Source organism: Euleptes europaea, chromosome 7 (assembly GCF_029931775.1).
Source record: "Euleptes europaea isolate rEulEur1 chromosome 7, rEulEur1.hap1, whole genome shotgun sequence".
In the NCBI taxonomy this organism is placed as follows: domain Eukaryota; kingdom Metazoa; phylum Chordata; class Lepidosauria; order Squamata; family Sphaerodactylidae; genus Euleptes; species Euleptes europaea.
The window spans coordinates 77494164-77564581 of record NC_079318.1 but is presented as its reverse complement, the minus strand read 5'-3'; the positions used below and the strand labels follow the sequence as shown (position 1 = coordinate 77564581).

Sequence of the window (70418 nt, the reverse complement as noted above, 5' to 3'; positions counted from 1 at the left end):
GCAATGTCTTCTGTGTGTGCAGATCCCTTGAAAATTTGACAGCTGAGACAATTTGGAAGGAGTTTGGAGTCCGTTCAGAATGGGAAGAGAGGAGGCTGTTGAGAGGAGAACCATCTTTAGGTTGGGCTGCCTAAAGGAGGAAAGGGCTATATTGTTCTGTACAGTTACAATGTGAGCCAACATAAAATGTTTGGGAACTAGGAGGCACTCTAGGAACCTTAGGAGTTGGGGTGGGAGAGGGTACTATATTAGAACAGGTTGTATGGAAGTGTGGAGGGGCTACAATACTCTGATAGAGCACCTGCTCTCCATACTGAAGGTCCCAGGTTCAGTCCCTGGCATCTCCGGCCAGGAAGAACCTGTGACTGGAGAGCCATTGTCCGTCAGAGTACACCGCCTGAGTTAGATTAACGGACGCGCTGACATTATAAGGAAAAGCTTCAGGTGAGGTCTTGAAAAGTAAACATTTCTTTCTTCTTTCAAGCAGAGATTTGTGTCCTACTTTTTTTTGGTGGGGGGAGGGGGTTAAAATAATTGTCTAACACTGATTAAAACAATTCTGCAAAAAAGAGAAATATTATTGTTACTGTTATCTCTGCAAAACACTTGTGACATTTAAGTCTCCATCTGTTTCAATCAGATGCTTAATTGAAAAACATTTCATTGGGTTAATGTAGGGAAACTTGTGGTGTAATTCTGGGCACAGTTACTCCAGTTGCAGAGTTACCTCAGATTCAGGGTTGAAAGTAACTTAAGTTTCTTCCTGCCACTGTCTCACTTGGGATATGGAATGGCAGATCTCAGAAGCTAAGCAGGATTGGTACTTGGGTGGGAGACCACCGAGGAAGACTCTGCAGAGGAAGGCAATGGCAAACCACCTCTGCTTCTCCCTTGCCTTGAAAGCCCCTTGCTGTGGTCGCCATAAGTTGGTTGCGACTTGACAGCACATACATTCATCCATACTATCTCTCTTGGTGGTCCATGAAGAAGAAGCTGGGAGATACCACACTGACCACTTTCTTACCAGTATGCCACCCCCAGTCTGTACTGGCTTCTTTCCACTCTGGCTTAGACTGGAGAAACTCTGCAACTGGAGTCCATTGTTGGTCTCTGTGGCTGGAGGGCTCAGATGATGTCCAGTGGGGAGGTAAGAATTTCTTTGCTATGTGATGCACTGTTAAGTACCTGATGTTTTCAGGCATGTTCAGTACATTAAGGGATAAAAGCAGGAGATGAGTGTGGACATGAAGTTCCCCCTCCTCCCAAGAAAGATGCTTTAGGTGGGGATTGCCTGCTGGTGCTGCTGCGGGTTGGCCAGATGGCTCTGTGATTGCTAAGGAGGCCGGGCTGGATGCTTTCAGGACTGGATGCTTTGAGGTAGAATGTGCCATGCAGGAAGAGATCATTTAATGCTTTTCTGTGCAAAATTCTCTGCAAATTCATAACAAAAAATATCGGCAAGGAGAGTTGGGAGTTCATATTGAAAAGGAGCATGTCTAACTCCCAAGCTGTCCTTCCTACTTTTTTTTTTTTTTTTTGGAAACAATTAAGAATTCCCAGCTCAGAAGGGAAGGACCTTTGAGTCTAGCTGTCCCTCCACCAGTGTGTGTCTGGATGCCAGGTTTTTTGGTTTCCTTGTTGACCAACTTGCGTCTAAAAACTGGTCGGGATAACAGTGTCGGTGCTTTTTGTTTGCAAGCTTTGCCACCCCTTTCTCCACCTCCCCCCCTTCATGGCTTGGTGTTGGCTCTGATCTGCAGCTTTCTGAATTCAGAGAAAGAATTAGCCCAGATCTCTTTGGAGAAGCTACAGAGTGGAGAAAAGCGCCACAGTGCAACTGAGCACAGAATTAAAACAAAGGGGGGGGGACACAAATGGGGATGAATTCCCAGGGCTTCTGGTGCAGAGAAGAATAGCTTCCCATGCAGTGTTAATGGGTTTAGGTTTGCAAGTGTGCGAACACAGCTACTGTGTCCACTTTGGTAGTGTTTTCTGGGAAGCCGTAGGTTCAAATCCCACTTTTTCTGTGGATGCATTGAGTTGCTACACATTCAGTGTTTTACAGGTGGTGTCTTAAAAATGCAGTGTAGCAATTGTGTGTTTTCACCTGTGTGTATATTGGGAAAGGGTTTTGGCAAGGAATAGAGTTTGGGATGTGGTTCCCTGCCACGTGTGCGCATGGTGCACAACTTGTGTTTGCCGGCACATCATATGGGTATGAACGGATAGCTTCTTGCATCTGATAAAGTGGGCTGCGATCCATGAAAGCTGATACCACAGAATTGGTTAATTTGTTGACACAGAGTCCTTTAAGGCTTAGACACCTAGCCAAAGGGAATACACGACATATGAAGTGGCTCTTGGTTGCTTTGGCAAACTGCCTTCTTTGAGCCTTGGCTTACTTCCTCCCCAACACATGCAAAATGGCAACAGGAGTCATGTGTCTGCTCAAGGAAGTGTTGTAAAACCCAGTCAAAATACTTGTTACTCCTTATAAATGGCTGTAAGTGGCTTAAACTTTGAGAGCAAGAGAGGCAGCAAAGGGTGGGTGGGGAAGGAAGGGCGAGGGGAGCAAGGGTTGCGTGATTAATTTATACCCTGCCTTTTTCCCCAATGGGGATGCAAAGTGGCTTGCCTCATTCTCCCCTTCTCCATTTTATCCTCACAACAAGCACTCTGCTGTGGCAGGTTAGGCTGAGAGTGTGACTGGACCAAGGTCACCCAACGAACTTCCATGGCAGAATGGGGATTTGAACCTGGGTCGAACCTGAGAGGAAATGGATTTCTGCAGGCTTAGGGTACATTGCTGTTGGGTAAGGTTGAGGGGTTTATGGAAAAGGTGGGTTTTGGAAGATGGAGAAACAGTTTGGAAACTAAACAGTGCAATCCTCAGCAGAGTTACACCCTTTGACTTCGATGGACTTAGAAGGGTGTAACTCTTTGTTTAGGACTGCACTGTAACTTGCTGTAGAAACCATTGCCATTTTGGGTCTTTCTGCCTTAAATCCTCCCTCCAAGGAATGGTTGATGCCACGTACAGGCAATGTCCTTGCATTAAACATCTCTGTGTAACTTTGTTGAGAACATGTTGAAGTTCTCATTTGCTAGAAGGAAGAAACAATAACAAAAGGTAATTGATTAATTGCAAGATGATCTCCTGGGCAGGTTCAGATATCTTATAGAGACAGATGTCCATAGCACTGGGCACTCTTGGCCAGGTAAAGCAGTACTCTGGCCTTGTCCTTGTGGCATTGAGTCAGTTCAGTGAGAGAATTCCCCCAGAGTGATTAAAGGACAGGCCTTTCTTTATAGGGCAGAATGGGTCAGATGGCTGCGAAGAGGTGCCCCAACCTGCCAGGTAACTTACAGCTCATAGAATCGTAGAGTTGGAAAGGGCCATACAGGCCATTAGTCCAACCCCCTGCTTAATGCAGGATCAGCCAAGAGCATCCCTGACAAGTGTTTGTCCGACCTCTCTTAAAGACTCTTATAGAAGCCAGACATACAGGTGGGTCAGGTTGAAGGAGCTTCCTCCCAGTAGATGGTTGTCTGGGAGAAGCTGAGCCTCAAGGAGCTGGAAAATTCAAGGTTCTTTAAGGGTGAATGGACAGCTAATTTGGCACGGCAGGGAATTCAGCATCTTGTCTTCAAGACTACTTTGGGGGGAAAGCAATAGTTTCAAAGTAGCTATTGGCATTTCATGCGAACACAATGGGCCCTGCTGGCAACAGGGCAGAGAGAAAGGGTGCTGCATACAAAGCTAGTGGCTTTTCTTTTGCTAGTAGACATACGGCAAGATAAAACTTCTCATACAGCAGAAATGTGTGTCCCTTTTTGTGATAACTTCCAGCCCAAGAACCCCAGCCAGTACTGGCCCAGATGGCCTTGGGCTTACTGGAAGAGTGTGTGATGGGCCCTGGCACATCTGAACCAGAAAGAAAGCACTACGAGGTGTGTGCAGTTAGTTCTCTTTGCTTCTGGATGCCTCCTCAGCTCCAGGCCAGGGAAATGCTGTGAGAATCTTTGCATAGTGATGTTCACAGAGAGGGAACATGGCCACACTTGTGAGGGATCTTGGCATCATTCCTGGATTATTAGCTGCTTTCCTCATGGCACAAACCAAGTTACAAGCTTCTAAATAAATGAATTTAGGGGTGCCCCCCATGCATCTTTCTATCCTCCTGCAGCAATACAAAGGGATCCTCTCCTTGTTTCTTGCTGCCAAGAATGCTTATTTTGGCTGCAAAGGCTTTGGAACATAGCAGATTACCCTAGTAACCATTCCTGGCATTTGCAGCAGGCTGATTGGGGAAGTGGAGCACCCGTGGCGTGCCTCCTGATATCTATTGGCTCATGCCCTGTTGCAGGCATGCAGTCCAAAGAAAAAACACTGGGCAAAGCCCCGCCTTTCATGGACTAATCTTCCCATGGCACAGTGGCTGAGAGATGGTCTATGAAACAGGGAGTCCCTGGTTGAAATCTTACTTCTGCAGTGAACTCAGTAGTTCATTTGGGGAAGGAGAAGGAGTGGTCTTGGCTCAGCAGTAGAACATCTGCTTTGCATGCAGAAGGTCCCATGTTCAGTCCATCCAGTTAAAGGATCAGGTAAAAGATGATGTAAAAGACTGTTGCCTGAGATGCTGCCAGTCAGAGTAGACGCTGCTGAGGTAGACCTGTGGTCAGAGACAGTAGAAGGCAGCTTCATGTGTTCAGTAAGTGGCCTTAGGTAAACCGCTATTTTCTCAGCTAATGAACAGATTACAAACCTGTTGTAAGGATTGCCGACAATCCATGTGAATTGCTTTGAGCACTCCAGATAATGATATAAATGCTAAGGGTTGTTATTTAAATTTTACATGCTAAGTAGTATTATTCTGCTGATTATCTTGCACCGCTACTATCTTCTGTTCCTGGAAGAAATAGAAAGAATACCGATAATCTTCTTGAGGTTCTGACTCCACCTGCAGTCTCAGGGTTGGCCCAAGACGTTTTGGTATCTAACATGGAACATATAAATGGTCCCTTTCCCATTAGTTGATCCACTGTGAAATTCTTCTGCACAAGCTACTGTGATTTTGGACAGCTTCGTTTATTTCGGTGAGGCTTTTGCAAGAGAACATCCTGATAGCGGTACGGTCACCAGCCTCAAGGCAGGGCCTGGGATTCTCCTGGGATTACAACTGATCCTTCACACTACAGAGGTCAGTTCCCCTGGAGAAAATGGCAGCCTCATCCCCGCTGAGCTCCCTCCCTCCCCAAACGCCGCCTTTCCCAGGCACTGCTCTGAAATGTCCAGGATTTTCTCAAGGTGGAGTTGGCAACTCTGCGTGGGTTGTGCCTCCTGGGCCAGAGCTAGTGACTGCCTTCCCCACCTTCAGTGATGCCAAGCAGAAAAGAGGTAAAGGAAGACCTCAAAATGTCAGAGAGGCAAAGGTACACAGTACCAGAGGTCAACAAGAATTCAAAGAAAAAAGAATTTTGCAAAAACTGTGTGTAAAATTTATGGAAAGTGAAATACAAAAATAATTAAATTTGTGTCACAAATTTAATTATTTTTGTATTTCACTTTTCATAAATGTTACCCGCAGTTTTTGCAAAATTCTTTTTTTGAATTCTTGTTGACCTCTGGTACTGTGTTGGCCTTCAGTGATGCCCCTGATCTGCTGCTCGACAGCTTTGTCCATATAGCAAGCAAACAAACAGCGCCAGGAGCAAAACAAATAAAAGTTAGTAGCGATATGATGTCCTATAGTGTGCCTTTTAAAGATGTCCAGCTGCGGCAACAGAGTGTGTTTTATTAATCACAGAAGCTGTCTTTTCCAGGCAGAGGAAGATATCCCCATATAATGTCATCAGGACCCTTTTTGTGTATGGCTGCTCTCTGGCCTGCTCCTGAGCATTTTAGCAGCAGCCTGACACACGTAAATTAAGCAAATTAAGTTTGTCCTGGCCTTGAGAGCAATGGTGGGGCAGAACTTCAGCGACTGTCAGGCTGTTTTGCAAGGCACAGAAGCAAGGCAAGTAAAAAGAGACAGTAATCCTATCTAGGGTTCATTGTTGAGGAGCATTCAGCCTTCCTGCAGAGTTCCTGTCAGGCCACAAAACCAGGTTTGTCTCGAATGAGTCTTGCTTCAGCGGAAAGGGGCCCTGCATTGGCTTGCTCTGTTAGGCAGTAGCGATCCCCTGGCCCAGTCCGGCAGGCAAGATCCAGACTTCCAACTGCAGGGAAAGGAAGGCAAAGCAAGCTCTTCGTTCCCTTCGCCCACCACCTTCTTCTCCCTGTGGGAAGAAGGGACTTGGAAGGAGGGAGGAGATTGCTGACTGGGATGCAAAAGCAGGAGCCTTTTCATGCAGAAAATCATTTGCTGTGTAAATTCTATGGGGAATCTGTAGAAATCTCCTCCTTTCTTCAGCCTTCAGTTGGCTGATGCGAAGGAAAAATATTGACAGCAACATACAGAGACTCGTGAGAGTGGGGCCACTTTAGAAAGCCAAACAGGAGCCCCGTGGCGCAGAGTGGTCAGCTGCAGTACTGCAGTCAAAAGCTCTGCTCACGACCTGAGTTCGATCCCGACGGAAGTCGGTTTCAGGTAGCCGGCTCAAGGTTGGCTCAGCCTCCCATCCCTCTGAGGTCGGTAAAATGAGTGCCCAGCTTGCTGGGGGTAAAGGGAAGACGACTGGGGAAAGCACTGGCAAACCACCCCGTAAACAAAGTCTGCCTAGGACAAGTCGGGATGTGACGTCACCCCATGTGTCAGGAATGGCCCGGTGCTTGCACAGGGGACCTTTACCTTTTTAATAATGAGAAAGGATGAAGAGAAGGCTCAAGGAACCAAAGGGCTGTTTCTGGTGTCTTGCAGAGATGAGGCCTAGAGAGAAGGGCTCACAGGAACCAGGAGTCCAGAGATCATGAGGCCTAGTGGGAAGGCCTCACAGAAACCTAAACTCCAGGTGAGCATTGGCTCACCTCTGTGGGTGTTGCCTGTCTTCACCTGGCCATTGCACCGTGAGCGCTTGCACAGATGAGCATAGGTGTTTCTTTGCCCTCGTGTTTGCACCAGGGAACAGGGATTTAGAGCTCCCAGGGAGGAATATGCCATGTTTGCACCGGACTGGCTCCAAGGGAGGTGGGGATGTCTTTGAGCAGACGCCTTTGCTCAGCTGTTGCCCTTTCTAAGGAGACCCTCATGCTGTTCAGCCCAGGCCCACCAAGGGGTGTTTGTCCACTCTGCTTGCCCACAGCAGGGCCCAGCTTGAGCCCTCACAGGCCAGATCCAGTATCAACAAAAGAGGCTGCTCCAGATGGGCATTTGGGCCTGCGGCTCTGGCCATTTAGCATGAACAAAGGGTTGTTTCCAGGGCAACCTGTCACTCTTGGCAGCAAGGCCTGCCTGGCTTGTGTTGCCGGGGAAGGAGAGCAGAGAATGGAGGATGTTACCCTGTTTAAAGAGCCATCTCGAGGGATCTCTGGGTTGGAAGGGGGAGGTGAAAGTGACTCCTCCACCAGCTCCAGCTGCCTGTGATCCTCGTGTGTACTTCCAAGCGCTTTGCTGCGTGATACTTCAATGTGACGCTTTCCCATGCCTGTCAATGGAACGAATGGGCCGTGGCCATGAGAATGCACCTTCGTTGCAAAAGGGTCTCTTTGGTGTTAGATGTGCCACATTGGCATAGTGCCACGGGTGAAAGTGGCAGACCAACATCAGCACCACAAACAGGATGCACTATGTCTCTGCTGTGTCTCTGTTGTGTCTGTAGACTGTCATGAATATTTCGGTAGGGTTGCCAGGTCCCTTTTCGCAACCGGCGGGAGATTTTTGGGGCGGAGCCTGAGGAGGGGGAGTTTGGGGAGGGGCTTCAATGCCATAGAGTCCAATTGCCAAAGCGGCCATTTCCTCCAGGTGAACTGATCTCTATCGGCTGGAGATCAGTTGTAATAGGAGTCCTCCAGCTAGTATCTGGTAGTTGGCAACCCTAATATTCGGTGAGACAGACTTGTGAAACTTGGGGAAGTCAGGTGTGTGTGTGTGTGTGTTGACTGTTGTGGAGTGGCTTGCCAGTTTTTTGTACAGAGTGACATGGTATGATAAGGATTTCCAGCATAGAGGGGACCACCCTCTGATGGTGTTGCTAAGTCTGTGTGTGAATGGTGGGGGTAGCTAGGTAAGGCTTCTGCGAGGGGTAAGATGCCAAGGAAATGGGGAGGGGAGGCTACCCAAGGGCTTTGCTGCACTCTCATGCCCTTCACTACTTCCCCTTTGCAGGAGAGTCCATGGAAGGGGTGAATGATCAGGATGTTCTTTTCGTTCATTCCTGCCGCCAATGGACCACAGTGACAGCCCACAGCCTGGAGGAAGGACACTACGTCATTGGGCCCAAGATTGACATCCCCCTCCAATACCCAGGTAACAAGATGGGAAAGTTGGGGTGCGCCATTTAAGGAAGGGGCTCGGTAGCAGAGCACGTGCTTTGTATGTGAAAGGTTCCAGGTTCAGGCCCCGGTGTCTCAGGTTGCAAAATTGGTACAGACGGTTCTGCACCTGAGAATATGCAGAGCTTCTGCCAGTTAGCAAAGACAGTACTCAAATATATGGAATAATGGTTTGACTCAGTACAAAAGAGCTTCACGTATTCAAATTCTGGTGGGAGGAATCCTTTCTAAGAGATGAAAGAAGGGGGTAAGCAGAGAATCATAGCCTCACTAGTACCACATGTCACAGGCACAAACTTGGATAGTTTCCATGAATTCTTGGGTTGGAGTCATGATTTAAAATTCTGGAGTCCTCTATAAATGGTAGAATGTTCCAGGGTAATGTTGTTGCTCTTGTGAAACGTTCCTGCCATTCTTAATGCACAAATGAAAATCAGCAGTACATTGCTGTCAGTGTGTATGGTAGTTCACCATATGGTCCAGGAGCTTACAAACTGAAGTTCTGTGGTTCAGAGGGCAAGGAGATGCAAAGGTACAGAGACTTGACCAGGATTCTTGGCCTGGAGTGTGTGGAGAAGCAGTAAGTGAATCAAAGTGTTGCAAGCCGATGACTCTTCCAGTGTGGTGTAGCGGTTAGGAGCGGTGGACTCTAATCTGGGTAACTGGGTTTGATTCCCCATTCCTCCACATGAGCGGCAGACTCTAATCTGGAGACCTGGATTTGCTTCCCCACTCCTCCACATGAAGCCTGCTGGATGACCTTGGGCTAGTCACAGTTCTCTGAACTCTCTCAGCCCCACCTACCTCACAAGGTGCCCGTGGTGGGGAGAGGAAGGGAAGGCGATTGTAAGTTGGTTTGAGACTCCTTAAAGGTAGAGAAAATTGGGGTATAAAAACCAACTCTTCTTCTTCTTCAAAAAGATTAGGCGGCCAATCCAGAGGGAATCATGCTGCCCAGTCACAAGGGCCAATGTGTCACTCACCATTCCATTCTGGCCTTGCAAAGGGCTTTGAGCACACAGTCTCATTGGCTCACCAAATAGGACACCAGCCTCCCATTCCAAACCAGCATCCAAATTACAGAGGTGACAAGGGCATGCCTGGCTCCCTGCCTTTTATGGTCAGCCCCCTTAAGCTATTCTGTCAGATTCTAGGAAGACATGATTCCCCTCCCCACACCTCTGTTCAAGGGCCCCATGTGGCCCTTTTGCATTCATCTTTCTGTTGCTGTCAGCCTGGCTGAGACGAACGGTCAGGTATCCAGCTCTCCATTGCTTTTTTGACTCTCTCCAGATCCAACTATGTTATAACACCAGGTAGAATCTCTGTTTAGCCTGCATGGTGTAGTGGTTAAGAGTGGTGGACTCTAATCTGGAAAACCGGGTTTGATTCCCCACTCCTCCACATGAAGCCAGCTGGGTCACCTTGGGCTAGTCACAGATCTCTCAGAGTTCTCTCAGCCTCACCTACCTCGCAAGTTGTCTGTTGTGGGGAGAGGAAGGGGAAAAGATTGTAAGCCGGTTTAATTCTCCTTGAAAGGTAGAGAAAATTGGCATATAAAAACCAGCTCTTCCTTCTCCTCCTCCTCACTTTGCTTGCCCAAATGCATCCTGCAGTCCATCACTACCACACCCCAAGAGTCCCAGCTGCCCCCAGGTATACTGCATCTGCAGGTTTAGGGAATTTTCCAGCCAAGCAGAATGCCTCACTAACTGCTTAAAAACTTAAAACATTGTCAGGATCCAAAAGAACCCTGGCCAGCCCTGGGGGAGCTGTGGGCTCACCCTTCAACTCCAGCAAAGGATCAAGTAGGAGAGGGTTGGTGGGAGCCCAGCTCAAATGGTCATTAGAATCTGCACAGCAAAGGGCTGGATTCTTTCTGTATGGGCTAGAAGTGCTGCCGGGGGAGAGGCAGAACCAGAGAAGCCATGCTGAGGCCTTGCGGGTCTCTTTGCTTTGCGAAGCTCCAGAGCAGGGAATGGACAGGAACAAACAAAATGACTGCATATTCCCTTCCGGCATTAAGAAAGGGGTTGTCAGGTGGATAGGTTCCAGCCCAGAATAAAAAGAGGCCCCTGTGATTTGTCACAGTGTGGAGATAAAAGTTCACTGGCTAAGAGGGAGTTTGGTTAGTGAAAGGAATTGCCCACTGTACATCACTGCCATCCACTCTCTACCTCAGTGGATAACCTTTCCCCTAGGGAAACCTCTGAGTAATAGGATGTATTTTCCTTTCTGGATCTTACATTTCACAAGTATAGTGAGAGTAAAGAGGAAGAGGGTTATTGCTGCAAGCCTGTTTCTGGGGAGGGGGTTATAAAAAGATCCCCAAAATAATGCTAATGAGAATGCAAAATTTGTTCTCTCATTTCATGGCAATTATAAACAAGAGGAATGGGAGGTTGTTGGTCTAGAGATAGTTTGTAGTCTGAACTGAAGAGGGCTTTGGGTTTCTAAGCACTTTCCTGATTGTTGTGCAAATGCATTCATAAACCTGGCTCACAATGACCCCAATCTCCCTACTGCATTTCTATGCTGCTTCCCTGTGTATTTGCATCTTTTGTTTGTAGAAAGAGTGAAGTTCCACCAGGGAAAAAGAAATCAAAGAGGAGTTTATTCTTCTGGGACAGCTTCTAGAAGCACTAATAGTATGTCTGCTTCTGAATGCCACTACCAAAGCCAAGCCCATGCATAATTCTTTGCAGCCATCCCATATAGGAATGCATTCTTTGTACAGTCATTTTGTATAGCGACCTGTAGGAACAGAGCTGGGGATGTTGCTGATGAGGTTGAGTAGGGGGGTTAAAATGGAAGGGAGTGACAAGGGTTAGGGTTAATGAAGGCATGCTGGAAGTTGATGAAGAAGACTTGGGAGTCAATGAGTTTCTAAGGCCCCCTTCTGATACTTCTTTTGGTGGAGCTGCCACCGCATTGTTCCTTCCCAGGACCTGGAGGTAATGGAAGGATTCCACACGGCATCTCCTCCTTGTGCAAGCGTTTCCCCCAGCTTCTGTGAAACTGGTAGGGCTATGCGCGGTGGGAGCTTGTCATCAGTTGTTTTCTTTCCTTCTCTCATCATTATTGGGCATTTCTTTGCATTTTAGAGGGTTATGTGGGGGGGAGACTAACTTGTAACCTTTTTGAAAACATCCCATGAAGTGCGCACCCAGCGTGAGTCATGGCTGGCAAAGCAACCTACTATGGGGGCTGTTCCAGGGTGAGCACGACTTTCTGGAGTGGTGCCAGCCACTCACTCCACTGATCCAGGCTGTTTCGGAAGGACAAACCAGCTCGAAACCCCTTGTCTTGCATGGGAGTTGAAGGAGTAAACACAACTTATGAAGAAAGCCGAGAGGGTCAGCTGGACTGGCTAAGCTATGGCTGAGGCCAGGAATATCGTGAAAAAATGAAGGGAGAGGGACTTTGGGCCTGTTTTAGGGTTCTCCAAGGAAGCAATTACACTGGAGATAAATAATCCCACCTCCAAATCTTGCAAGAAAAAAAAAACATAAACAGTACTGCAGTGAAAGATGAGATTCTCATGGTGCTCATTTTGGTCATGGAAACTGAGATCCAAACAGCCCTGACCCCTCCTCAGTGCAGATTGAGAGTCCCAAAGCGTACCAGACAGTCCCTTTGCACAAGCTGCTTCCTGCCCAGATTGGGAGGGGAGTTGCCTTTGTCCCTACTTGGCTGGGGGAATCTACTCCTCCAAATGGCCTTAGTTGAGCTAGGCTTTTCTTTGCTTAGTTTCTGATCGCAGTGGTGGCTTTGCAGATTCAAAGTCCGCCCTGTGTCACTTCCCTTTGCAACCATTGGGGGTCTAAGCATTTGATGCAAAAGTTAATTTCCTAGATGTTTTTGTTTATTTGTTTAAAACATTTTTATGCCACCTTTCCACCCAATCAGGGTCTACAAGGCAGTGAACTCTAAAACATTTAAACAATCAAAATACAGTGTAAAATATTAAATTCAATTACAAACACATAAACAACATTAGAAGGAGGGCCAATAATTGTCATTGAGGGTATGCCAGATGAAACAAAAAAAGTCTTCGCCTACTGGTGAGTCACATCGATAGAGGGAGACAGACAGATCTCTCTGGGGAGGGAGTTCCAAAGTTTTGGTGCCACGACAGAGAAGGCTCTGTCTTTGGTCGCCACCCGTATAGCCTCAGATGGTGGGAGCAACCGAACCAGCGCCTTCGGGGATGACTGGAGTGAGCTGGTCGGTTCATATTGGAGAAGGCAGTCCTTAAGGTATGTTGGTCCCAGTCCGTACAGGGCTTTAAAGGTCAAGGAACACCCCCAAGCTACGGACCTGCTCCTTTAAGGGGAGCGAAACCCCATCCAGGAGACCTTTCCTCCACCAGCTGCACCTCCATTTTGTTGGGATTAAATCAAAAATCCTATTCGAAAAGCTCCATTCCAAAACTTCCTCCAGGCACCCATTCATGGTTCCTATGGCATTCCTGGGATTTGCTGGTAGTGTGAGATAGAGCTGAGTGTAATCTGCATATTGGTGGCAGTTCAGCCCAACTCTCTAGATGACCTCTCCCAGTGGCTTTACATAGATGTTGAAAAGCATGGGGGGACAAGATGGAGCCTTGGGGAACCCTACAGGCCAAAGACCAAGGGGCAGAGCAGCAGTTCCCAAGCCCCACACCCCAAAACCTACCCTTGAGATTGGACCAGAACCACTGCAGAACAATTCCTCCCAGTCCCAAAAGGCAATATTGAAGGATACCATGATTGATGGCATCAAAAGCCACTGAGAAGTCCAGGAGAATTAACAGAGCCGCACCCCCCCTGTCCATCTCCAAGCGCATGTCATCCACCAGGGCAACCAAGGCTGTTTCAGTCCCATAACCAATGCCTGAAACCAGATCAGAATTAATCGAAACAATCCGCTTCATTCGGGAGTCTCTGAAGTGAGCCAGCCATCACTCCTTCAATCACCTTGCGCAAGAATGGTACATTTGAGACTGGACAACATTTATTAAACTCTCCTGGGTCCAGAGTTGGTTCCTTTTGCAGTGGATGCACCACCGCCCACCACCCCGTCTCGCAGAGAGGCATTTACTGTCTCCCGGACCCAGTCTTCCAGCCCCCTCCCCCCTGGAAAATTTAAGCAACCAGGAGAGGCAAGGATCATACAAACAGGTGGTAACTCTCAAACTTCCCAGAATCCTGTCCATATCCTCAGACGGGACAAGGTGAAAGGTATTCCACACAACTGGACAAATCAGCACCCTGGGACCATCCGATCCTGTTGCCGCTAATGTAGAGTCCAAGTTGGAACGGATACAAGAGATTATATCTGCAAAGTTTTGCAAAATGGTCGCAGCGGGTTGCAGAGCACTCCACCTCCTCTTGCTGTCCAAAGGCTCATAGGCCCCCAACCACCTAAAAGGGTTCTGCAGGTCTACGCTGTGCAGATGCAGTGGGTGGCAGAAAAGTATCGCTGTTCACGTCTTGGGTGGCCCTGCAACGGTTGCCGTTTGCTGTTTCTCCACCTCGGACAGTTCCCTAAGCATTGCCAGTGGGAATCCTGGCAACGTGCTTTTTGAAGATGTGGCGAGGGCAAACCCACAATTAAGACTGTAGCGGTTGTAGGTGGCCTGTGCATGCAAGAGGGGTATAAAGGGGTTCCTGGACTCAAGGGTCAAAGAGGGGAAAGGGACACATTGGCGCCGTGCTGGGAGGCAGCGGAACGGGCTGGACAGATGGTGCAGTAGGAGGGGAGTGACCAGAGCTGGGAATTAACGGGGCTGAGATCATCCCTGGCCCTTAATGAGCCCACTAAGTGCTTCCCATCTTGGGTAATGATGTGCAAGAATGAATAAATAATGGGAGACGGGCCAGCAGGGGCTGCTAATCGCTGCTCCTGGGGGAGATGAATGGGACAGGGAAAGAGGAGAGGAGTGTGTTAACCTGCTTTTGCTGGCCCCATTCATAAAATCGAAGCAGCTGGTTCCTGCCTCGGCTTGCAGGGAAAGGGATGGGGCTTCTGGCTTCTCTCCATAGCATGGGGAACAGAGTCCGTTTCGACAGGGAGACGCACAAAGAGTTGATAGGCCCAGAGAAGGCATATTGGTCTGTTCCTCGTACTCGGAGATGGTCCTGCCTCAGGACAAGGAGAGAACGGATTGATGGGAAGGGATCCTCTGGGAAGTTCTCACATGAAATAAATGGGAGGTGCAGAAGTCCTTTCATTCCAATGAGGCCGGAGCAACAGGACTTCCTGGTGGGTTGGGTGCCCCTGGCTAATTTGGGGGAAATAGGTGCCGTTTGGATTTTCCATCTCGGGCCAGCCTGCACATCACATCTCATCTCCATATACTTCCTGCCTTTCTTTTACATTTTTACCCCGCTCTTCTTCCAAGGTCCTCTCTTTCCTGCAGTTTATCCTTGCAGGAACTCCCATGACTAAGGATGAGCTGAGTGAGAGTGACTGGCCAAGTCTGAATCTGGGCTTTCCCAATTCTAGTCCAACTCTCTTACCACTATCCTTATGCTTCCCAAACTGGGGTCTTCAAGCGTCCAGAAGTCCTCTTTAAAGATGGAGAGTGTGTCCTTCTCAAGCTCATCTGGCTAATGTTAAAATGGAAGCCCCTAAATTTTCTAGGAATGGAGGTAGGGCTCTCTGGCTCAGGAGAAGGGGATGGGATCAAGTTCCCCCTTATGAAGGGCAGGAGATCCTACAGCCACCCCCACCTGCAGTCTCCTGGATCACCTTGGTGCAATAGCCTGCTAATGTTCTGATTGGGTACCACTAACTCAGTCCTAGGAGCTCTATTTTGAGTGGCACCAAGGGGGTACAGTCCTAATGTGGTTGTTATGGTTACTTCTGGTATAAAATTGAACTGGATTTCACTCTACTTTTCAATGCAAATGATTTCCATGCAGAAATAGAGAGATGTCATTCTGTGTCCGTAGACAATAAAACAATGGTAGTTTTCACTTGAGTACTGAAGGCTCAGAACTTATGTGACTCTGATCTTCTTTATATTTCTATGAGCAGCACTGATTGTTTTTCCAGGTCTCTTCCCACCCGTTCAGCCAGCCTGTTAGAAGTTATTATCCAATAAGGAAGTTCCTTGCTGCCTGTGGCAGAAAGTTCCTTCCAATCAAGGGGTGAGATTGATTACAAGTTGGGTCAGGGCCTTTTGAGTTGTGGCCCAACAGGATCATTTATCCTCCTAAAACCTGACCTTGTAGGCCACGTGCAGAGAACACAAACATTTTGCTTAAACTTGCTTTGAAAGTATAGCTGAAAAATGTCTCATCGTATTGTTCTTTGGACACCAGAGAATGGAAGCAGCCATGGGACACGTGCTCTTTGAAAAAGGGCGGTGCTGGCAAGGGAGGGGGGAAGGCCTAGCAGGTCTGGGGGAAAAAAATTAAACAATGGCTGTTGGATTGCAAAAAGCTGAGAACTGCTACCTTGCTTATTTAATCTCCCCTAATTCTGTTCTCTATGAAGTGGATCTGAATTTCGTTATCATCCTGGAGCAAGTAATGCATTGCTGGGGGCGGAGCGGGGTTGTTTCACCCACTTATCATCCTTGTGAATTTGTTTTTTGAGTATGGTGGCTAATTTTTAAAGGATTACTAGTCCTCATTACTAGGCTGTCAAAGATAGGACATTTTGGAGGACTTTCATTCATAGGGTCGCCTTGAGTCGGAAGCGACTTGACGGCACTTAACACACACACACAGTCCTCATTAAATTACCCTGGATATTTATTTGCATTTAGTGGCCATGAGTAGAGTGAATTTTAACTGCTGTGACTGAATTATGACAACTGTCTTGGACACAGACCCCTTTAATGCAGTTTATTGTCTCTTTTGCACCCTTAGACCCCCTAACACTATCATTTTTGCTATCAGTATTTTAAGCACAGTAAAGCATGACTTCACTTTCCCCACCTTTCACTGGTGCTAATGGATGAAACTGATGATCTAGTATGATCTGGGGATTGCAAGTACGGAAACGGGGCTGCAGTTACCCCAGTTTAACTAATATGGAGTAGCTGTGTGAACTTGGTACAGCTATGGCATCAGAAAGCAAGGGGCAGGAGAGAGAATAGCATTTATACTTGCTTATAGCGAGTTTTGAGAGTACCATGACATACACTATCTTGGTAATCCTTGCCCCAACCCTGTTGTGTAGGTCTGCATTATCCCCACATTCTGGAGCTGGGAAGTCTGAGGAGACACAATGCCCTCTGAAGCCACTTAGAGAGTTTGTGGCAGTTTGTAGGATTTGAATCTGGGATGTTTAGGTCACAGCTCATGACAGGGCCACCAAGAGGTGGAAGCAGGAGGATGAGATTCTGGGGACCCTGGCCACCTGGGGTACCGTAGTGCTGGGCAAAGCATGTGATTTGCTTTTTTGTGATGTTTGGACTGGTTCAGGGTGGTATGTAGGTGTGTGTGTGTGTGTGTGTGTGTGTGTGTGTAGAAGGATTCTTTGTCTGGGGCCTGTGAGGGTTCTTGGTGGTCCTGACGCACTCTGGTTCTCTGTGGTTCTGGCTTGTGAGATTGCAAAGGAAGATTTGGTGGCTACAACTAAGGCACCCGTTCATTATCCACTATCTAGTCTCTAAGTTCTGGTTGCGACAAGAGGGAGGGGGCACAGAAGAGGCCACAGGTACCATGGTTACACATTTCCATCTGTTGTAAAGCTCCTGTACCTCTTCCAGCTGGTGCATTAAGGACTTTCTTCCCCTCCCCACCCCCTATTGATGCATCCTGTTCCCACATCATCCCTTCCCTAGGATGTGTGTGTGTGTGTGTGGGGGGTGAGATTAAGGTACACAGTTGTCTGTAGAATGATAGACTGGGGATGTACGTGCCACCCTGGCTCTCTGCCCGCGTCGTTTCTTCTGCTTGTCACAGTGGGTCTCATTCGGGCTCCGGTCTGCACGGCCCATCTTCCCGAAGCTTTCTAATTTGCTGGATATGAGGGTGTTGCTGAGCAAATGGGCTTTTTGAGGAAGTGTTTGCAGATGGGGCCCCATCTCCCTGGGGAACGGTGGGTTCAGACCTTGGTGAAGGGGGGGGCTGCTAAAGTTTTTAAAAAGAAAAAAATGCAGTTCCCCCCTTCCCTAGTAACAGCTTGAAGGTGTGCTACACTGTTGGAATAGGGAGCTGAGGCAACTGAATTGGAGCTTGGTTAAAGCTGGAACTCACTGGGATATTTTTTACAGCAGCAGATCTCATCCTGGAACCTGCAGATGGATCCAACCCATAGTTCTTACTGGATTCATAAACGGCACTTACTGTAGGTTACTTTAGTGGCAAAGTGGGGTAAAACTCCTTTAATAAATCCTGAACAAATAGTAGAAGGAAGTCATATGAGGATCTTGGAAAAGCATCCATTGAGCCTCAGTTACAGTTGCTGTCTCTGTCAGATGGAGATTTACAGAAGTATTTGAAGTATCTTCTTAGATTTTTATCCTGTGCATTTGGGGAAGGGTGAGGTTGAGGGCAGAGTATTTCAAAACCGGCAACAAATGTGGAGTGGGTTTTTGTCCACCTAGTTTGCCTTCAGGGAATGACTTGAAAACATTGCTATTAAAAATTGCTAGTGGTGTTATTCCTGAGATTTCTGCTTCCTGCTCCAGCACCCTGGAACGGAAATCAGAAGTGGACTGGGAGGTTATCTCACCTCCCTCTTTCATGTGTGTGAACACATGCAGAGGGACACTGAAGTGGTCAAGCCAGGCAGTCGATTTTGCGCTTTTATGTTCTGTCTCAAAGGAGGACAATCAATGGCCCAGGAGCCACATCCATCCTTCAGATGGCTTCCTGGTCAGGCGCATCCGCCCACTGAGTTGGAGCATCAGCTAGTGGATGATGCTCCTGGAAAATTGTCAAGCAGTTTGAGGTCCCGGGAGTGATTAAGAGCAGTAGAGTGGGAGAGAGTGCCACATCTGTGTCTCTGTCTGCTTTGGAGTGTTCTGGGTTCTAAAGCAGCCACCTAGGGGCACCATGGGAAGGTGGAGATCCAGATGTAGCTCTCAGGCCCCTAAACGTGCTCACAGATGTTTCATCTGCTCTTTTTAATGTTTGTTTTAATGCTTTTTTGGATAGGTTTTTAAAGTGTTTGTTTTATTGTTTCAGTTTGAGTGTTGTCAGCCATTTTTGGGAATTGAAAGAGCTGGATATTTTGTGAATTAGGCAGTTAGAAAATGTACGTGCTGCCTCTCAAGAGACCTGTTTAAAACATACTTGAGACAATAATATAATGGATGAGACACTAGAAATTCTGTTACTAGGTCTCCAGTGGCCCCCCCCCCTTGTTTTGTTACATGGTAGTTGTGAGACACGAGCTTAATACTTCCCCCTCACACCCACACACTGTTTCACACCTGTTAACAATTGTTTGCCTCATTGGGGACATACATACAGGCTGCGTGCAACTGAGGCTGAGAGGTTTCTTTGGAGGTTTGTAAGCAGAGGCTAGATGGCCATCTGACAGCAATGCTGATTCTGTGAACTTAGGCAGATCATGAGAGGGAGGGCAGGAAGGGTTGTGTCAGTGGCGCTTTCTTACATGCCCAGGGAATGCAGATCACCACTTTGGGGACAGGAAGCAATTTTCCTCCAGGCCAGTTTGGTCAGGGATCCTGGAGAGGGTTTTTTTTTTTTTTTTTTTTGCCATCTTCTGGGCATGGAGCAGTAGTCACTGGGGGTGAGGGGGAGGTTGTTGTGAAACCCCTGCAGGGGGTTTCACTAGATGACCCTGGAGGTCCCTTCCAACTCTGTGATTCTGCCTGATAAATTCATCTTTATCCATCTTTATCCAAAGCTGAGCTCAATTTAAATCAAAAGGCTAGAAGACTGTGTCTGATGGAGGGATGGATGAAAGGGAGTTGTGGGGGGGGGGGAGAAGATAGTCCATTAAGGTCTGCCTATAGCTCACAGAAGGGGCAGGCCCTTGCGATCAATCCCTAATCCTTGATTTATCCCTTAATGCTCCTGACTTCTGTCTGCATGCTCCATTTGCAGTCCTCTGTGGGAAGTGGCTGCCCAGGAGCTGTTTGTACCCCTGTTAGGCGAGAGAGAGCAAGGAAACTAGGCCAGGTGGGTGAATTTGGCCACCAGTTTTGGGGAACCACAGGATTGGACTCAGTGCACAGTGGTTCCAGGGTGGGATCTTGAGTACCTGCCAGACGAGATGCTTCTTGTAAGCGTGCAAAGGTGAAAGAGAGAGCAGATTCTGCAGCTGCCAGAGTGCTCCGACAGGTTGCGCTCTGGAAGAACTTTCTATCTGACTCTGACTTAAAGCCGCTGCTGCTGCTTCCCATCCTCGGAAGACAGATGGGGTGACAGGTTGCTTTCCCTCTCTTCTGGCTGAATGAAATCCTTTTGAAACTTTGGAAACAGCTTGCAAGTCATTCATCACTTCCTTTTCTCCAGGCTGGGCCTCCTTTCCTGACTCTTTTCTCTATAAAGACCAGCACCCGCCATTCCGTCACACCCTAGTGTGACCAAAAGACAGAATCCAAGGTGAAGCTATGTGGATGACCTGCTGGGGCTATGCAGATAGGAGCAGGCTGGCTTGATTCTCAAAGACTAGGGTCTCCAAGGATCACCAGAAGCACGTCAAGTCTCTCTCCTACTGGTGTTTTCAAGGGCATTACTTTCTTCTGCATTATTAAGAACATAAGAAATGCCATACTAGATCAGACCAAAGGTCTACCATGTCCGGCATCCTGTTTCCAATAGTGGGCAGACTGATGCTTCCAGGAAGCTCATGGGCATGAGGAGGTGGGGTAAGGGTGGAGGAACAGCCTTCCACATTATTTAAATACCAATTAGTGACAGGTAGAGTTACCCTGCCTCTGAACATGGAGGATCCATTTATCCATTATGACTAATAGCCAGAGATGGACTTTTCCTTTTCCATGAACTTATCTAATTGGTTTGTCCTCCAGTTCTGCACAATGGGAGTACGTGTGGTGAAGACTGCTGGGTGGTCCAAACCTTGCAGATGAAGGTCTTTCCCCCCCTTACAAGTATTCCATTCCTCCACATATGTCCCACCCACATTTTATGCCAGTCATAGTGGACAGTCCTGGGTTTGATGGACCAGAGGTCTGACTATGTTGAACACATAGGTTGGAGCCCAGTAGCACCTTAGAGACCAACAAGATTTTTGGTGTGTAAGCTTTTGGAAGTCAAAGCTCCCTTTCCCAGATACAAGAAGACTCTTGAAATCTTGTAACCTGGAAATCTTGTTGGTCTCTTAAGGAGCTGCTGGACTCAAATCTAGCTCTTCTACTGCAGACAAACGTGGCTACCCTCCCAAAACTCTGAATGCATGTTCATCAAAGACTGGAGCATCAGTTGCCCAATTTAAATAAATGACAGTGACCAGGGTCAAAGGGTGAGTTAAGCCCATTCGGGTGAATTCCTGGGAAAGGTAATTTCCAGTCCCGGGAGAGCCACTGACAACATCTGAGGGCTGCCAGGCACTTTGGAGGAGTGCTGACAGTCAGATGCTATGAAACATCCATGCCTGCTCTGCCGTATGGTCAGAGAGTCTGAGAGCCGGCCCGTGATGGATTGGAAAGCAATTGACACATTGATTTGGCCTTCTCTTGCTGGCTTCCTCTCTATTCTGGGATTTCTATGTCTTTCTGTCTTCAGGGACTTTCTGACGGGGGGGGGGCAGAAAGGGGGAGGGAGCCTTCCCATAAATGGAGCTGATCTCACCGCTGCCTCTTTTTTGGCACCTCCTCTTCTTTTCCATGGCTACAAGGGCCCCACAGGGAGAAGGGGCAGCTGATTTAATTCATTGCTTTGGCTCTCTCCAAAGGCAGATATAAATGTAGGGGACACATTCACTGGGGCTCACCCCCAGAACCTGTCTTGAGTAACAAAGCTCAGATGTGGAAAAGGACCATTTGAGTGTCACCCAGATCAGCCCTGGAATTTGGGAAGTGACAATATATTTAACTTCATTTTCAGAGAAGGAATAAGAAAAGAAAGGACCTTTGAGCATGTGTAGAGTGTCATTTCCCTCACCACCGAGTAATCACAATTGGACTCCGTTGGGAGAAGGGGTTGGATCATATGGATTCATTCCCTTAATGGGAGCACCTTCCCTCTGGTATGAGGTCAGGACACTCCTCTGATGCAAGAGGCTCAAGGTCCTTTCACTCACGGAAGGCTCAGCTGTCAGAATGAATCTGTGGGATCCAACTCACGGTCTTTCTAATGTGAGAGTCTGACTTTACAGGCCAGCTTGAGCTGCTGTGCCTCTCATTTCTGCCCCATGTCTCTTCTCTGACAACAACCCTGTGAGATACCTGTCAGCGAGGGCACGCAATCGAGCCCTGGATAGCGAGCTCCGTGTTCCCACCACCACCTTCTGGTCCCGTGGGAAAGTCTTTTCAGTTTGGGAGAAAGGTGCTATGGCCAGAGGCTCCAATGTCTCCATTTCAAAGTAGCCTTCCTATTGTAAATCTGCTCTGATCTCAAGGTGTGATTTTGCCGGAAACCTCTCTCTCTTGAAGTTTGAGAGAACTCTGATGTTTTGCATTTCAAAGCCATTATGTGTAAACAATTCTAGTGTGTGCACCCTATAAAGCTGTTCTGTAAAATCCCCGTCGTCATTCTAACCTTAAGTTGTACAGACCACTGAACTCGTTTGCTTTCTTAATAAAACTTTTAAAAACTCTCTGCAACGTCTGGAGCGAAGTTTATTATTCCTGAGATGCAACGAGGTCCTGGAGTCTGACAGTAGGTTAGAATCCCCAGCCTTCTTTTTTATTTTTGTGTTAGGAATTAGTTAGTATTAGTATGTCTGCACAATCCTCAAATCCGCTCGCCGTGAGAGAGGACCTCCTGCAGACCGTCATTGATATTGAGGTTGGCCGGGAAGAAACGACCCCGGAGCAGCGCCTGCCCGGGCCTACCGATGTTCCTGGGAGGCCGACGTGGACCTCCTTGCCCTCGGAAGCCGGACAGCGACAGAGGGTCGTAACCGGTGAACGGGCAGCCTCGGAACCATGGGGCGACTTATACCGAGGACCGCTAACCACTTGGTATGGAGAAGGGGAAGAGCGAAGCCGGGAGGTCGCTCCTGGAGAGTGGTGGAAGGAGCCCCTGCTTGCCTGCACTCCCGTCCTCACCGCAGAGGAGGCTACCCTGCTACGCGGACAGAACCAGACGTTGGTTCTACAGAACCGGGACCTGGCCTAGGGTCCTGTAATTAACTTGGGAGGGGGGTGAGCTTTGATTCTCTCTGGCCGTCTAACTGCTGCATCATACTAATGCATACACTAGAGAATGCAAATGAAGGACATGGGCCTCTGGGGAGAAGAAGAAGTAGTGTTGGTTTTTATATGCAGACTTTCTATACCACTTAAGGAAGAATCAAACTGACTTACAATCTCCTTCCCTTCCTCTCCCCACAACAGACACCCTGTGAGGTAGGTAGGGTTGAGAGAGCTATAACAGAGCTGTAACTTGCCCAAGGTCACCCAGCTGGCATTGTGTGTAGGAGTGGGGAAACACATCCAGTTCACCAGATTAGCCTCCACTGCTCATGTGGAGGAGTGAGGAATCAGACCCGGTTCTCCAGATCAGAGTCCACAGCTTCAGGGTAGGTGAAAGGATGTGAAATAAAGCACAGCAACCATTTTTGGCTCAGGCAAATGGCACAGGAGGGAGGCTGAACCCCCCCCTCCCTGCACCAAGCTCCCAAGAGTCCCTGGGATTTTAGTTCCCCAGTGTCGCATCTGTCTCTAAAATGGGGAATCCTGTCCCGTCTCGTGGCAGATGTCAAAGCTAGGAAGTCCAAAGTCCATTGACCTCAATGGACTTAGAAGGGTACACCTATGTTGAGGACAGTACTGCTCATAACCCAAATCCAGGCACAAGTTTCCTAGCATCCTGTTTGTAACTCGGTCAGTGTTGTGCCAAGTGGAGGTCTGTGTAGTACCGAACGACCACAGTAAGACACCAGTTCCTGGAGAAGAAAATTGTTCACTACTTGTAAAGAAACTTATCCAGCACAGAAAGGGGGAGAGCCCTGAAGTAAGCAAAAAAGACTAACTGAGTGAATGACTGAGCAAAGGTAGAATCAAGAAGGAGCTACTAAATGCAGTCCTTTATCCCTAGTTCTAAATGTATTACCTTGTTAAGAGAGAGCCTGAATAAGCTAAGCTTACCAGATTTTTGTTTCCATTTTTTGGAAACTATTTCTATTGAAGCCATGCTCTTGAAGGCAAATTTCTTTCTTTCCACAGGGTGAACTAACCCCCCCTTTCTTTTACCCCTCCTTTCAGAATCTCTGAGGATGCTCACCTGGATGGTCCTCCTCTTTTTTATGTCCAGTCGGAACTCATCCCCTGCTTTGTGGGAAATTCTGGTCTCTTTGCCCCGGAATATTCCTTAGTGTCTTGTGTGGCTTTGAGGCTCTTGATGCTACAGGAAAAGCCCTTTTGCCCTGTTGGATACTCATGGTGTAGTTGTCAAGAGCAGTGGTTTGGAGCAGTGGACTCTAATCTGGTGAACCGGGTTGGTTTCCCCACTCCTAAACTTGAAGCCAGCTGGGTGACCTTGGGCAAGCCTCACCTACCTCACAGGGTGTCTGTTGTGGGGAGGGGAAGGGAAGGTGATGGTAAGCTGGTTTAATTCTCCCTTAAGTGGTAGAGAAAGTCGGCATATAAAAACCAGCTCTCCTTCTTCTTCTTTTGGCGAACAAGATAAACTTGTTCTGCAGCTGGAAAGACCGTGTTAAACTAGCCCCTGAGCATTAGCAGAGTGCAAATTAAATGTTTCTCTTCCCAAGTTGCAAATCTGACACGAGTGATCTGGAGGGGAAGTGGGAGGTGTTGTTTCACCATAGCTGTGTCCTTCCCTTCTTCTTGCCTGTTTTTCAGGGATGCTAGCCTGGTGTTTCTTTTGGCTACCATTAAGGCCTGCAGCAGCCATCTCTGGATCGGGTTTCCCAGCAAGTGCATCCCAAAACCAAACTAATGTGTTTTGGTTTCCAATCCTGCAGGTAAATTTAAGCTGCTGGACCAGGACAGGGACGTCCGGGAGCCAGTCCAGTACTTCAACAGTGTGGAGGAAGTGGCCAGCATCTTCCCAGATCGAGTGTTTGTGATGGAGGCCATCACCTTCAGCGTCAAGGTCAGCTGTGCTTCCACAGGGTGAGCGTATCTTCCCCCAAGCACAGTTTATTATGTATTCACTTCATTTATACCTTTTCCCCAGTGGGGACCCGAAGCAGCTTACATCACTCTTCTCTCTTCCATTTTATCTTCACAACAACCCTGCGAGGTAGGTTATGCCGAGAGTGTGTGATGACTGAGAATGTGTTTGGGAATGTGAGAATTCTCTCCACAGCTTTCTCACTTTAAGAGGGAGTCCCAGATCTCCCTTTCTTTATTTGAAGTTCAGTTTCTTGAATTCAGCTGTTCCGTTTAATCTAAATTTCATCCTAAATGGTGTTATTGGTCGTTAACAAAGAGCTGAGCTGTTCAGAGCCTGCCCTTCACAGTGCTGCAGGTTTGTAAAGTGTTTTAGAAGCTTGCATTTGGCTGAGGCAGCATTGCTCCTCTTCACGCGTTTTTCAAATGAACTTTGCAAGACCTGAGCTGCTACATCACAACAGAGCTGGTTACCCAAACCCTGGCCTTCTGCAACTTGCAGTGCCGTCCTAAACAGAGTTACAGCCTTCTAAATCCATTGAAATTAGGATTACCAACCTCAAGGATATGGGGTAGGAAATTGGAAAGTTGAATTTTGATGGGAGGAAGTGTCCTCAGAGGAAGGGGAGGGGGTGGAAGAGGTGTTCTTTAACCCAGACTTCAGCCATCGCATCCCTGCTGAGCCCCCTTCCCCCCGTAAATTCCACACTCCCTGACACCGCCTCCAAATCTCCAGGAGTTTCCCAGGCCTGAGCTGGTCAGTGGGCTTAGTGGGGTGTAATTCTGCCTAGGGCAGCCCTTTTAATTAACTTCTTGGTAACCCAAATTGCAATCTTATGAATAAAGATCTTTTCCATGATAAAACCTTGCCATACCTGGGTTGCTCGGGTCGCTCAGATTTAAGGCCGTGCAATAGGCTTACCAGGTTCCCCCTCTCCTCCGGTGGGAGGTTTTTGGGGCAGAGGTGAGGTGAGACTGCCTGCGGCTGCGCCAATGCGATCACATCACTTCCGTTTTACACCCAGAAGTACCGCATTGCAAGGGGCCTTTTACCACTCAAACTGGGAGTTTGAGTTGTAAATGGCCCCTTGTGATGCGGCGCTTCTGGGTGTAAAACGGAAGTGATGTGATGCCGCGGGTAGACGCGCGTGCACGTGTTACCCGCCGACCCTTAGCTGGTTGGCGGGCAGCCAGATGGATTGGCGGGGGTTTGCCCGCTACGACCTGGCACTTGGCAACCCAACCGTGCAAGCAAACCAAAGTTGTTTGCTGGTAAACTAAGGATGGGAGTTACAAAACAGAGTAAATAAATCTTTTTTAAATCAAAATATTGTCGAAGGCTTTCACGGTCAGAGTTCATTGGTTCTTGTAGGTTGTCCGGGCTGTGTAACCGTGGTCTTTTTTAAATCCTTTGGCTTTAAAGCTGGGCTGTCTGTTTTCTTCATATCCTGCTTCTGGGCTTCCTGGAAGGACCGTGCTGGCTGCTGTTTGGAACAGGATACCATACTTAGAAAGACCTTTATGGACTAGTCTGGCAGGGCTGCTCGTCTGTTCCTAAATATTAAGCATCTTAATAGACTTGTTTTTGAGAAATCTGACTGCAGATGTTTTACATATCTCCCCCTGGCTTTATTGGCTCCACTTTAATAATCAGCGGAGACTGGAAGATTAGGGGAAGGATCATCTAAATGCCTTGTTGACCTTCTTAAAGCTTCGTGTTCCAGTTTCCTATCTCCTCCCCTCCGCCCCCCAGTGCTCTGTACAAGCCTGTACAAACCCCAGCACAGAGGCGTTTGCTCTCTTCCTTTTCTGTGTTCCTCTAAGGCCTGATCTAAACTTGATGCTGGCGAGGGAAAAGAACTCCTCCGCTCACGCACCAGGTCTCGTTCAAACTGGGTTGCCAGCTGTGCAAAGCCGCAATGTGGGTTGCAGCACAGTTTCCATGAATTGCTGCGGAGCACAAAGCCCCCTGCCCCGGTGGAGTTCTTGTGCTCTGCCAGCATCATGTTTAAATCAGACCTCGGTATCTTCCTGTCCAGTGATTAACGTGCTCAGGAATAGAACAACGAACAGATATTATCCAACGTTTCAGAATACAGCAGATGCCTTCTGATGAAGGGACCTTTGACCCTGGAAAACGTACACCCTGAAATTCTTGTTGGTCTCTAAGGCACTACTGGACTCAAACCTAGCTCTTCTACTGCAGTCCAACTTGACTACCCTCCCGAAACAGATTCCAAGTTTGCAAGAGAGTGCAAGAGAGAGATCCAAGACTGCTGGTGCAATGCAAATATCATGGACTGTGTTGGACACTGAAACGTCAGATACCCCTAATTAAGACAAAAGGGAAGGGACACTATCTATCTGTCTATTTATTTATACTTATATTTATAGCCCTCCCTCGCCCTGCATAGCAGGGCTCAGTGCAGGTAACAACAATTTAAAATACATGAAACACATACATGGATTAAAATTAAATTATAACAGTACAATAAGCTTTATACCAGTTCTAACCCAGGAAAAAGTTAAGGAAGTTGGTTCCAACCTGAAGAGGCTAAATTCTTGCTTAGAACATAAGAACATAAGAAAAGCCATGCTGGATCAGACCAAGGCCCATCAAGTCCAGGTGCCTCTAGGAAGCCCACAAACAAGACAACTGCAGCAGCATTATCTTGCCTGTGTTCCACAGCACCTAATATAATAGGCATGCTCCTCTGATCCTGGAGAAAATAGGTATGCATCATGACTAGCCATCACCACATCCTGGGGCAGCCTAGACTGGGAAAACCTAGCCTCTGTGCTCTGCTGAAAGGAGACAGGTGGTTTGGTGACTTCAGGTGTGTCTGCGCCCCTACTGATGACAGCCTTAGAATCCCTTCAATAACCTATTCTGTGGAAAAATCTGAATTAACTCAGATGAATTAATTTACTGGAATTTGACTTCCCTGCCCCCCGCACCCACAAATCAGGCATTTCTGGAGGCCCAGCCCTTGGTTTTTCACAGCTCAGTGTTCTTGCTGCTAAATCCTGACCCTCTTTCCTTCCCCACATTACCCTTTGCAGAAGATATTTCTGTTTGGCTTCTGGAGCAGGCCTGCAGAACTGACCCTCCATGTTAAATGCTGCCCATATTGAGACTTTTCATGTGCTCAACGCCCCATCTAACCTCCCCCCTTTTTTTGCAATCCCTGGCTGGGACAACAGAAGGATTGTTGTGCTCCTTACACATTGCCGTGTGTGGCTGGTAGAATGTGATCTGCTTCGAAATACAGACCATGAGGTGCAATGGTTAGAGGGTATCTGAGTAGGACTAGAGAGGATTAGATTCCACTCTGCCATGGAAGGTCACTGGATGAACTTGGGCCAGTCACTCTCTGTCAGACTGGCCTACCTCACAGGGTTGTTGTGGGATGAAAGGGAAGAAGGGAGAATCACATGTGTCACCCCGAGGTCTTTGTTGGAAAGGTGGGAAAAATAAAGAGAAGGAAAAGTTGATTGCTGCAGAAGCCGCCCTAATGTGGCAGAGTAAATAGGCCAAGCCGGACCTCCTTCTGTAGGACTCTCCTTGTTTCCACGTTCTTCGACTTCCCAATGGTTTCCTTCGCAGGTTGTGTCGGGCGAGTTCAGCGAGGACAGCGAGGTGTACAACTTTACACTGCACGCGGGGGATGAGCTGACGCTCATGGGGCAGGCAGAGATCCTGTGTGCCAAGGCTGCAAAGGAGAAGTCACGCTTCAATACTCTGCTTCGCAAGCTGGGCAAAGCGGGAGGCCCCAGCAGCAGCAGTGGTGGAAGCGGTGGGAACGGCAGTGGAGGTGGTGGCAGCAAGCAGCTGAAAGGCAAGATGCCGTGCCTGATCTGCATGAACCACCGGACCAACGAAAGCCTCAGCCTCCCCTTCCAGTGCAAGGGGCGCTTTAGCACCCGCTCCCCACTGGAGCTGCAGATGCAGGAGGGGGAGCACACCATCCGCAGCATCATCGAGAAGGTGCGACTGCCTGTCAACGTGACCGTCCCCAGTCGACCGCCTCGCAATCCCTACGACCTGCACGCCATCCGCGAGGGCCACTGTTACAAGCTGGTGAGCATCATCTCTAAGACTGTGGTGCTGTGCTGCATCCTCCGCAGGGACGAGGTGGCGCCCTTCCACTTCCTTCTGCTCACAGACATGCCCCGCTTCCTGCTGCCAGAGGGGATGTTGCGTGGAGGCGGAGACGCCCAGCTGGAAAAGCTTTTGCACGAGTGTGCCGCCCTCTGCCAGGAATGCTTTGACCCCAACGAATACTCCAAGGCCGTGCGCGAGGCCAAACCGGACTTCTCGGAAGAGTGTGCCAGCCCACGTCGTGTACGGCTCTGCTTGCAGGGCTACGCCCACAACGAACTAGCCCAGTCTTTCCAGCGCCTCTCGCTCTGCCTTTATAGCGCCGCCGAAAGTGGCTGCCAGGACTCCGCCCCAGGAGGAAGGAGTCAGCGGTTGCTCCTCCCCTCCCACCAGGAGCACTCTGCCCATCTTGCTGAGGCTTCAGACTCTGAGCGCGAGTACATGACGCCCGACTGGGCCGAACCCACATTCCGGACTCAGGAGCTCCCGTACGAGGAGCTGTGGACCAATCAGAGCACTGAGAACTACTCGGAACCCAGCAGCAACCTGCCAGGATTGGAGAGTGCCAATAAGGGCCATCGTGATCTCATCTCCTTTGCAAGCATCTCCTCCCCGTTTGGCTCCCCACGTTGCCAAGGCCTCCTGAAAGCCGAGCCTTTGGGGGAGATTCCGCCCCCAGTCCCACCCAAATCCGAAGCGGTAAGAGAGTCTGGCACTGGCGGCCACAGTGTTGAGAATGTGTGTTGTCGGGTGCCAGAGTGTCATACTTTGACCGGAGAGATCCAGCTTCAAACCCCTGCTCTGCTGCCCGCCCCCCATAGCTTGCCGGCTGATTGCAGAGCTTTTACTTTCTTTCAGTGAATCTCCATACTAAATACAGCCCTCTTCTTAGGGTTGTTGTGAAGATGCAGGGCGGCAACATTGTATGCCGTCCAGAGGGGCTTGGAGAAAGGCTGGGATAAAAATAGGGTTGCCAGCCTCCAGGTGAGACCTGGGGATCCCCCGGAATTACAGCTCATCTCCAGACTACAAAGACTAGTTCCCATGGAGAAAATTAATGCTTTGGAGTGTTTATGTCTAGGGTTGCCAACTCCCACTTGGGAATACCTGGAGATTTTGGGGGTGGGTCCTAGGAAGGGCAAGGTTTTGGGAGGGGAGGGGCCTCAATGGGGTGTAATGCCATAGAGTCCACCTTTTAAAGCGTCCATTTTCTTCAGATGAACTGATTTCTGTCACCTGGAGATCAGTGGTAATAGTGGGAGATCTCCAGCTACCACCTGGATGTTGGCAACCATATTTGTGGGATTGTACCCCACTGAGGTCCCTGTCCTTCCCAGGTTCCATCCCAAAATCTCCAAAAGTTTCCCAACCTGGATCTAGCAATCCTACCCCTCCCATTAAGGTTGCCAACCTCCAGGTGGTAGCCGGAGATCTCCCACTATTACAACTGATCTCCAGGCGAAAGAGCTCAGTTCACCTGGAGAAAATGGCCACTTTGGAAGGTGGAATCTATGGCATTATATTCCATTGAAGTCCCTCCTCTGCTCAAACCCTGCCCCCTCAGACTCCACCCCCGAAATCTCCAGGTATTTCCCAACCTGGAGCTGGCAACCCTACCCCCAACCCCTACTGGTGGCCCAGGGGGATCTGGCAACCCTAGAATAAAAATGCAACAGATGTTTGGAAGGAAAGTAGGACCTGCAAAGAGAGAAAGTGAAAAGAGTCTAAAAATGAAAAGGGAATGTGATTAGTCCACACGAGCCCCCCAGGCAGATTCTGTTTGGGAAACAGGGGCAACTTTCAAAGTGAGAGAGTCGTTTTCAACAGGCAGCTGCCTTCTCAGCTGAGGGGAGGAGGTTCTCTGCCTCGCTCACAGGCCAGCACCCATTGGGGTCTGTAGGTGAGGTCACCTTGTTCTTTAGAGTTAATCCCCCACTTGAGATGTCCGGAGACTGTCAGCAATCTAAAGGAACACAAGGCAGTGTTATGTGTCTAGGTTCTTGGCCAGCAGGCTGTGGTCCTCTACTGCTGGAGGGGTTCCAGAACCATGGCTCCGTGTGGTATCCTGTATACACCCAAGTACATATTACTCTCGCCCAAATAATTCCACACAATGCGCACCTAATATATGGCATTCATTATGTCCTGAGGTGGTTGGTGGTAAGCTGCCTTATATTGAGCCAGGCCTTTGGTCCATCAAGGTCAGTGTTGTCCACTCAGATTGGCAGTGGCTCTCCAGGGTCTTGGGTAGCGAATCCTTTCACAGTGGCTATTACATGGTCTTTTACCTGATCTGAAGGTAATGGTTGGATACCTTTAGTTTGGTAAAGGTATTCCCCTGTGCAAGCACCGGATCACTACTGACCCATGAGGGCTTTAAACATTCATAGAGGCAGCTTTCACTCTTCTAGGTACTCTTCTCTCCTTCCCCCCACTGCTTACTGATTTCCCTGCAGGAAATGGGGGATTATATTGACTCGTCTGTAAGAGGTGGGGCAAAGGTGGAACAGGGTGATGGCTTGAGGAATAACTGTGTGTTGTAAGGGGTCTAGAGCTGCACTTAAAATGGGAGCCCCATGTCAAGTATCTCCCCTCCCAGTTACTTCTAGTTTAACTTGCTATGCCTCCTGCTGTCATTGTGTGTGTGTGTGTGTGTGTGTGTGTGTGTGTGTGTACAGTGCCATCAAATCACAGCTGACTTACAGCCACCCCTTATGAGGTTTTCAAGGCAAGTGGTTAAGCAGAGGTGGTTTGCCATTGCCTTCCTCTGCAAAGTCTTCTTTGGTGGTCTCCCATCCAAGTACTGACCCAGCTTAGCTTCCGAGATCTGACAAGATTGGGCTATACTATACCATTCCACACCCCTCCTGCTTTTATTAGGAAGTTATTTTTCTGCCCCACCAACAGCAGCCAGTGATGTGGAGCAGAAGCAGGGGAAAGTACATCCTAAAGCCTGGACGCAGGGTAGGTTGGAGGGCCAGTGTGGTGTAATGGTTCGAATGTTGGAGTAGGACCTTTGAGACCTGGACTCAAATCTCTTCTTTCCTTGAGGCTCGCTGACCTTGGGCCAGTCACTCTCTCTAGGTCTAGCCTACCTCACAGGGTTGTTGTGAAGACAAAACAGAGGCAAGGAGGACCATGGATGCTGCCTTGAGCTCCTTGGAGGAAGGCAGAGTAATAAGACACTAAACAAAATAAGATGAACTGGGTGTTCTGGAGAAGGCAACTTGACGTGGGGCTATTTGTATTTAGGGGCAGTTGTGTCGTAGAATCATAGAATCATAGAGTTAGAAGGGACCACCAGGATCATCTAGTCCAACCCCCTGCACAATGCAGGATATTCACAACTACCTCCCCTACACACACCCAGTGACCCCTACTCCATGTTCAGAAGATGGCCAAGATGCCCTCCCTCTCATGATCTGCTTAAGGTCATAGAATCAGCATTGCTGAAAGATGGCCACCTAGCCTCTTCTTAAAAACCTCCAGGGAAGGAGGTTCAGTCCTTGAAGGCCAGTCAGTTCCAGGGCTGCTTCCACACAGAGGTGATATTCTCTCTAGCTCTTGTTGCCATTGAGGTATTCACAGTGGCAACGGGGCATCTACATGGGAGGTTGCTCCGCCCTTTCCTTGCCTTAGCCACCATTTCTTCCCCCTTCACCAGAGGGCTTTTTGTAAAACAAAAACAGGAATTTTATTTATTATTTATTTAATTTGTTTTATACCCCATCCTCCCCCTTATAACTCAGGAACAAAAAAGACTACAGGCTTAATTTTTTTTTTAAATGAAAGTGACAACGAATACTGCATTGCCACAGAGCACTATTACATTATAACGCTATAGTGATCTAGCAATTCCTGATTGCTTTAAAAGCCTTCTGCTGTGTGTGGAGATGGCTGCCATGAGGGATGAGGCAAGTGAAATGGCACCAATCTGGGCAGGACCTGGGAAAAAGCACACCCTCCTGACCATCTGGAACCCAAAGGCCCTGGGACAACTATCTTTTCAAAAAGGTTTGGAAAAGAGTGCAGCAAAGCGGGGACAAAAGGCAGAAACAGGGCAAATTGAGGATGACCTCACATTGATGCTTCCAAAACCAGCACAGCGGCAAGGAAGCCAAGTCAGAGCCATGTGGAAGCCAAGGAAGGAAGCCATGGCAGAGTCCATGTGGAAGCTGCCCAGGGCAGATCAGGAAGGTTTTTTTTCCATATCTGACTGAAAGTCACATAAATCTGGGCGTATCCATTTGCTCTTTTGGTATATGCCATAAATTATAAACTGATAGGTGATCTGAGCTCTTAATGCTTTATATTAATTGCACACACTCACTGACTGACATAAATTCATCTGAATGTACACAGTGTCGTCTCAGAATTGCACACCACCCAGCAGTGAGCAAAAACCCATGCTTCAAACTATTTGATTACATTGTTATTGCATTTAGTCAGACTAGTCAGATGTCAACTGACTCCGTATAAAATACGTCACTTCGGTTTCTATGTGCCTTTAACAGGAGCAAAGTTCTTTATGGCAATTATGCTGTCGTTGGCATCCTGTTACGATGGTTCTGGGTAGAGGGGACGGGGCCCTAAGGCCAGGGCTTTCCTGCAGGTGTCTCTTGAGGTCCCACGGGGTTCAGTTCAGGCTTCCTGATCTTTGTGATTAGCTCAGGTGGATCATTTTCATGGGAGGCCATGTGAGTTGCAGGTGGTGTGTATCTTAGGCAGGAGAGGGAAGAGGAGACATAATTTTGCCATGCAGGGTGCCCCCCCCCCCACATATTGCCTCTACTCCTTGCAGCTCTGGCCAGATGGGCCCTCCAGACATACTACAAATCCCTCCAGGGGCCGGACTTGTCCATTTCCTGCCTAGTGCTTGCACAGGGAGTGGTGAATGCATGAAGGATAAAGAGCTTAGACTGGGGCCTGGGAAGTAGTTGGAAGGCTTCCCTCCCTCTGAGGCAATCTTGCTGCCAAATTGCCTGCCCACCCATTCTAGTTAAGAGTTGTCAATCAGAATTGCTGGGGAAGGAAGAGATCAAGAATAAAATAGCATCTCATAATGCCATACCAAGGTCAAACTATCCGAATCTGGCATTTTCCAAGTAGGGCAGATGCAGGAGAAGGGGGGGGGGCTTTGCAGGGGTGAAGCTGCCACTCTTCCCTTCTCCCCTGCAAGTGCCACCTCAGCCTTTTTAAAGCCTTCTTATTGCCCCCCCTCGCAATCTCCAAGATGGGACATAAGCTCTGCAAGAGGGAAAACAATCTTACGGGGGCGGGGGGACGACACTGGACATCGATGAGGAATGATCAGCAGGAAGCCTTAAGCACCCTGCCTTCCTTCCACCAACTGAGTAGCCCCCTACAAAAGCCCCCCCACACACACACACATTTTAGCCTCTCAGTTTGCCATGCCCATAAGATTCTGGTGCATCCAAACTCAAATTGTTGCGTATCACTCCCACTTAAAGAAGGATCTGGAACTGCCCCCAGGAGGCCTCCCTCTCTCTGCCTCCCCTTCCCCAACAGCAGATGACAATCCATACCCCTTTGTCTTTTCCAGGTGAGGGAGGAGTGCCGCCTGCTCATTGCGCCCCCAGTACCCCCACGGGGTGGCCACCCGCCCGCCTCTTCCAGCCCTCCAGTGCCTCTGCGCTTCCCCAAGCTCCAGCCGGCTGCTTCGCCCAGCTCCAGCCTCTCCTACTACTCATCTGGACTTCACGACATCGTGTGAGTGGGGGCAGGGGTTGACCTACATCAAGGGCGGTGCCAGCAGCGGGTGGGGGGGAGGCACTTTGTATATGCTCAGGGACATTATTTTCCCTTGGTGTTCTGGCGCAGATTAGGCTCCATGCTATCAGCATAAAGGGGACCAAGGGCAGACACATCTTTGGGTGGACTCCTTCATGAAGCCGCTCCTCGGAGCAGGGAGCTGGCTGCTGCACGGGCCAGTCTTGAGTACTTGCCAGATGGAGGAGATTCACACAGATTTATTTATTTACACAAAACATTTAGCCTGCCTTTCTGTCCTGGTCAGAGTCAGTGAGGCATGCATAACAAAAACACATTTTTAAAAACCGAATACATATCATCCAAGCAATAAAAACCAAGTTAAAACAAATACACAATAAAATACAATTACATAAAACAACAATTAAAAACCGGGCAGAAAGGAGGGGTCACCGAGGGAATGCCAGATGAAACACACAAAAACAGCTTCTGGCAGGAGACGGCCACAAAAGGGGACAGGCGAGTGTCTCCGGGGAGAGAGTTCCGGAGTTCCAGTGTCGCAACGGAGAAGGCCCCCTCCTGGATTGCCCCCCCCCCGCCCAGGTGGCGGAGGGACACCTGAAGCAGGGCCTCGCATGACGATCAAGATTGCAGGAACAATCTTAACTCCCTCTGATCTTTGTGTAACAGAGGATGACCGCTCTTTTTGGGTTGATCTTGATGCACTGAGTCCGCTGGAAGCTTTCAGGGCCCAAAATTTCTGGTGTCCAAACATGATGGCTATTTGGAGGGATGGATGCAAACGAAGCATTGTCTTGAGCAGCTGACACATGTGTAGCTGCGGAGAGAAGCGGGATTCTTCTCCTTGGAAGTCTCCCTGGCTCTACGTTTTGCAAAAAAAGGAACTGCACCTTGCTTTCCCCTAGAACCATCCTTCATGGAAGAATCCCAGGAGTCAGGGTTACAGCTCCAGTAACACTGCTTTAATGCTCCCAGAGATTGCCACTTGCCAGCCCCTTTGCTTGTAAACCAGGACAGCAGAGGCCAGGAAGGAATCCTCGTGCAGGACAGGGGGCTTATGGTACCAGCTCCAGGTTTTCCAGGAAGGGGACCCATCCTTCTACCTCCCCACCACACCTGCATTCACCTTCTCTCTTCTCCCCCCCCCCATTCCTCCTGTGCCATCACAGCACTGAAGATTAAGATTGGTCACTTCATGCGGACCTTTAGTGTTGAGGATGGATTGCTGTATGTGACATTCCTGGAAGCCCTCTATAAAGTCAGCTGGGGAGGGGGTCCTGCAGAGACAGTTGCCCCTCTGGGGTTGCCCAACCCTACTGGCAACTGGTACCAGCCGTTGCCAGAGTTCCAAGCAACAGTGTTGAACTGTGCAGCTGTAGCACACGGGAAAGGCTTTGCAAAAAACGGACGAAGCGCACCAGCCAAGACTGGAACCTGCCTGCATTTCTGCCCTTCTGAGATCCAGCATGGTGTAGTGGTTAAGAGCAGCAGACTCTCATCTAGAGAACCAGATTGGATTCCCTGCTCCTCCCCATGCAGCCTGCTGGGTGACATTGGGCTACTCACAGCTCTCTCAAGAACTCTCTAAGCCTCACCTACCTCACGAGGTGCCTGTTGTGGGCGGGGGGAAGGGAAGATGATTGTAAGGTGCTTTGAGACTCCTTTCAGTAAAGAGAGGTATACAAACCAAGTATTTTTTCCCTCTTCCTACTCCTCCTCAGGTATTACTGATGTAGGGCTCTGTGGATCCCCTGGGAGCCAGCAGGGGTGCTAGAACCTCTGACTTCTTCAAGCTTTTGTCCTTTATGGACCTTAACCACACTCACCTGCTGAGCACAGATTCCTCCTCCCTGCTTCTGCTGACCCCTGGACTCTCCTCTTCTCCCTCCATCCAGGTCAAGGCCACGGAGTGGCAGCTGCTCCCCGTCTCCGGACTCCTACTCCCTCTACTGCTACCCTTGCACGTGGGGTGACTGCAAAGCTGGGGAGTCCTCTACCCGCCCGCTTTCTAGTCCCCAGGCACAACCACAGTCTCCACCGCAGCCCACACAGGTGTCTTCGTGGTCAGATCCGTGGGCCTACAGCGACCTGGGACCCAGCGTGGCAACCGGCCGATCCACCCCGCTGCTGGGAAGCGGCGACTCCGCCTCCATCAAGAGCTACCACAGCTGCCCCCGCCTGAAACCTCCCCCTCCTCAGAAACGCTTTGCCCCCTTTGGGGCTCTCAACCCCTTCGCCAATCTGGCCTATTCCTCCAGCCCGGCTTCCTCTGGCTCCTCAGACTGGCTGGAGTCCCTCGAGTGGCAAAAGCCTGCTGCATCCTCTCCAGAGACCTTTGACCCCTTTGAGGGCACTTCCTCCCCAGAGGGGGAGCTGCACTACAGCCCTGCTCCCCCTCCTCGGCCGACGAAGGCCTTTGAGCCAACCGAAAACATTGTCATCCGCACGGCTGTGGCTCCGTTGTCTCCTACCATTGTTCATGGTGCCGAGGGAGGGGTCACTCGCTTATATTTGGCCCAGGGGGTCATTGAGGTGCCGCCAGCCCGGCTCAATGGGGACGGCTCGCCCTGGCAGCCCCCGGCTGACCTGTCCTCGCTGGCCCTCGAGGAGGTGTCCCGGTGCTTGCGTTTCATCGGCCTCTCGGAGGACGTGGTCAGCTTCTTCGCCCGTGAGCGTATCGACGGCAGCATCTTTGTACAGCTCACAGAGGAGATCCTGTCAGAGGACTTCCACCTCACCAAACTTCAGGTCAAGAAAATCATGCAGTTTATCAAGGGCTGGAGGCCTAAGATCTAGAATTGTACAGGAGACCTAGAGAGCATTGCAGGGGACGGTTCCTTCCTGGAACTGAGGGAGGCGAGTGACGTAGATGGTCTTCAGACAAGACACCAGACCCTCAGCCGAAGATTGAAAGCGGGGGGGGGGGGGACCAAGCTCTAGCACGGGGGGACTGTATGTAGACATCTATTCTTAGATGGGTCTATTGAGCTAAGGCTAATGAGGAGGGCTGGGTAAGCCTTACCCATAATCCTGTGAAATGAGGAGGGGGTAAGAGGATCGATGTCCAAGAGAGGCGAGATAATAGGATTCCCTTCTCCCATACAGGGGGCAGGGACAAGGCCTCACCCATACCCACCCAGGCTGCCACTCGGTAAAGGACGGTACAACCCTGCCTGCCTTCGTGCTCTGTCACAACACCCGAAGGATGGCTCACTGGTTTCTAGCAGGGCTTGAGCAAGAGCGGGACATGGAGCTTCTAGTTTAACAGGCAGGGCCCAAGAACCGATAGCTGCTGCCCGCCTTGATGGCGACATAGTACTGACAGGCACCTGGACCCGCTGTTGGGACTACGGGCATTCACTCCTTCTGTAGAGGCACAGCCTGCGGGCTTCTCTGCTGCATCTGCACAAGAGGCTTCTGTTCAGCTCCCCCCCCCCATTCAATTCTTGTGCAGAGTACACATGTAGTAAACAAAGGGCTGGAGTGTCTTCGCATGGTAGAGGCCATGCATCAGTTTTGCCCGCTCACAGAAAAGCCTGGTGCCAGCCTTATGGGGAATGGGATCTTTCACCCTCCCCAAACTAGTGGCAGGGCATAGCATTCTACGGCCTGGCTATTGCCTTACAGGCTGCTTCCACCAGCTGCTGCCAAGGGGATGGGAGGGAAAGGTAGGCAGGTAGTTCCTATCCGTTCACTGCTTCAGCAGCAGGGAGAGCAACGGTTCAATAGTTTCATTCTGCCTTGCGCTACAACTGTTAACTTTAGGGCATCCTAGATGCCTCCTTGCCTTCTAGCTGCTTTGGAACTTGCAGGGGTCGGGTGAAGGACACTCTGGTCCAGGAAGGACTGAAGATTCATCAAGAAAAAAACTCATGGGAGCAAAATACTTTCTTGCCCTTGAAACACTTCCCTTTGAAGTCTAGAGCAGTAGGGACTGCTTCTAGGTTCGTGTAGCAGAAATGAGTGATGCATCTGTGTCTGGACTATTCCACAGCCTGCAGGGGGTGGGGTAGGAAAGTGGTCCATTTGAAAGCTACCCTACAGCCTGCCAGTGAGGACTCTAGCATAGCTATTTGCCTTAAGTGTGCTTCCTGTGTGCAAATAATTTTTATACAGGAGTAGCAGTAACCCTCCCCCTCAAAAAAAAACCTAGTTTTTTTTGCTGTTATACAGTCAAGTTGGGTACAAGTTGTACTATGTAATTCTGCAGCAAGCTTTGTGGAACTCTGAAGCCTGCTCCCTAATACTTGAAACTCCTTATGCCCTGACCCCTTTTCCAAGCACATCACCACTGCCATAATGCCTAGAACTAAGGGTGGGGGAACCAATGTCAAGCGCTCCATTATAAATATCATGCTCACCTGATCGGACCAGAGACAATCCCCAAATTTCACACGGCCAAGAGGAAGGGCAGTAGTAGAATATTCTCTGGCCCTTGCTGACCCTGCCTGGGCTGTCCACGGCCACTCTTTCCCAATCACAAGGCCAGCAGCAGGGGGCCAGGCAGAGTCCAACGTGGCCTTTCATACGACAGTTACTTCAACTGCACCTTAGTACAATGTGTAGACAATTGGGGGTTTTTCCTTTGAACCCCACCTGCAAGTTTCAACATCTTACTAATCTTCCACCCTCTCTACCAGGACCAGTTGAAATCTGCTGCAGTCTGGCTGAATTCCCTGCTGGAGTGATTCACATTTTCTGCCAAGTGCTGCCTCTGGGTATGAGAATACCACTTTGGTTTTTTAAGCCAGGATGGGGAGGGGTGTGTGTTTGATTCATGCCTAGAGGATGGCAGAGTATTTGTATTCATTTCTACTTTAATCCTTGCCAATTAGTGAAATAAAGCCAGTTTATTTAAAAAAATAAACATATGCAGAGGATGTGGTGTTTTAGGTGGGCACAGAACTCCACTGCAGCGGTGACTGCTGTATGGGGGGCGGGGGGGGGGGAGAACACAGCGCTTGGAACCGTGCCATGCTAGCCACACAGAACAATGCTTGAACAGCACTGAGACAAAAATATACATACCATATTAGACGTGTGTGTGTGTTAAGTGCCATCAAGTCACTTCCGACTCATGGCGACCCTATGAATGAAAGTCCTCCAAAATGTCCCATCTTTGTCTTAGCCATAGATATTAGACATAGTTTTGCTTTTTCCCCTCTTTTGAAAAATATCCAACAATGGGTGTGAGGAAGAGCGTAAGAAGCTGGGCAAGGCCCTAAAGACCCCTGCTTGAAAGGGCTTGTAGCATTGGGGATTTCCCACAAAGCAGAATATTTTCACAAGAGGACTACACACTTTAAAAGTGTGAGGCTAGTAGGAATTCAAGTCCTGCACTTGGCATCACACAGAAGAAGCCTCACAATCCACTGGGTGCTAGTCCCAGAAGCAGAGAGGAGGCCTGATCCTGTCACATTTCAGCTGAGCCAAAGCTCCAACAGCTAAGCATGGATGGATGCCGCAGAGGAAGACCAAAGCCTTTCACCCTTGCTTGGCGTCTGGAGAAGCCAGACGGGGAAAGCAGCAAGGAGACAGCACAGAGGTGAGGAGAGCAGGAATTCTTAGGGATGGAAAAGTCAAACCATCCGTTATTGGGGATGCAGCAAGCAGTGCTAGTCCAGCTCTGGAGCAGAACAGGGCCCTGCAAAGGGGAAAGAGAGGGAGGATCACTGCCCAAGGGCAGTGTAGCTCAGTGGTAGAGCCCCTGCTTTGCATGCAGAAAGTCCCAGGTTCAATCCTTGGCATCTCCGGTGAAAAGACTCCGATAGGAAGGGATGTGGAAGACCTTGGGGAGCTGCTGCCAGTCGAGCAGACAATACTGACCGTGATGTACCAAGGGTCTGATTGGGTACAAGGCAGTTTTTATTCACGTGAGATGAATAAAAGCAGTGGTTGCTGGTCTCATCTAAAATGCCATGGCTGTCAGCTGCACCTTGGCAGAAGGATATTGATGCTTAACCAGGATTACTTCTGCCTATCTTGTCTCCCCTCCTCCTTTCTTTTTGCAATTACAATAGGATCTTGTAGGGAAAGTCTAGGTAAAGGCCTGGCGGATAAAGGGGGGAGGTTTCCAACAGGTCATGAGGCAAAGCTTCTCTTTAGCACTTGCCCGGGATAAATGTGCTCCCCTTCCCAACCCCAGTGTTCATTGGACTCTTCCTAACTGGGCAGGCACATACAGACTCTCCAGCCAGACCTGGTGGAGGCTTCAAATACATCTTTTAGACACAGATCCCAGAAATTGCATTGGTCTTGTTAAAACTGCTGGATCTTTCCTCTGAAGCCCTTTAAGACACTTCACCGAGACGTTTTGGCAGCAACTTTAGAATAAACCACACAAAGAATCCACTGAACAAGACACTGGAATTTTATTCTGCAGAACTCTTTTTGTGTGTGTGCGTGTGTGAATTACGCCTGTACGTCGGTCCCAGACATGAAAAGAGCTGTCTATTCGTCACTAGCGGCCTCTACTGGTCCTGGAACTACAGGGTGCCAGGCTCAGGCCGAAGAGAAAGCCCTGATTCCTTCTCCAGCTAAGGAGAGGCCAGTATCTGCTCAATGAAGGGTGGGTCGGGGAGAGGTAGTGCCCGAGCACCAAAGGCACTTAAAGGGTTAACACCCGCGAGCCCCTGGGCCTTAGGGCAAGAGACTTTCTCTTCCTGGACAACAAGCCTCCCTCCGCCTTTGGCTGGGAGAGGGGCTCACACGTCAGTGGACGGAGGCACAGACAAAGTTCATTTGTGGAATTTCTTGCTGGAGTCCTTGGCGTGGTCGAGTAGCAACTGGCACGGCGTGAACTGGCTCCCGTAGATATCCTCATACTTCTTCATGCGGTCCACCAGCCGCCAGGCCTCATAGTAGTCTGTGTAGCGGAAGGGACCTGCCGCAACATAGGAGGAATTGGAGGTGGGCGAGGAAAGATGAGCTTGGTAAAGAAGTTGGTACTAATGTATAAAAAAGTAGCAACTGGGAGGCAAATGGAGGCAGATAAAAAATTCACCCCACCACCACAGCATAAAGGAGGTCACAGCACCTGTTAAGGAGCTACCCGAAAGCCTGAGCTACACATTTTTGACAAGATAATGTATGAATCAGCAAAATTACTTACCTCCCAAACAAGGTGGGAAGCCCAGGCCAAACACGGCCCCAATGTCTCCCTCTACGGGGTTGCTGAGGATTCCTTCCTGCAGGGTCAAGATGGCCTCATTCACAAACCTAGCCACCAAGCGCATCTGGATGTCTTCCTCTGTGGAGCTGCAAATGTGGAGAACAGAACAGACATTCATTCAGCCGCCCAATGGAAGAGATACACAACGGGACCAGACCATGACAGCTCGGACTGCAGGCTCCCGTGCGGACTTCCCATGGGGTGCCGCCCTCTCATGGAACGGGGATTAACGGCCACATTCTACAGAGCCAGGCCGGCCGGCCTCATGGGCCGAGCTCACACACAAAATCCTTGCATTTCCACATAACTTACACCTCTGGGTTGGCCGGTATCTTGAACCTTTCCAGGATTTCATCCATGCCAGTGTTGATGTTCCGGTCCTTCACACCTTCCTGGTAAATGTAGAAACCCTTTCCAGCTTTGCGGCCTGCCACAGAAAGGCAAAGGAAGACAGGGGAGGGGTTTGGTATGAAGGTTAGTGAAGGCATTCATCCTTCCTGGTAAGCACTGAGGTTCGGACAGGATGCACAAGCTTAAGAAGAGTGGGTTTTTATATGCCAACTTCCTCTACCACTTAACGAAGAATCAAACCAGCTTACGATCACCTTCCCCTCCCCACAACAGACACCCTGTGAGGTAGGAGAGATTGAGAGAGCTCTAAGAGAGCTGTGATTAGTCCAAGGTCACCCAGCTGGCTTCATGTATAGGAGTGGGGAAACCAACCCAGATTACCAGATTAGCGTCCACCACTCACGTGGAGAAGTGGGGACTCAAACCCAGTTCTCCAGATAAGAGTCCACCGCTCTTAACCACTACAACACGCTGGATCTCTTACCAGGGGGAGGGAGGGGGGAGAGAAGGAGGCATGACCAAGGGGTTATGCATTTACTTGTGCTGCAAACATGAGTCCTTTAAAAACCACTGTGAAGTCATTGTCACAATGGTAACTATCATCACGGGCTTTTAGAAAAGTCTGGATAACTGTATGAGGAATAGATTAACAGTGGCTAGTAGCCATGATTACCAGAAGCCCCAGTTCCTTACTGCTGGGGCCTAACATGCAACAGACAACTCTCGCTGACTTTGCAATGTGTCCACCTGCTTGCCAGGCAGTGTTGCTAGACTCCACACCCATGCCAAACAACAGAAACACCTGAAGATCAAAACAGGCCTGTTCCCCCACATCCACTATTTGCAGTATGGAAGTTTGTGAGTCTCCCAGGTTTGCTCTGGCCCCAGTTCATAAGCCATGCTGGCCCATAAAACCCAGGCTGGACTGGGGAGACTCTGGGAAGGCCTGCAAGCGGCATGGGCTGGCTAGAGTCTCTTCGCTACAGATGAGCGGCATCTAGTGATCAGGAGCTGCCTCCGCATTAAATGTTAGGATCACCTGCCAGAAACGTGGGCGTCAACATGCCCACAGGCACTGCTGCCAACCCAAGGTGGGGCACAGCTGCCAAGAGAGGCAGATTTTATGCTACTAAGAGAGATCAGCCCCAGGGAAGCCCCAACCCACCAGAGAGTTCTCCCACAAAAGCCCTGCTGTAATTAGGGGGACTGCAAGGAGCACGGCTGTGTCAGGCACACAAAACTGCACCTGTGTCCCGTTTAGCCAGCGTGGTGTAGTGGTTAAGATCAGTGGTTTGGAGTGGTGGGCTCTGATCTGGAGAACCGGGTTTGATTCCCCACTCCTCCACATGAGTGGCGGACGCTAATCTGGTGAACTGGATTTGTTTCCCCACCCACTCCTACACACGAAGCCAGCTGGGTGACCTTGGGCAAGTCACAGCTCTCTCAGCCCCACCTAACTCACCAGGTGTCTGTTGTGGGGAGGGGAAGGTGATTGTAAGCCGGTTTGAGTCTCCCTTAAGTGGTACAGAAAGTCGGCATATAAAACCCAATTCTTCTTCTACCCCAGGGCTGATCAGGCCTTGGAGGAGGGCTTTGGGACCACGGCCCTTGTATTGCCAGTGAATGCTTTCGCAACATTAAACTTGTATCTCTCTTAAGGTGCCACAGATCTGTGTCTTCTCGCTCCAACCGAGCAGAACAAGGTCATTACTTTCCAAAATTGGGTGGGGGAGGGGAGGTGTTATGTGTTCAACTCATCCTGGGATTCTACCGGTATGGAAGCAACATTTCTGAATAGAACATAAGAAAAGCCATGATGGATCAGACCCAGGCCCATCAAGTCCAGCACTCTGTTCACATAGTGGCCAACACAGTGGTGCTTCTAGGAAGCCCACAAACAAGACCACTGCAGCAACATTATCCTGCCTGTGTTCCACAGCACCTAATATATTAGGCATGCTTTTCTGATCCTGGAGAAAATAGGTATGCATCATGATTAGTATCCATTTTGACTGGTAGCCATGAATACCCCTCTCCTCCATATACATGTCCACTCCCCTATTAAAGCCTTCCAAGCGAGCAGCCGTCACCACATCCTGGGGCAAGCTGAAAGATACCTGGACAAGTAGAAAGATAACCTGGGCATCCACTCCTTTGCCACCCCCAGCACAGAAAATCCTGCGAGTGAAAAGCTAGGAACTGCAAGCCCTCTTTGCATCAGCTGGGCCAAACCCTCACATTTGGCTTCCCCACTTTCCTGTGGCCAGGGGTCCACTGGTGGTCTGTCATTCATGAGGAAGAACAGCTTCCTTTGTGTTCCCTGCACCTACTGCCAGTGTGCAGGGCTCCTCCTCTGCCTTACTTACCAGGGCAGCCTGGAAGCGGATGGAAGGTGCCGTTTCCTTACAGGACACTGAGAGACCAGCAAGGGGGGAGGGGAGGACAGAGCCAGAAAGAGAGGAACAGTCCTTGTTAGGCCCAGCCACTTACCCAGAAAGCCGTTGTCCACCATGGCTTTCATCAGCTCCACATTTCCACCTTTGAACCGTTCACCGAAGGCTTTGCCGAGATCCTCCGCAACGTGGGTGGCAACATCAACACCCACTTCATCAATCAGAGTGGCGGCACCAACTGGGAAGCCAAAACTTGTGGAAATGGCGTCCACTTTCTTGGGATCAGTACCTTCCTGTACAAGAGTGGGAGTGGGAGTTAACAGCGTCAGATGGGAGGGCTTGGGCATGCTACTGCTTGCTGCTCTGACCTGGATGGCTCAGGCTAGCTCGTGCTCATTAGACCTCGGAAGCTAAGCAGGGCCAGCCCTGGTTCGCAACTGTATGGGAGACCACCAAGTCCAGGGTCGCTATGCAGAGGCAGGCAAAACCAAGCTACCTCTAAACACACATGAAGCTGCCTTCTACTGAATCAGACCCTTAGTCCATCAAAGTCAGTACTGCCTACTCAGACCAGCAGTGGCTCTCCAGGGTCTCAGGCAGGGGTCGTTCACATCACCAACTTGCCTGGTCCCTTTAACTGGAGATGCTGGGGATTGAACTTGGGACCTTCTGCAAGCCAAGCAAATGCTCTGCCACTGAGCCACGGCCCCTCCCTGCTCATTTCTCACCTTCAAACCCTACAGGGTCACTATAATTGACTGTGACTTGATTACACTTTACACATTGCTTGCTATCAGACGTCCTTGTGTCTGTCCATCCCCCCCCAACTGTATGAAAACTTGTAAGGGAAGCCAGAAACAGGAGGATTTGAGAGCTTTTGCAGTGAATTCTAGGAGCTTGAACCTGACTTAGACTGTGTCGGGGGGCAGCGTAAAAGCCTCAGGGAGGGGACTGAAAGGCACAGTGAGAAAGGCAGGTAAGTTTAAGCACAGAGTCCCTGGAACAAAGTGAGGAGGTCCACTGTCAAAACGGAATGCCAGGACAGCCCCATCCTGACAGCAATCACTTCATTCCTCAGCAAAGCACATGAGATGCTGGCCTGTTAATGTGTCGCAAAGGTGAGCGCAGGCTGCTCCTGCAGAGGAGGTGGCACCATTGCTCACCACCCCTCCATGGTTGAGGCGCCAGGGAAGGGAGGAGGGGGCTGCTGAGGACATCTCTCACAGCAGCAGCAACAGAAGGATAGGCCTCTCCACTCGCTAAGGTTGCAGTAAGAAAAGCTCTGGGCTCTTCCCTCCCAACAAACAAAAACCCCTTCCCAAATGGGGCCTGAGAGACTTCAAAAAGCTGCTACAGACTTTTATCAGAATGCCTCTAAGTTGCTGCCTCTGATGCGCTTTAGCTACTGACACCCTCTTCCAAGGAAAAAGATTGTAAGGTAGGAAAGTGAGATAGGGAAGGTGTTAACGGATGCCATGGGGCCCATGGGCACCCACATTGGAGACCCCTGGTTTATTGCATCTTTTTGAGGTTTGCCGGTGTTGGTTTTTTTTGTGTGTGTGCTGCCCTATCTCCTTTTGCCTACTGAGTAGCTTCCGCATCCAAAATGAGAAGGGCTCCACCACAGCAGCTATTGGGACTGACACTAACCTGGAGAACTCTGACGATTTCAGCCAACATGGGCGCAAGACATCTGGTTGTGTAGAAACCTGGGCCATCCTGCAGAGGAGAAAGCAGAACACTGAAGGAAAGCCTGGCAAGGAGAACACCCAGAAAAGAGTCTGATCATACTTCTCTCCTCCTCCTGCCAGAGGCAGAAGCTGCTGCTCAGATTAGGGCAGATTTCTGCAACCGATTGTGACGAATAATTTTCTTCCGTATTTGTTATAACACATAACTTGCCAGAGAGGAATTTTAATGACCAGAACTAAGTTGGAATCAAGTTTATTTGGCAAAAATGTATACGCTGCTTCCGCAGAGGACCTGCTCACGGTGGCCAACAAAGCAACCGTTAAAACAATGAGAGAATTAATAATTGTTAGAAGTAATAATTTTTAAAAGTTATCAGAACAAGCCATGAACACAGGCATGTGAATAACAGACAGCAGCCTAAAATGATATTTACAGCACGGTCTTCAGACTTGAAGGTGATGACGAAAGCTCAACAAAGGTCAAGTGGCACAACGGTGGACTTTCCCTCAGCACTCCTGTGGATTGCGGGGAAGGGAGTTGCGATGTCCGTGCAGACTGGTGCACAAAAGGGGTGATCCTGCACCCTCCCAGCCATGTACAGAGCTTGAGCTTCTTTGGCTCCTGTGAGGATAGGAATCAGCACCGGCGGCCGGCCCCCCGTGAGCTGCTTCGCCTGGCTTCCCTGCCCTCAAGCTGGCCACGCAGGATTTTCAGAGGATGAGTTTACGCCTTGCTAGTCTTTGCAGTTGCAAGGCAAGGCAGCGTGGTACAGTCCGATCTCGTCAGATCTTGGAAGCTAAGCAGGGTCAGCTCTGGTTAGTATTTGGATGGGAGACCACCAAGGAATCCCAGGGTCGCCATGCAGAGGAAAGCAATGGCAAACCACCTGTTAGTCTCTTGCCTTGAAAACCCCATAAGGGGTCGCCATAAGTCGGCTGCGACTTGACGGCACTTTACACTCACACTTTCTTGCAGTTGCACCCAGAAACAATGTTGTTGTTTTTTAAGTCAGTCCCTCACCTTAACCACAATGATGACCTTGCCCTGCTTGAGGCCCACAGCAACAGCAGAGGCCGCTGTCTCCGGTGAGGTTTTGTCTGTGGTGATGATTTCGAGCAGCTGCATCTTGTCCACTGGAGAGAAGTAGTGCATTCCAATCACCTGGAAATAAGCAAGCAGGAGAATTGGAACAGGATCGGCTCCTCTCCCACAGCAAAACACTGATGAGCCCCACAAGGGCCAACGAATCCTTGTTAGGGCTGTGTTTGGCATAATTCTGAATCCAGAAGTTGGGGTTTCAGTGGGACCTCTAGAACAGTAACGGGGTAGGCATACATGTGATGGATTTGCCTTGAGTGTGTTTCTGGGGGAAAGAACTCCAGCCATGGCACATTTTTGTCCCTTTCAACTACACCGCAACCATTCTTCTTTAGCCCCAAGTACAAATTCCCCGCAGTTGGGCACCAGCCACCCCCAACACTTGTCTGCATTCCCTTGCTGTCTACTGCACTGTGGAAAGATGCGCTCTTGACTAATCTTGGGGTCTGCAGCAGAACAGTGAAAGGGAGGTGGTCTTCTAGAACCCACAGAAATCATCCCCTCCTCGTGGCAGTGGCCAGAGCTCAGCAGGAGAACACATGTGGTGCAGGGGACCTCAGGGACCAGGAGCTGGGAAAGAACTCTCCCTGCCTGAGTCCTTTGAGAACTGCAGCCAGTCAGAGCAGGCAAAGCTGAGATACATGGACAAACAGTACAACTTGGTACAAGGGCTACACATAGTCTAAAAGTGCAACCCAGTGCAGAGTTACTGTAGTCTAAACTCAGAGAAAATCAATGGGCACAGATGGGAGTAATTCTGCGCCCAACCACCCAGAACTTTTTTTTCATCTGTATTTTTAACAGACCAACAGATTTTTGCATATTGGCTAAAGCCTCATAATATAGTTCAAAGTCGCTTATTACCTTAACAGCAGGTCCTTCTCCTTGTTAGAGGGAAGGGCCGTCCCTAACGTTCCCCTGTGCAAAAGCCAGCTCTTGGACCCGACTGCTTCCATGTGAATAAGACGGTGGAGAAAGGAGTAAAGGAGGACAGGCTACCCCCACTGCCTAGCTCATTTTAAAGTCCCAGAATAGTCAAAAGCACTTAAACTCATGGAAGGTAAAGCACTGACATTCTAATAAGGCCAAGTGATAAGGAAGAAGTGCATCCTGCTGGAGAGACAGGACCCTCAAAGACTGAAGTTACACTTGTGCAAGAAGAATTCCTCTATTAACATTCAGCAATGACATGCTGAGTTTCAGAGCTTCTTCTCCGACAAGTAGCACCTGGCAGGTCCCAAGACTCACCTTCTCTGGCCTTTTGCTGGCTGCTGCTATTTGATTGATGGGGAGAGCAGATGTATTGCTGGCAAAGATGCAGTGAGGAGGGACCACCTGGGGAGACAGGTAAGCAAAGCATTGTATGAAGAGGGAGGACTCCCACGGTCTTAGGACTCTACAAACGTCAGTGCTTCCAGCAAAGTCGCTGAACACACTAGGTTACCAATGGCTGCAGGAGGACAAACGGAAAGTTCAGCAGTGGCTACAGAATGACCTGAAGTTGCTTCACATACTCTCTATCCCACAGAACTGGGGATAGAACTGCAACTGCCACAGAACTGCAACCACCACTGCCTAGTGTCAGCAGTGATTTTGGGTTGGCTTCTACTTCCCATGGGAGGGAAGACAGCATGGAATAGCCCGATCTCCTCAGAACTCCTTTTTTTGTTACAGTATTCAGCACCATGAAGTGAGGGTTCCATAAACACAACTATACCATGATTCCCATTTTCAGCAAGATGAGGCTCGGCCAGAGCCATCCCATTCCCTCTTCCCACTGCCTCCCAGCACAACTAGCTGTTTGCACCACATAAGATTTGTAGTAATTTGTCCTCTTTAAGTCATTCTGGGGTGGCTCACCCCAAAACTGCACTAACACAGTTGGGGGCTCTGCCACTGCACATGCAGAAGTACCTGCAAGATGGTAAGCAACGGTGTGAAGCCTCACAAGCTGATCCCCCTCTGGAGCCCTCAGCGCTCGCCCATATGTGGATTGAACAGTCCACAGTTCCCAGCACCCAACATGCTGCCTCAAAGGGTTAGGGCTGCCTTGTCTCTGGGTGCCCTGACCTGGATGGCCCAGGCTAGCCCAGTCTCATCAGAACTTGGAAGCTAAGCAGGGTTGGCCCTGGTAAGTTTTTGGATGGGAGACCACCAAGGAATTCCAGGATTGCTACATGCAGGGGAAGGCAATGGCAAACCTACTTCTGAGTCTCTTGCCTTGAAAACCCCACCAGAGGTCACCGTAAGTCAGATGTCACTTGATGGCACTTTACACACACACACACGTCCATCTCTGGGTGTATGGAATGAGCCCCTCCCCCAATCTAATCCCATCACATGGCCATACTCCAAATGTCAAACAAGGCCAGCAAGTTATGTATGGAAAGCCGGCAGCATGAGGAGCTCCGCTGCCTTCAAGGTGAGCAGGCTGAGAGGCGCCTCAGACATACAACACACCCCGTAGTCCCATCCAGCAAAGCTCCCACTGAAGCCCCACTTACTGCTTCCACCTCCTTTATAACTTTGTGTTTGATGTTGATGTCCTCAAAGACGGCTTCAATCACCATGTCAGCCTTCGAGAAGTCCTTGTAATCCAGCTGCCCTGTCATGTTACTGAGGATAATGTCCCTCTCGAACGATGTCAAGCTCTTCTTCTTCACTTTGTCATTAAAGCTGGGGAGAAGCAGGCGTGAGTGAGCCGAAAGAGAGTGAGGCAGGTTCAGCCCTCAAGGACCAGCCTGGGGCCGAGCCCTAGTTCAAAGTAACCTGGCCAAATTTCCAAAATTATTTACAACCACGAGGGTCAGAAACTTGATTTTACAGATCCTGGCGTTCGAAGAGTCAAAACCCCTGAGGTCTCGGCCAAATGCAAGGGCCGGACCTGATCCCTTATCCGATTAGTGGCTGTGAACCCTCCACAAAGCTGATGATATGGGGGTGGGTGGGTGAGCAAAGCAAGGTACTTCCCTTGGAAAACAGTTTGGAAGCAGTGTATGCGAACAAGATCTTGGGGTACTGGTGGACCGTAAGTTAAATATGAGCAGCCAGTGTGATGCAGTGACAAAAAAAAGCTAATGTGGTCTTGGGGTGCATCAACAGAGGCATAACATCCAAATCACAAGATGTCATAGCTCCGTGGTACGCTGCATTGGTCAGGCCGCACCTGGAGTATTGTGTGCCGTTCTGGAGGCCTCACTTCAAAAGATGTGGACAGAGTGGAGTGGGTGCAGAGGAGAGTGACGGGGACCTGCAGACCATACCCTACAAGTAAAGGCTGAGGGAGCTGGGAACGTTTAATCTGGAGAAGAGGAGGTTGAAGGGGGACATGATTGCTCTCTTTAAGTATTTGAAGGGCTGTCACTTAGAGGAGGGCAGGGAGCTGTTCCTGTTGGCAGCAGAGGATAGGACTTGCAATAATGGGTTTAAATTGTGGGAGGAAGGGTACCAGCTGGATATTAGGGGGGAAATTTTTTTAAAGTAAGAGTTGTTCAACAGTGGAATCAGCTACCTAGGGAGGTGGTGAGCTCCCCCTCATTGGCAATCTTTAAGCAGAGGCTGGACAAGCACTTGTCAGGATGCTCTAGGCTTATCCTGCATTAAGCAGTGGGCCTGTATGGTCCCTTCCAACTCTATAATTCTATGAAGCTGTGAAACATGAAAATTACTACATTTCCAGTAGCCTGCTCTCCCATTCTTCGCTTCACAGCTTCCAGGATATTTCATCAGTACATGGACTTTTGCCAGCCCAAACCAAGCTGGCAGAAAGGATCTTCCCATGGCAGAGGTAGTCCATGTGCAGAGCCAACAGCTCCTCTCCCTTTCAGCAGTGAGAAAGGAGGATATTATTTAACAGGAGTGTGCACAAGACTAGACCTGTAAGTAGGAAGTGAGAAGAGCTGGGAATCAAGCAACCACAGGCAAGTCCTGCCACTTACTTTTCAGCTATACAGAGCTGTCAAGACACCCTCAATGTTCAGGGAAGGGAATTCTGGACAAGCTAACACTCTGCACTGCCACTTCAGATCCTCTGAGGGCTAAGCCTGGCACTAGAAATGGGACCCCAAGCAAAGCCCCAGGTCAGAATGAAAGCCCTGCATGACCCACAAGGCTCCCCCCTCCATCAGCTGGACTGAGAGCCTACCCTTTGTAGATTTGTTGCTGTCCTCTGCTCAAGGCCTGCAGGGTGGTGTCTTTCAGGAGAATCTTCATCCCTTTGTCCACAGAGACCTGGGCAATTCCTGCACCCATCAGGCCGCCTCCCAGGACAGCAAGAGTTCTGACAGAGAGGAGGATTGAGGAAGACAAGAGAGAGTCCAGTCATTTTGGAAAGCAGGAACTTGAGAGCACGCTGGCTGCTTTTTTTGACTTCGCTGGAAGTACCTTGAGGTACCTAGACCTGTCTACTTTACTGGCACCCTTCCTGTATCTTTTGCTTCCAATCCCCAAAGACCTCAGTGGCATATAAGATTCCTGACACCCTTGCTACAATTAATCCATGAAAGCCCTCCCCCCTTGGCACAGAACTCTGGGCACAAGCACATCAGAACCATGCTGCTTTGTTCTGCTTGCCTTTCAGATAGGATTGCTAGCTGTTACCCCCTGGTCTTTGCCTTGGAGTGGCAAAGGGAAGCTACAGCTCTAGCCAATCTGAAACAGGACTTACCGGACCGGCTGTTTTGGTTGTCCAAACTTGTTCTTCTTGCATTGCACTTGCCCATGGTAGAGCCCTAGAAGAGCCTTGGATTCAGGGGTCATCCCAAGTTCCCCAAATTTCTGGAAGAGGAGCGGGGGAGGAAGAAACAACAGGATTAGAGTTTTGGGTCACTGAATCACAGTGCTGGGGCTGAATCACAGTGCTGCACCCCAGCATATCAGCTCCAGCGCAGCAGATGAGGCAGCAGCTTTGCTAGATGACATTTGCCTAGATCTGGGTTGCCAATGTGGTAGAGACAACAGTCCAATAAACCTTGTTATATATGTGTAAACCTCCAACATTTCCTCCCTAGTCATTCCTTGCTCTTCTCACAACACAAGGAAGGCTTTGCACTTAGCTGAGCAGAGTGGTGGAATCCAGCCCAAGGTCAGCTGGTTAAGATCAAGGATCTCAGCAACCAGTCAGCCCTTTAACAAGCTCCTGACTAGCAGAACTCAAAATGGCAAGGAAGGCTTCCCAGGGAAGCGCAGAGCTGCTAAGGAAGCCATGAGGATTTCCCCAGTTCTGCCCCAACTCCAATGGCCCAGACCAGGCAGATCATTATTTCCACACAGCATTCTCTAAAGGATTTGGGGTGAGATTTTGTATGGCTTTGAGGACTCTCTCCTCTGCACTCTGTTTCAAAGGTCAGCCTCCCCCCCCCCCCACTTTAAGAACAGTCCATAACTTTTACAGTTCAAGCTGGAGGCCAAAAGATCCATTACCTGTGATTCAAGAAGGTAGCCGGCTTCATTGCCGTGCTCCAGGCCGGTCTTCACAACCTACAGCAGAGAGGCACAAGAGTGAACCACTTCCCCAAGCTTCCCACTTTCCTCCAAGGGCTGAACGCTGAGCAGGTCTGACTGACAGCCCCTCCTGGCCTGGAAGACCTGTAACCCCACTCTAGGCTATCTGTTCAGGATATACTAGGTTAAAAATAAATAGAGGCTCTTGGAGATGAACAGGGAAACCCCAATTCCCATCAGATTCAAGGCCTACGTACGAAGAAGAGTTGGTTTTTATATGCCGACTTTCTCTACCACTTAAGGGAGAATCAAACCAGCTTACAATCACCTTCCCTTCCCGTCCCCACAACAGACACCCTGTGAGGTGGGTGGGGCTGAGAGAGCTCTAAGAGAGCTGTGACTAGCCCACCCAGCTGGCTTCATGTGTAGGAGTGGGGAAACAAACCCAGTTCATCAGATTAGTGTCTGCTGCTCATGGGGAGGAGTGGGAAATCAAACCTGGTTCTCCAGATCAGAGTCCACCATGTACATGGTTGGATCTCCTGGTTTTGTTGTTTTTTACTTCCTCGGAGCAGCAAAGGTGAAGACAGGGTTAACACCTTTCCTCGCGCACCATTTTCTTGATGTAAATCACACAAATGCACACACACACACCTTGTTCAACCCCCTCCACCAGCAGGATCATATATATCCCTGTATAACATTAGAAGAGTTCAGCAGCATTCCAGCAGAACCTCCTTCCACCGCACCCAACCATGGGCAGAGAATTCGAGGGACGCAAAGGAAGCATGCCTCACCTCAATGATATTCAGGGGAGCAGGATACAGTCCTTTGGTTTGCTTCCGCACCTTCCCCTCTACAGTTTTGTAGACTTGTTCCCTCACGAACGGAATATTCATGGCGTAGTCTGTCACCTCTGCAAGACAACAGGAGTGGAAAAATCCAGCCCTTGGCTACCTTAACATCTCGGAAGCCAAAACTGACCAAAGAGACCCCCAGAAGGACAAAGCCAAAGCAACTCGTCCAAGGCTCAAAGCCCAGAGAGGTCGTTTGCGTACGCTGTGAGCATCACTCACTCTGGATCAAGCCCTTGTCCTTCTTCCGAGAAACTGTCTTGCTGGCTAGCCCCTTGGCAAAGGTGATCGCCACCTCCTCCAGGTATTCAATGGTCCGCTCCTCGGGGCTTTTTATACCTGGTCCTATAAATGCAAAGAGATGCTTTTTGAAGGAACTGAAAATGTCGACTGAAGGATTTGTACTTTTAGCGATTCAAGTGGCTGACCTCCCCACAGAAAAGTTACTCCGGGAGAGATGGAAACTGCAAGCGCAGAAGCATCTGGCTGTGCTCGTGCAAGCCTGCCCTCTCCCTTGTCTCATGTTTCTATCAACAGCAGAAGCCTGAAGGCAGGCACCTGGCGCATTATTACTCAGTGTCGCAGAGTAGGTACTGCTCTGGAGGGAAGGGATGGCTTAAGCCCCCTGGTCCTCTCCCCTCTCCAAATTGACACTCCACCTCCTCCAGTAATCTGATATCACAAACTAACTTCTGCCATTGCGCTTCTCAACCCTCCACTCCCAAGTTTCTATTCCCCACCTCCCATTTCCTGCCTCTTTGGTTCCTTTGCTTTGTCCCTGTTTCCTCTTCTGTCGCCCACCCATCCCCAAAGGTTGCCTTTTCCCTGTTTTGCCAAGGCCTTTCTTCCTTGCCAGGAAAAACTGAACAGGGGAGATGATGCTCAGAGGGAATGGGTGTAGCAGCAGTAAGGGGAAGGGCATTCCACTTCTGCAGGCAGCTGTAGAGTTGCAGAAGATTTCCCTCTCCCTATAGGCCAGGGGTCTCAAAACTGCGGCTCCAGAGCCGCATGTGGCTCTTTGGCCCGTTGAGTGCGGCTCTCTGAACTTGGTCCGGAGCCCCTGCTCTTGCACCTGCTTGCGCCAGCAGCCGGGCTGCGGAGCCGGCGCGCCTGAGAGAGAGAGAGAGCGGGCGAGTGGGCACGCTGTCTCTCCCCCCGCCCCCGCTGTAGAAAATGGCCAGGTCCCCCTTTCCCTTGCCCTCAATAGTTGGGAGGCTAAAGCCTCCCCTCCCCTCCAGCCACGCGATTGCTGGGCGGGCGGTTTGGCAGTTCCTGCCCCCCCACCTATCAGCTGTTGGGCGGGGTGGGCTTCCTTTGGTAGACCTGGCCTCCGGCTGAGTCCCATTGGGAGGCCATGTCTACCCACTGGCTTTCTTGGCGGTAGACCTGGACTCAGAGGAGGGGAAAAAGTCCCCCTTCAGAGGCCAGGTCTACCAATTGGCTTCTGTGGGCCTCCGGAGGCCAGGTCTACTGCCAAGAAAGCCAATGGGTAGACCTGGCCTCCCAATGGGACTCAGCGGAGGCCAGGTCCACCAATAGGCTTTTATGGCGGTAGACCAGGCCTCCAGACGAGGATACCAGATGGGGAGGGGGAAATGGCAGGGACTTACAATTTAATTTTTATCAATAAATAAGATCACTATTAAGTATGATATCAAGTTTTATTCAGTGTACCTATAGTTTAATTAAGACTTAAAACTTTAATTAAAGTTTATTAAGTTAATAAACAGTGTACCTACCTATATAGTTTAAGTTTAATAAATTTGGCTCTCAAAAGAAATCTCAATCATTGTACTGTTGATATTTGGCTCTTTTGACTAATGAGTTTGCCGACCCCTGCTATAGGCAACCCAGGAGCAAACTTGGAAAGGGTGGAGATTGCCTCTTTTCATTCCCACTTCAATAATGGGTCTTGTGGGTTAGGGAGAGCTAAAATACATTCCTGTCTCCTGCCCTGTTTAGGATGGGTGGGGAAGAGCAATGTGCCTGAGGTACTGCCCCCCCCAACCGCTACTCCAAACCAGCCTCCTCCCCCACTCCTGTGTTATTTCCGCCCATGCTCATTATGATGCAAACAGTGTTGGGAACTGGGTTTGATATGTACAGATGGATAGTGCTTAGTGCTGTTAAGGCACTTTGATAATAAAAAGGAAGTAGTTAATGACTTTAATCAGTGACTGAGAAATGTGAGCTGGTTCAACAGGCCGCCAGCCTGCCTCCTACATAAGCCCTCTGGAAGGATGCCTTCCAACCTCTACCAACTTCTCTGCTAACTCCTTCTACCCACTGTTCTTTGAATTAGGAAGTTTTTCGTGATTTTACAATTCCATATCCCTCCAGTTTACACCCACTATTTCCTGCCTTGCTCTGGCAATGCAAGGTGCACTATGTTTCCCCTTCCTCCTTTCGGCACCTTTGTACGTTGGAGAAGTGTTAGAATTCAACCCAGAGGGCCAGGATTCAAATTCCCCACTCAGCCGTAAAGCTCACCAATGGTTATACAAGCCACCATCTCTCAGCAGCATCTATTTCACAGGGCTGCTGGACAATCCCATGGCCCTGAGCTCCTCAGAGGAAGGGCAAGATGCAAATGCAACCAACGACATATAACATCCGCTTTCTGAGGCCGAGTGTGCTGCTCAGCTCCTCGTGCCTTTTGCCTCGGAGTCCCCTTTATTGTTCTTGAAACTCTCCTCTGTATCTTTTCCAGCTTGTCAATGTCCTTCCCTAACCCCGGTGCCCAAAACTGAACCCAAGTGGAGACCTGGGAGACACCGAAGTCTGTTTGTGCAACAACAACAACAACAACAAAAACATTCAGCTCTTGTCACAGCACCATGCTAGGGCTCACGGTCCTTGGTCACCCATGGCAACCGCCAGCTTCCTCCTCAGGGCTGCCATGGCAAAAACAGCCACTTTCTATCATGCACCTGCTGAAGTCTCTCTCGCTTCCTACACATTCATGCTTCTTAAATTTCCTTTCAGTGACGCTAGGCCAGCTCTCAAATCCATCCAACCACAGAATCTGGAAGCCCTTCCACTGAAGAGGCCCCTCTTTAATAAGTGCAAAGAGGCGAGCAGTTTCACTGCCATTCAGGCTGTTCAGCTTAACAGTTTGCCATGTTTTTTGAGACAGTTTTATTTTTGTTAGTTTTTCAAGGGTGGGTGGGTGGGGCAGGAACAAAACATTTAACATAATGCGACATTATACAGTAAAAAAAGTTATCAGCTTTGTGTGGTTATACTGCAGGCTGTCTCTGGGTTCATTTCTCCATTAAAAGTCACCACTGATTGAATTTTTCTGCATTAAACAGTCTGCCCCCTCCCCCCCCCCAGAAATGGGAGCAAAACATTTATCTGAATTTACAGGAATTGTTACCACCAGTCCTTTTGGCTGGTTAAATGATGAGATTCCTAGAGACTACACAGTTGGTTGGCCGCTTCCCAATTTCTTAAATGTAGCAACAGCATCACAACCCCTGTCAAACCCTGCCTGTGCCTACGACTCAGCAAGAAACTCTCCTATTAGGCAGAAGAATAGGAATATTCTGGATCTAACCTAGGGGATCCACCAGCTGATCAACCAGCCCCATCTTTTTTGCTTTGTCAGCACGAATGTTTCTTCCGGTCAACATCATGTCAAAGGCCGCAGGAACCCCCACCTGAAAACACAGAAAAACCCATTTCACCAGCCAGAAACCGCAAGACTAGACAACCAGAATCCTCTCCTTCAACCTAGCTGGATATATATATAAGGCATTTACTTACCATCTTTGGGAGCCTCTGAGTGCCTCCAGCCCCTGGAAGCAACCCTAATAGCACCTCAGGCGTGCCTAGGACTGTCTTTCTGTCCTTTGTCGCTATTCTGTATTGGCAAGCAATGGCAACCTAAAGACAGGGGATAAAGAAAGCACCAGCAGATACAACCACTTCTTCCCAAGTACTTTGGTCTACAGAAAATCTAAGTGTCTGCCAACCTTTCTGGCTGCAGAACTACCCTAGGGTCAGCAGTCTATGCCATAGGCCAGCAAAGAGAACCTCTTTATTTGCACCTGAATTCTCCTTCTCAAATGCCAAATGAAGCAGCCACAACCCTTAGTTTAATCTGTTAGAGACTGGGGTGTTGTTGGTGGTGGTCAGCCTTTCTTTGAGCCAGGGAAAGCGATTGGCAGGACGTCTAGCCCATTCCCAGCTGTGATCTGCCATGAGTCTCCTCTTGCCCTCCCCATATAGAAACCACTTACTGTACCTCCAGCCCTCCACCAAGGCAGGAACCGCTGATGGCAGCAACAATCGGCTTCGGAGACTTTTCAAGACTCGCCAACATCTTCTGTCCTTCCTGAGAAAGTTGGGAGATTTCCTGACTGGACGTGCAGGCCTCGATCATGCTGCAAGCAGGACAAAAAGAGGAAGATTTTTGGCCATGTAGTGAAGAGGGCCAAGGTTTCTCCTCCTGGTAGAACCAAGTTTACTAAGCTCCTACCCTTGCTCATCTTTGGATATGTCAAAATATGAGTTGAGTAAGCGCAAGTTGCAGTTGTGAGTACGGCAAGGCAACCGTCCGCTCACTTCATTGTGAGCTTTGTTGCCACACAAATCAACTCCGTCTCTAGTCCAGTGGCACCTTAGAGACCAACAAGATTTTGGGGGTATAAGCTTTCAAGAGTCAAAGCAGTTGCTCGTGCTCTGACCCCACATGCTCCTCCGTTTATAAAGTCTACTAGCCAATTAGTACTCTGTACTAATGTTCATGGCTATTTGTACTAATGTGCAATCAGTAAAAATAACTGAACTCAAGGGGACAGCTACCCTGACTGGCTGTAACCATTCCAGTTCTTTAATACTGTGATCCTTCCCTGCAAAAGGCTGCACCCCTGCTCTTCCAGCTTCTTGGGTTACCTACCCATAAAGAGCGAAATGCCCTGATTTGGATGGCCCAGGCTAACCCGATCTTGTCAGATGTTAGAAGCTAAGTGAGGTTGTCCCTGGTTATTACTTGGATGGGAGACCACCAAGGATGTCCAGGGTTGATATGCAGAGACAAGCAAAGGCAAACCACACCTCTGTTTGTCTCTTGCTTTAATACCCTACAGGGTCTTCATATGTTGGCTGCAACTTGATGGCCTTCTCCACCAACAAGTGAAATTTGTCCTTGAGTTACCTGGACCTGTCTACTTTACCAGCACCATTCCTGTAGATTACTTGCTTTCCACTACAGTCTGGATTTCACAGTTTTATCTGTGGGTAACTGGAGGACAGATGGTTCCACCTTTGGGGACGAGTTGAACTGGTGCGCGAACTTTTATTCTCTCGGAAACTATTTTAATGGAAATGTTCTTTTAAAAAATTGGGGGTGGGGGAAAGCAACGGATCACCTGCTGCCTGAATGGGTTTTCCCTAATTTGCACTGTGGACCTGAAAAGTCAGGTTAAGTCTCCTATACGTGGTTCTGTTCGGGGCTGGGTTGTCATGTTGGCAGCTGCTTACTGAAAAATCGCAACCAAGGTTTGCAGAGACACTGCTGTGTTAGAACGCAAATACCATTTCCCTGGATGGGTGCTAATATGGGGACTTGGTGAAGAAAAAGAACACGCCAGCCAGTCGTAACTGACTGATGGATGGGGTATCCACAAGGTGTTCCATGCAAGAGATAAGCAGAGTTAGTTTGCCACTGCCATGGTCTCCCTCCCAGCCACGTACTGACTACGGCCAACCCTGCTTAGCTCCCAAACTCTGACTAGCCCATGCTAAGTTGGCCAAAGAGAGCTGGGGTGAATTCTGAGTTCATTTATGGGCCTGCTCTGTACAAAATCACTATCAAATATCTGCAAAGCCCTTGCCATGGAGCCACTGCAAAGACACACCAGGGCTAGAAAGTTATTCCAGATCCCTAAGATCAACCTTTAAAAAGGTAAAGGTCCCCTGTGCAAGCACCGGGTCATTCCTGACCCATGGGGTGACGTCACATCCTGACGTTTCCAAGGCAGACTTTGTTGCAGAGTAATTTTGCCAGTGCCTTCCCCAGTCATCTTCCCTTTACCCCCAGCAAGCTGGGTACTCATTTTAGCGACCTCGGAAGGATGGAAGGCTGAGTCAACCTTGAGCTGGCTACCTGAAACAGACTTTCGTCGGGATCGAACTCAGGTCGTGAGCAAAGCTTTTGACTGCAGTACTGCAGCTTAACTCTGCGCCACGGGGCTCTTTAGGCACATGCAAAAGCACACCCTGATACACTAGACGCTCTATTACAAAAAGAGCACACACCTCTTTGCACACCCTGGTAAGGGTTTCCCTCCTTGGAACTTACTTGAGGTCGGCCCCTGCAATGAAGCAACCAGGTTTTGCTGAGATGAGGACTGCGCTTTTGACAGCCTCATTGGTCCAGATTTCATTCATAATTTCCGTGAACTCTGCTTGCATCTGTTTGGACAGAGTGTTGACCTGGAAGGAGACAAAATGAGGGAAATAGAGAGCTCCAGCTCTGGGTGGAAATCATCCACTGCCTGTTAACTGCTCTTCCCATCCAGATGTGCAAAGAAGAGACAACACTCAAGAAGGTGGCCGCATTTAAAAGCCCAACACAAATGCTCTGGGGCTTTAAATGTTATTCCAGATGGCATCCAGAGTAGACTTAACATACAAAAGTTTTTTTCTTTAGCTATAAACTCTCCTTGCACCATAATCCAGAAGGATTTAGCCTGGTCAGATTTTGGAATTTTGTAGGGAGCTACCAAGAGCCTTGTAAACTCGCTGTAAACTCATCTCAGTTGATGACAGGGTTTAGAGGCACTTGCTGAACAAAGTATTAAAGTGCCTTGTGACACAGAGTATTTGCATAACCAACCATCACTCATCTGCTGAAGATGAGGTTCATAGAAACCCACTGACTGATGCCTGGACTGGATCCCAATTCTGCCCCAGTTCCCACTTATTGAATAGAAGTACAAATAGCCTACCTCATAGCATCATTAGTGAGAGGAAATAATTAGCAATTTGAATGTTATAAGTGCTTTATAACTAAGAGATTAAGTGTTCCTCTTTTTCCTTTTACTGGCTGCTTCCTTATTCCGAAGATATCAGAACTCTGGTTGAGCCTGACATACCATTTGCCCCTCATTCTAAGTAATTCCCTTGAAAAGCAAGCATACCCTCTCTCCACACAAAGTCTTCATGGGTGCCTTGATTAAGTGCACTTTGAGGAAACTCTTTATTTCTTCATTTCAACAACTTATACCAAAAAAGAACCGGTGGGAAAAACCTACCTTGGAGTTTGGCGAGTTAAAACGTACCACAGCGACATCTCCTTTGATGTCATAATTAACATGGGTCCTAGCTGGAGAGAAAGAATGATGCATCATCATCCATGAAAAGTAGTATGGCTACTTTCACCTGTGCTGGATCTGAATAAAGCTTAATGGACCATTCCCAGGGGGTTAGGAATGGTCACGGCCATAAGCCTTTAGCTGAATGCATTCTAGAGAACCCAGTGAACTAGTAGGAACTTAAATTCTCAGTTAAATTCTCACTTTACATAAACAAACTTTAAGGAAGTGGGAAGTGAAAGGTTAGAAACCAGAAGATGGGATACATCCTACTGCATATGAACTGGCCAATTCTATACCTTGAAGCTGTACTACATTGGCGGGTTTAGTATATCTTTGTTTTAGTTTTCATAGCTGTTATACATTCCAGCCTGTTCTCTAAAGTGCCCCCAAGTCACACTTTCCCAGAAAGTAGATTCTGCCGACTAAATTAAAACCAAACTGCTAGGACAGCAAAAGTAAGCTGGAAGTACACTGATGCACATTAGTCTGCACTAATTTATTTCAGTCAGTGATGAGTTCCAGATCCCTCCCCAATCAGACCCAAGGGTTTACACTTACATTTAAGGGCTGAAGAGGTGCTGATGTTTCGGCAGGCATAACCTACAAGAGAAGGATTCCATTTACAGTAAGGGCTACAAAGGTATTTCAGATTTAAAATTTTTTTAATATCACTTATACCCTGCCTTTCTCCCCAGTGAGGGCCCAAATTGACATACACCCTGCCCCTCACATTCATTGTATCCTCAGAACCACCCAATGAGCTTGGTTGGACTGGAGTATGTGACGGGTCCAAAGGTCACCTAGCAAGCTTGCATAGCAGTGTGTGGATTCAAACCTGGGTCTGCCAGATCCCAGCCTGACACACCAGCCACTTTACCACACTGGTTCTGTGACTCCTAGAAGCAACATTTGGGCACAGGAGCACCCAAGCACCAGGATTTCTGCCATCCCCAAGTTACAGGCCTTCCAAAGTATTAGCTGCCCCTTATAAAATGAACTGCCAGCCTACTGCCAGTATTTCAGCTGAGGCTCTCCCTGATGCCCCGATCATTCTGAATGGTGCTCAACCACAGCACAAGATATGTACTAGTCAGCAAAAAGAACAATTCCCACAGCAAGCCCTGAGCTTTCAGTGCCCTAAATGCCTAAAGGCCACATGACAAAGTGGGATGGATGATCGATGGTGTGCCTACATCTATCACAGAATGGCTTCTCATGAAGTGCTGGATGCTGGTTTGAAAACACCATAAAACAAAAGTCCAGCGGTACCTTCAAGACCGACCTTATGACCTGTCGTAATTTGTTTTATTTTGCTACAACAGACCAACACGCCAACCTTGAAAATGCCCACCTTAGCTGTAAAAGGTAAAGGAAGTCCCCTGTGCAAGCACCAGGTCATTAGTGACCCATGGGGTGACATCACATGACGACATTTACTAGTCAGATTATGTCTAAGCCAAGTCATATTTTGTCTGTCTCCATCTATCAGTGTGATTTGCCAGCAGGTGAAGACTTTTTGGTTTCATCGGGCACACCCATAATAACGGTTACTGGCCCTCCTTCTGGTGTTGTTTTATGTGTTTTAATTGGGTTATTCTATAATTTTAACTGTATTTTTAATTGTTCAAAGGTTTTAAGATTTTTAAGTTCACCACCTTGTGGACCCTGACAGGGTGAAAACACAGTACAAAAATGTCTTAATCTTATTAAATATATACCCATATATAGCAAAAAATATCAACTACACAACAAAGCAAACAAAGAACCATATAGTAACCTCATATCCAATATAATGTCTTTAATAATAAAAGTATTTCACAATGCATTCTCCTGCACTGATGAAACGTCTAACTTTTTCTGAAGATTTCCACTTCCTCGTGTACATCTGACACAGTGAGTACTGGCTCAGAAATGCCACAATATATTTGTCTTCAAAGCTGCCACAGAGATCCCAATATGCTTAAACTAATACATGTAAGTTTCACCAGAGCACAACACCTCACTTTCCACTTCCCAGGCTTAAAAGTTTAATTATTTAATTTTAATTATTTATATCCTGGGGCTTCTCCCCAAGGAGAATCCAAAGCAGCTTACAATGTAAAAAACACAATGGTGAGAAGGCTTCTGATTCTGAATACAGATCAGGTTTTCCTCTCTCTCTCTCTCTGATAGCAGATCTTCCAGCTGAAGGCTAAGAGCCAAAGGGCAAGAACCCTTTGACCCATGCCCTTTGGCTTCTGCCTCTAGGCACATCCATGCCTTAAGTTCCTGTGAGCAAAGGAGAAACAAACTCAACACCATCTTACTCAGCTCAGCTAGCAGGGTCTTCCCCACTTCCTCCCCTGCCAGAGATGTCCGTCAGAAAAGTCCCACCCACCCTTTTTCACACTGTAAGGATCAGATTAGTTATTCCCATTTCGAAACCGCTTCACCTTATCAAACTGATAAAAGTTGCCGTGGGGGGAATTAATACATCAGAAGTAGCCCTTTTAAAACAAGCTGCACATATCCTTTACTGTGCCATGCTGAAGCATACTATGAGAAATTGAGCCTATCTGAAGAGTACACACACTGCAGTACAACACAAAAATGCTTCACTGTGTTATCACCTGAGTGACTCAAAAATGTTAGAAATTCTCCTGTCACTTTAAATAACAGATAGCAGGTAAGTCTGCCCCAGGAGACTAACAGCTTGCTTTAAAATGTCTGATGACGAGTGCTCTTTTGAATACAGGCTACTTATCATGTTGCCAATGGAAGAAACCGTGGACGTGACTTCCAGAAGAAATGCTGCTGGCTGGTGACATCAAGTGGAATTCCACCGTAGCATCAGATGCCATGGAAATACAGTCCCATTTCAGTTCATGATGTAAAGTACCATCCTATGCATGTTGACTCAGAAGTAGAACTCTACAGTGTCCAGTGGGGCTTACTCCCAAATGTGCAACTGTAGAGTTGCCAACATAGTCCTAAACTGCTCATCGTGCTTTGTTTACAGTTGCACAAAAGTTATGTCGAATAAAGTCCTGTTGTTGGTATCTCTGCCTGACCAAACATTCTGTTTAATCTTAAAGCATCTGTATTGGTTCATATGGAACTTGGAGCAATGAAAGACTGCCTTACTCATTTTAATATATTTCCCTGCCCCTTGGAAATCAGCAACAGTAAATCTTGGCATGATATAGTGCTATGCCTTTTCTAGGCGTGGGTTCCTGAAATTCTGAAACGTGAGGCATGCCAATTTAGACGAAACTCCACAACTTGGCCTTAATTCAAATGGTGTTAACAAAAAGACAGATGCAGCACAGAAGATCCCTAGACTGGTCGAAAGAGAATACCCTCACAAATCAATGTGACAGCAAGGAAGACGGTTTAAAGCAGCTGGAAAGTCAGGCTTCAACAGAACTAAAGTGCTTTGCTTTATGAGTTAAGCACACTCCCTGCTCACATGATCTGGGCCCAGAGTTGGAGGCGTGCCGCGCCCTCTGGCCCACTTTTCCCCAGCAGACAGGAAAGGACCTTTCACCTACATTTCGCCATGCTTCGACCCACAGGCACTTTGGAGCCTGGACGGTACTTCTCTCCCCATTTAAATTCCAAATGAGTTTCTTCCTTTGAGAACACACAGCTTGAAGAGGCTTCCTAGGACACACAGGCTGCCACTTCCTTGCCCAGGCATTCAAGGAAGCATCGCAAAATAGAGCATGCAGCTCCCTGAAGGACAGAGCCTGCAACACCACACTTTTTGTAAGTTAGATGCATTCATCACATTATAGTGCCCACGGTGTGCCTAAATGGCAGAGAGCAGCTTCGTCCTGCTTCCTGAACTCCTACCAGTTGTTTGGCTCTTTGCACCCTCAGATTTATCAGGGAAGAAGAGAGCCACAGCAATTTATAAACAGGTCGTAACACAACAGAGCTGCCCGGGATTAATATAATTTCCTTGCTTGAGTCAGATACTGGGCCAGCATCCTGTAACATCAGCCAAGAACCTTTCTTCCCACCCACCCTTCCATCCTGCACAGTTGGAATTCATATGTCAATTTGATGGTGTAAGATTTAATAGGATTTAGGACAGTTTGTTCACAAGTAGGAGCTGTTTCTTCTTACAGGTTCCTGTACACTATTCAGATTCATCCAACTTTGCCCATTCATCAACAGTTGGTCCACACCCATTCTGAATGGATCATTTGCTCTTGACTGGATCCCATTTTCATCTGTATTCTGCAACATAGTGACACACACCTTTTGTTGAAAAGAACTGGGCCAGATGACTTCTCTTTGTAATAACTCCTCTTTCCACTTCTGTTCTTTGTAGCTTTGAGGTGTTTGTTTAAACAACAGGAGTGATGCTTATAAAGGATTATATTAACACAAGACTCCACTGGATTAAAAAAAGTTTGAAAAGGAATGGTGTGGTAATATTGTCTTGAAAAGATGCCAACCGCCTAAATTCTCTTTTCCGCCGCCAACACTAATGTTACATTCAGTAGACAGTATTCTACCACTTTTGAAGAAAGCCTAAAAAACAGGCACTAGCCAGAAGGGGAGTTTCGTATCGTTGACAATAACTACTTGTTCAAAAGCAACACAGGGATCAAGTAACAAACACAGCCTGTATGGCGCATGATGCATAGACTTTAGCCTTGGGGCCTTTTAAACGTGGAGGAAATTATTGCTTATTATCCCTTCTTGCAAAACGTTGACCCTAGCCTGGAGGACCACCAGAAGGCTTGACACTGTCCCATAACTGGGCAGAACTTGCACAGATTTCCTTCAAGAACTGGGTCCCATCATCCATAAGGTGGGACACCACTTTCTGGCAACAAGCTTGAGGTCAAATGATACAACAAAAGATTCTTTTCTTGCCATTCCTGTCTCATTTACTGCCACACTAATCCTCTCTCTCACTCTCCAGGAGACTGTCTTGCTCGGCACCACCCAGACACCAGCAAAAGACTCTGGGAAGATTTAATATTACTTTGCAGTTCTATGTGGTGGTGGAAAATGCCGTCAAGTTGCGGAATACTTATGGAAACACCATATGGTTTTCAAAGCAAGAAACAACCAGAGGTGGTTTGCCATTGTCTGCCTCTGTGTAGCAACCCTTGACTTCCCTGGTGGTCTCCAATCCATGCACTAACCAGGGCCAATCCTTCTTAGCTTCTGAGATCTGATGAGATCAGGCTATCCTGGACAATCCAGGCCAGGGCTTGCAGTTCTATACTGTCTTTAAATTCATACAAGTATGGTCCCAATAAAAATAATTTCCACATAACATTTTTACCGTAATTCATTGAAATATAAAATTTAAACTACATTTGATTTGTTTTTCCCTAATCAAATATTCCAGTTCAAATATTTGTTTCTCTTGGAACATAACATTAATGTGATGTACTATATATATACACACACACCACCTTGGGGACTCTGAATTAGGTTTACATGTGGCAAAGAAATATTTTAAACAAAATAAGTAAGTATTCTAAATAAGATCACTCTCTAGGGCACTGGATAATTTCCCAAAATTTTTTCCAATTCTAGTTTTTCTGTAAAACCCACACCAATGCCCACTAAGCAGAATGCAGCCCACCAAAGACTCAAGAAAACTCCTGGTTTTGCCACCTGCTCATGTAAGGAAGCACAGGAGTGACAAACAGCCTGGCGGGGCACAATGCATGGCTGGAGGGCTGCATTCCATTGTAACAGCAACAAATTGAGCAGACATTTCCATCTTAACATTCTTGAGGCCTTGTTTACAATGGAAAGGGAAAAAGCAGCCTTGGGACAATCAGAGCCAACAGAATCAAGTAATAAAATAAAACAACTTTGTCACATCCTTTATTACAAACACTGCCTACAGGACCTCTGTTAAGTGACCAAAGGATTCCATACCTCCTGTACAGTCAATAAAGCCTACAACTGTGTTGCCACCCAAAGAGGCACTCTCTCAAACACTGTCATAATTATCTTTTGGATGGGATCAGGAGAAGGTAAGGAGAACAAGAGAAAGAAGAGCAGCAGGTTTAGCTAAGACAGATGTAATAAAGGTAAAAATACTTAAATAATAAAATGGGGGTCAAAGGATGGGTTCAGAATCTGGAAAGGCTGACTACTACTGGAAAAGAGGAATCCAACAGGTATACTTGTGAGGATAAATATTACTATCAGAGTCAACTCAATTTAATTTACAAGCATTTGGCCTGCAGAACCTTCATACATCACAAGGTCATGTTACTTCGCTTTCCAAGTTACACAATTAATTCCTACATTATGAAACTGGAAACTCCAGGTGTAACCAGCCAGGATTAAGCAACAAAGCCACATTTTGATAATTCAAAAGGAAACTGTAACCAAGATCTGAAAAACAAGTTGATCAAGCATTATGACCTGGAGTCTGCCAACAGCCCTTGAAACGAGGAATGGCCTTAGAAGCAATAAGCCCACAAAGGAGCACCACTGTAATAGAAGAGCCAATCAGAGTAGACAATGGACAGAATACAGTAACAGAAGAGACCAGTGGTCTGTCTCTCTATTAGGTGGCTTCATATCCATGGTTCCAATGAATTGACTATATTCTAACCCCCTGGGCATCAGCCAGCAAAGAGTTCAAAATGTGTAGACAGTAGCAACAATAACAAAACAACCATAGCACATCTTTGCTCTTAAGATGCCGCTCCCTATGACAGCATTTCCCATTCCCTTAAAAAAATGAATAAATCCTTTCCAAACCCTTCAGACTCACTTTGCCTGTACTACCATTATCACTGGACACTCCCTACACAATACTCACTACTCTGCTCCGACACCCTGCCCGTAGACATTCAGCTCTTCAAGCAGGGGTCATTCCAGGTAGTCCACAAATATTTAGGAGTCCTCATTCACAAAACACTTTTCTTTAAGTTTCTCCCAAGTTGCTACTGCCCATCACAAAACACCACTTTGAAAAAAGGTTAGGAAAATTCATGGACATTTTCAGCCCTAATAACTAAACAGAACATCCACATTCATTGTCGCTGAAGACATTTTCTGTGGGTAGGCAACATAGGATGCCTTTTGCATTCATTCCTACCTGTGGACTTTTCCAAGACATCTGGACCACCCATCTGGACCAGAGGGACCTTTAGAGTCTGATGCAGCAGTAGCACAATTCTTACCGTCTGTCCAGAATAGCCTAAAAGCTTAGATGACTTCAGAAAGAGATCGGACAGATTCATGGTCTAGCAACAGCTGCTATATGGGTAAAAGGAATCTGAGTTTTCAAATAATTTCTCAATCTCAGGTGCTGAGAGGCAAACAGCAGAAGAGTGCTGCTTTAAACTATTCTATTTGCTTATTAGATGTTAGATTTCATCCCAACATTCCTGCAAAAAGCTGAGAGCCACACCCTCCTCACAACAACCCTATGAGGTAGATTAGGCCAAGAGTTTAGTTTAATAGTTTAATAAGTTTAATACGGTCCAAGACCAGCAAAAATTAGGCCAAGAGTGTGCGTGAGGGGCTCAAGATCACACAGTGAGTTTCATGGAGTTTCCCCAGTTCTAGCCCACAGCTCTAATCACTACAACACTCCAGATCTCTTAAGAGAATTTGCTGTTTGACAATGGGATGAGGGCCATTGCCTTAGATGGTTTTGAAAGTGATTAGACAAACTGATGCTGAAGAAGTCTAAGGACAGCTAGTTGTTATGATAACTAAAGAGAGCCTCCATGTCAAAGACTGTGTACCACCGAATAAGGGGGAGGGGGTAACAAGCTCTGTTTATGGGCTTTCTGAAAATACTTGGCAAGCCACTTCAGTGAAATGGACACTTTACAAGATGGCCTAGATGACTTTCTGACCTCCCTCCCAGCTCTAGAAACTGTATGACTGAGAATTCCAGAAAGGTAGTGGTGTTAATCTGTAACAACAAAACAAAACAAGAATCCAGCAGACTCCTTAAAGGTGAACAAAATTTATTCCTGCATAAGCTTTCGTGAATCAGAACACGCACCATACACCCGATGCAATAAACTCTGGCTCTAAAAAGCTTATACTGGGGAAGGGGGGGAATTACAAGTCTTTAAGGTGCCCACTGTATTCCTCCTTTATTTTGTATGATAATTCACAGTGGGTAGCTGTGTTAGTCTGTCTGCAGTAGTAGAAAAGGGCAAGAGTCCAGTAGCACCTTAAAGCTCATACCCTACCAGAAAATATTTTTGTTAGTCTTGAAGGTGCTACTGGACTCTTGCCCTTTTCTATTTTGTATGAATGAGAGAAAATCATTTCGGAGAATAACATCGGCTCTGGGAGAGCCAGGAACATGGAGAAAGGTTAAGAGAAAGAGACATGACTGCGAAAGAAGGGGGAAAGTGGCTTGGAGCAGAACAGGAGGCACAGGTGGGGGGGCCAGGAGGAGGCTCCCAGAGGAAGGGGTGCTGCCTGCCCCACCCCCTTCTCTTCATCACACACCCCACCATCACCCCCTCGTTCTCCTCACCTGGGAGGCGGTGCCGGGACGGGCAATACTTGGCGGCTGCAGTAAAGCGCGTCCAACTGCCGATGGCTCTGACGGCAGCCGCCATCTTGGCCCAGAGGGGAGGTCGAGCGGACTGAGAGAAGCGGAGGCGCCCCGGGCGAGGAGGGCACGGCGGGCAAGGTGGGCGGGGCCTTCCACGTTCACGGGCGCCGCAGCCTCCTGAGAAGGCTGTCTTCAGCGGTGCCTCCTTACAAAACTCGGCACGCCGCTCTTCTGCTTAGCCACCGGCCTCTTAAAAAATTCCCCTTCCTCTCTTTTATAAGCAGATGGTTACACGGAGTCACTGGAGGTACTTGGGAGGGAGGAGCGCCGTGGTTAGGCAGAGGTTGGGGCGCCTATGTGGGACAGTAGTGGCGGCTGGTAAGGGGGCCTGACTGGGAAAGGCGCTTTTGAGGGCGGAAAAGGGGCGGGCCTTTGGTGCGTCAGGCTGGCGAGGGGAGCTGCTCGGAGCTTTCGGAACGGCCGCTGCCCGCTGAGGAGGAGGTAAAGGCGGCCGGCGAAAGACCGAGCGCGGTTTTCCTCCTCCCCCCCCGGAAGTTCTGGGTTCGAATTTCACCATGGGTTGTGAGGCGGAGGGGAACGGTTACTCTGGAGGGCTGGGGAGGGGGCTGACAAGGGGTTGTGGGCGGGGTTTAGTTGCTCTTAGCTCTGTGTTGGCGGGGGTGGGGGGGAGAAAGAAGAGTTGTTACTATGCAATGACTAATATTCGTTAACAAACAAGAGCCAAAATATTGTCGAAGGCTTTCACGGTCAGAGTTCGTTGGTTCTTGTGGGTTATCCGGGCTGTGTAAAAAAAAAAAAAAAAAAACCCAGTCCACGGTTACACAGCCCAAACAAGAGCCAGTTTGGGCTTTAATAATGTACATAGCCACTGAAAGTGTTCAAATTAATTATGCTTGTTCTATAATAAGTTGCAGGAGAGCCCAAGTTGCAGGAGAGCCCAAGCTTGGTCTTGTTTTCTAAGAACTTTCAGCCCTGTAAGGCAGGCGAGTATTATTATGCCCATATTGCAATTGGAGAGCTGAAGCTAAAAGAGTGTCGTGTGTAAGGCCACCTAATGAGGGGTTTTTTTTTTTTGCGAGTAGTGGGATTCAGAGAGGTTTCTGCCTGCTG

At 48.6% G+C, this 70418-nt stretch overlaps 2 protein-coding genes across 3 annotated transcripts in view; one reads left to right on the top strand and one right to left on the bottom strand.

Moving 5' to 3' along the window:
- GAREM2 (GRB2 associated regulator of MAPK1 subtype 2) overlaps positions 1-37257 on the top strand; it is a 40480-nt gene extending 3223 nt beyond the window's left edge. The window contains exons 2-7 of the mRNA XM_056852705.1: positions 8265-8405; positions 24458-24588; positions 28216-29058; positions 29104-29409; positions 34274-34440; positions 36357-37257. Coding sequence (XP_056708683.1) covers positions 8265-8405; positions 24458-24588; positions 28216-29058; positions 29104-29409; positions 34274-34440; positions 36357-37257 — 2489 coding nt within the window. The remainder of the gene's footprint in view (positions 1-8264; positions 8406-24457; positions 24589-28215; positions 29059-29103; positions 29410-34273; positions 34441-36356) is intronic.
- Positions 37258-40946: 3689 nt separating this feature from the next.
- On the bottom strand, positions 40947-69415 carry HADHA (hydroxyacyl-CoA dehydrogenase trifunctional multienzyme complex subunit alpha). 2 transcript variants are annotated; one of them, XM_056853153.1, is made up of 20 exons: positions 69267-69415; positions 61346-61387; positions 60725-60795; positions 59770-59903; positions 57712-57850; positions 57231-57350; positions 57022-57124; positions 53685-53807; positions 53406-53524; positions 52588-52644; positions 51833-51942; positions 51311-51445; positions 49671-49842; positions 48415-48501; positions 47089-47229; positions 46027-46095; positions 44474-44669; positions 41945-42059; positions 41573-41718; positions 40947-41344 (listed from the first exon to the last, which is right to left on the bottom strand). In XM_056853153.1, the coding sequence occupies exons 1-20, from the start codon at positions 69349-69351 to the stop codon at positions 41199-41201; spliced, it is 2310 nt and encodes a 769-aa protein (XP_056709131.1). In that variant the 5' UTR covers positions 69352-69415; the 3' UTR covers positions 40947-41198. The 2 variants fall into 2 exon arrangements, with proteins under 2 accessions (XP_056709131.1, XP_056709132.1); XM_056853154.1 differs by lacking the exon at positions 69267-69415 and having other exon boundaries at positions 60725-60791; positions 61346-61390.
- Between the last annotated feature and the right edge of the window lie 1003 nt (positions 69416-70418).

What these genes read in the sequence shown, in the direction of transcription:
- HADHA (XM_056853153.1), bottom strand. Translation starts at nt 69,351, where the DNA reads ATGGCGGCTGCCGTCAGAGCCATCGGCAGTTGGACGCGCTTTACTGCA. An exon ending in CACCTCTTCAGCCCTTAAAT is followed by an intron (nt 60,796 to 61,345) that starts GTAAGTGTAAAC and finishes CTTTCTCTCCAG; the next exon opens with CTAGGACCCATGTTAATTAT. An exon ending in CTTCCCACCTTGTTTGGGAG is followed by an intron (nt 41,345 to 41,572) that starts GTAAGTAATTTT and finishes ATGTTGCGGCAG; the next exon opens with GTCCCTTCCGCTACACAGAC.